The sequence below is a fragment of the Histomonas meleagridis genome, assembly GCF_020186115.1.
Source record: "Histomonas meleagridis strain 2922-C6/04-10x chromosome Unknown contig_60, whole genome shotgun sequence".
Taxonomy (NCBI): Eukaryota; Parabasalia; order Tritrichomonadida; family Dientamoebidae; genus Histomonas; species Histomonas meleagridis.
The window spans coordinates 243,283-315,371 of NW_027150903.1; the positions used below are offsets into that span (position 1 = coordinate 243,283).

At 28.0% G+C, this 72,089-nt stretch overlaps 13 protein-coding genes across 13 annotated transcripts; 8 read left to right on the plus strand and 5 right to left on the minus strand.

Moving 5' to 3' along the window:
- Positions 1-17,410: 17,410 nt before the first annotated feature.
- GO595_008190 (uncharacterized protein) lies at positions 17,411-18,895 on the minus strand (the record flags this gene model as incomplete). The annotated part of the gene is made up of 1 exon (XM_067921738.1): positions 17,411-18,895. The coding sequence occupies one exon, from the start codon at positions 18,893-18,895 to the stop codon at positions 17,411-17,413; it is 1,485 nt and encodes a 494-aa protein (XP_067771669.1).
- A 241-nt stretch (positions 18,896-19,136) lies between these two features.
- GO595_008191 (leucine-rich repeat protein) lies at positions 19,137-21,803 on the plus strand (the record flags this gene model as incomplete). The annotated part of the gene is made up of 1 exon (XM_067921739.1): positions 19,137-21,803. The coding sequence occupies one exon, from the start codon at positions 19,137-19,139 to the stop codon at positions 21,801-21,803; it is 2,667 nt and encodes an 888-aa protein (XP_067771670.1).
- Positions 21,804-24,958: 3,155 nt separating this feature from the next.
- On the plus strand, positions 24,959-28,234 carry GO595_008192 (Chromatin structure-remodeling complex subunit snf21; the record flags this gene model as incomplete). The annotated part of the gene is made up of 1 exon (XM_067921740.1): positions 24,959-28,234. One exon carries the CDS (start codon positions 24,959-24,961, stop codon positions 28,232-28,234), a length of 3,276 nt encoding a protein of 1,091 aa, XP_067771671.1.
- Positions 28,235-32,273: 4,039 nt separating this feature from the next.
- Positions 32,274-32,735, plus strand: GO595_008193 (uncharacterized protein; the record flags this gene model as incomplete). Its single annotated transcript, XM_067921741.1, has 1 exon — positions 32,274-32,735. The coding sequence occupies one exon, from the start codon at positions 32,274-32,276 to the stop codon at positions 32,733-32,735; it is 462 nt and encodes a 153-aa protein (XP_067771672.1).
- Positions 32,736-36,856: 4,121 nt separating this feature from the next.
- GO595_008194 (Kelch motif family protein) lies at positions 36,857-38,764 on the plus strand (the record flags this gene model as incomplete). The annotated part of the gene is made up of 1 exon (XM_067921742.1): positions 36,857-38,764. One exon carries the CDS (start codon positions 36,857-36,859, stop codon positions 38,762-38,764), a length of 1,908 nt encoding a protein of 635 aa, XP_067771673.1.
- A 2,864-nt stretch (positions 38,765-41,628) lies between these two features.
- GO595_008195 (Ubiquitin thioesterase OTU1) lies at positions 41,629-42,507 on the minus strand (the record flags this gene model as incomplete). The annotated part of the gene is made up of 1 exon (XM_067921743.1): positions 41,629-42,507. One exon carries the CDS (start codon positions 42,505-42,507, stop codon positions 41,629-41,631), a length of 879 nt encoding a protein of 292 aa, XP_067771674.1.
- A 261-nt stretch (positions 42,508-42,768) lies between these two features.
- GO595_008196 (FAD:protein FMN transferase) lies at positions 42,769-43,764 on the minus strand (the record flags this gene model as incomplete). The annotated part of the gene is made up of 1 exon (XM_067921744.1): positions 42,769-43,764. The coding sequence occupies one exon, from the start codon at positions 43,762-43,764 to the stop codon at positions 42,769-42,771; it is 996 nt and encodes a 331-aa protein (XP_067771675.1).
- A 453-nt stretch (positions 43,765-44,217) lies between these two features.
- On the minus strand, positions 44,218-44,499 carry GO595_008197 (uncharacterized protein; the record flags this gene model as incomplete). Its single annotated transcript, XM_067921745.1, has 1 exon — positions 44,218-44,499. One exon carries the CDS (start codon positions 44,497-44,499, stop codon positions 44,218-44,220), a length of 282 nt encoding a protein of 93 aa, XP_067771676.1.
- Positions 44,500-45,543: 1,044 nt separating this feature from the next.
- GO595_008198 (ras-related protein Rab6) lies at positions 45,544-46,185 on the plus strand (the record flags this gene model as incomplete). Its single annotated transcript, XM_067921746.1, has 1 exon — positions 45,544-46,185. The coding sequence occupies one exon, from the start codon at positions 45,544-45,546 to the stop codon at positions 46,183-46,185; it is 642 nt and encodes a 213-aa protein (XP_067771677.1).
- A 97-nt stretch (positions 46,186-46,282) lies between these two features.
- GO595_008199 (flavocytochrome c) lies at positions 46,283-49,078 on the minus strand (the record flags this gene model as incomplete). Its single annotated transcript, XM_067921748.1, has 1 exon — positions 46,283-49,078. One exon carries the CDS (start codon positions 49,076-49,078, stop codon positions 46,283-46,285), a length of 2,796 nt encoding a protein of 931 aa, XP_067771678.1.
- Positions 49,079-50,759: 1,681 nt separating this feature from the next.
- On the plus strand, positions 50,760-52,055 carry GO595_008200 (hydroxymethylglutaryl-CoA reductase, degradative; the record flags this gene model as incomplete). The annotated part of the gene is made up of 1 exon (XM_067921749.1): positions 50,760-52,055. The coding sequence occupies one exon, from the start codon at positions 50,760-50,762 to the stop codon at positions 52,053-52,055; it is 1,296 nt and encodes a 431-aa protein (XP_067771679.1).
- Positions 52,056-52,232: 177 nt separating this feature from the next.
- Positions 52,233-53,660, plus strand: GO595_008201 (TPR Domain containing protein; the record flags this gene model as incomplete). The annotated part of the gene is made up of 1 exon (XM_067921750.1): positions 52,233-53,660. One exon carries the CDS (start codon positions 52,233-52,235, stop codon positions 53,658-53,660), a length of 1,428 nt encoding a protein of 475 aa, XP_067771680.1.
- A 10,882-nt stretch (positions 53,661-64,542) lies between these two features.
- GO595_008202 (germinal-center associated nuclear protein) lies at positions 64,543-66,774 on the plus strand (the record flags this gene model as incomplete). The annotated part of the gene is made up of 1 exon (XM_067921751.1): positions 64,543-66,774. The coding sequence occupies one exon, from the start codon at positions 64,543-64,545 to the stop codon at positions 66,772-66,774; it is 2,232 nt and encodes a 743-aa protein (XP_067771681.1).
- Between the last annotated feature and the right edge of the window lie 5,315 nt (positions 66,775-72,089).

A 72,089-nucleotide genomic window follows, 5' to 3' on the forward strand; every position in this document is an offset into this window, starting at 1 on the left:
GTTATCAAGAAAATTGAAATGCAACCAATAACAAAATCAACACAGAAAATGTTATTAATTTATATCATTATGAAGTAGATCCATTTGCTAAATATTTTGAATAGAACAATTTTATATGTAAATTTAATGTTTTTATTGTATTTGCTATAATAAACATATAATAAATAATCGAAGAAAACATAAGATTCGTCAAACAACAAAAATGTTTGTATTTAATAAATAAATAAAAAATTATTTTGTTCTTAAAATATGTTTATTTATATCTGACTTATAAACTTTTCTTCTTTGAAATCGTCTGCAAATGGATCTTCTTCAATATTTGAATTATTAATACCAACTGAAAATGTATTATCTATTTCATTAATTTTATTATTATTTTCATCTGAAACATTCATTTCTTCTTCATTTTGTTTCCGCTTCTTATTTTGATATTTAAATTTTCATTAAGATGAACTGTTACTAAATTACGACATGATAAAAATGCAGAACTTCCAATAATTGTAATTGATGAATAAAGTTTAATTGAAATTATTGTTTCCCATTGATAAAAAGCATTAGATTCTATCTCAGAAATACCTTCATTAATGATAATATGTTTCACTTGTTCTTTATATGTTTTTCTATTTGAATATTCACTAGAATTATTAATAATTAAAGTTTGCGTATCTGAATCAAATGTTTCATGAGTTTCAATAAAAAAGAGAATAAATAAAAATGAAATAATTTTATAATTAATTTTATAACTTTTATTCGTTTTATTGAAATAATAATGAAATAATTTAATAAAAAATAATAGAATTAAAATATTATTATATAAAAAATTAAAGATAATACAAAAGATTAACTTGAAATATTCAAAAATGTTCATAAAATTAAATGAAAAATAGTTTTGTTTCGCAAATCTAACATCCATGATTTTTTGGTGTAACATGTTTGTTAAAAGAGTTGATTTATTAAAAGATAGTGGAATATTGATGTTTATTTGTATAAAACAAAAGAAGAAATAAAATGTATGATGTTCAAATATTTTGAAAAGAGAAAATTTATGAAATTTTTAACATGAAATAACATGAAATCTTCTATATGGGGCAAATTTTTTCCTTGGAATAGACCTGATTTAATGTTTTTGTATGAATGAGAAATAATATCATAAGCACACAAAGGATTATTAAACAAACAAAAATTGATATATAGCCTGTTGTATTACGAGATTCACATGCAATCCAACGCGCTTGCAATTCAAGCTGAACATTATAATATATTCTTTGTGGATTTTTTTCAACAGATTTACGGAAAATACGACTTACAAAATGTGATATTACTATCGCAACTAATGCGCTTAATGCTAAATATGGTAATAATTGTGTTGATGTGATTTGAGTAGTAAACCATCTCATATTCTTTCTGGCAAAAAAGGCTAAAACTGATCCAGCATAAGCACATACATGCCAGGTAGCAACAATACCCCATGCAATTGCATTTAGTGTTGGATTTAAAGTTCTTAAAAGTCTATTTTCGAGATTTTGTCCATCATAAAAATGTCGAACTGTAAAATATTCAATGCATTCTCAACATGCAAACATATCATTAATAATTCCATAAACATTACCAACTAGAACAGTAATTCCAATGATTCTGATTGATTCCTTCGATGAAAAAAGTGAAAGCAAAGCGAGTATAAAAGCTAATCCAGCAGCTCCTAAAACAGCAGAATATTTTCTATTGAAAAGAGAATGCTTAATTTGAACCATTAAATCCAATTTTTTTTTGGCATTTTTTAGATGTCATTTTACTCCCATTAAATTTAAATGTACATAATAAACCGAATCTTATCAAAATTCAACGCAAAATTCGGTTTTAATTACATCAATCTTTGATGCATAAATTGATTTTGTTTTATGGAACCAAAAATAATAATCGACATATATACAAAGCTTTCTTCAAGCAATCAAGAGTGGATAACAGAGATATCTGATAAATTCATTATGATTGTACAAAATCCAAATAATATTCTATCTCTAATTACAGCTTTTTTTCAAACTGAAAACGAATTTGTTAAAAAAGGCATTTTATTAGGGCTTGAAAAATGTATTACTATTTTAATTTCAAGTTTTGATGTTAATCAAATAATTTATCTTTCTCATCATCTTTTAGAGATATTAAAAGGAGAAATTGGGTCAACAATTACCATTGACATTTTATCCTTAATTTTATCCAATTACCATGACCCTATTTTAGAAATTGAAAATTATTTAATAAATTCAGACAAATTAACTAGCCATTATTTTACATTATTTTCCAAATACTTATCACATAATCATCATATTCCATTAGAAATCATCCTTAATAAAATTCATATCGGAATTGAATCTAATGAAATCAAAACACAAATTTCATCTTTTTGTTTATTAGCACTTTCATATCCAATACATAAATCCATTGATATTCTTATTACATATACTACACAAATTCGAAATATTTTCGAAAAACTTTTTTTACCAGATACAGATTATCTACAAATTTTATTATTTCTTAAAGTTATTAAATATTTCAAAGTTACACAAATTGATATTATCGAAATATTTTGTCCAATTTCCGAAATAATACTAAATTTAAAAACATTAAATTTAACAAATACACAAATTCTTATATTTATTGATTATATCAATGAACGAATAACAGAAACGAACATTGAATCAACAGATTTATTATATATATTCGATGTATTTATTGAGTTATGTATTAAAATATATTCATTTGAAGTAGATGAACCAATACAATCAATTGATTTCTTTGTATATATATTACGGAAAATTCCATTTGAAGAAAGTAAAATAATTTGTTTTAATAAATTAAAATATTTATTAACAAATAATGAAATAATATATTATAAACTTACATATTTCACTTTGCTTTCTTCATTTGTAATTGTGTATGGCGATTTTGATGAATTTGTTCAATTATTTTCACAATGTTTATTAATGAATAATTCCAAAGTTTTCATATTCGCATTAGAATGTTTTAATGAAATATATCAATTTATATCGAAATCGATTTGTAAAAATTCGGAATTTCTTTTAAATATATCAATAAATGCATTTCAAACATTACATAATTATAGGGTGTTCAAAAAGTCATGACCCCCCCTCCTATCTCAATGAATAAACAATTTTAGATATTCTTGTTTATTTATGTGATATAGTATTCTCCATTGTTTTCTATTATCCACTTCAATCTTTTGATCCATTCCAAGAACACGCTTTGAAGCTCTTCAAAATTGACGTGTTCCCATGCCGTTAAAATTTGAGTTTTTAATTGATGTTTCGATTTTATCTCTTTATCTTCCAAATATTTTTTTAAATAACCAAATAACCAAAAGTCGCATGGGCTGATGTCAGGAGAATAAGGTGGGTGCGGAATGGATTTAAGCTTTATTTGATTTAATTTTTGTTGAACTAAATTTCCTTTGTGAACTTTACAATTGTCCATATGAATCATCATTTGATCTAAGTCCAATTGATCCTCATCCTCATTTGTATTTTTTAATTATTTCTTCAATAATATTATCGATGAAATAGCGTTGATTATATTTTTTTGCCTTTTGGTAGAAAATCAATGCATAATAGGGAATTTCCATTGAAGAACATTGTCAGCATGATTTTTTCACTGTCAATTTTCTTTTGGGTACGGGTTGGCACTTCATCTCGTGATGCTGCATACATATAAGAACTTTGATAATTAAAATAAAACCATGACTCATCCCCAGTCATTATATTAATGAAATTTTTTCTTTTCCGCTTTTTTCTAATATTTTTTAAAATTGATTTTGACATATCGACTCTTTCCAATTTTTGTTCTTCCGTCAAATCATGGGGGACCCATTTCCTAGTGAAGCGCCTCAACCCCATGTCCTCATAAAGAACTTTTAATACAGTATTTGAGTCACTGATAATTGCTTTGCAATTAAGCGGGCTGAAATAAATGGTTGCTTTTGAAGAATTTTTTGAAATTGGATGAACAAGATCAGATGGGGGTCTCCCCGTACGTTCCTCATCAAGGCATGAAAAGTCACCATTTTTGAATTTTCTACACCACCTTTTGACTGTACTTATATGAACTGTATTATTTCCCAAGACAGTGAACATTTCTCTGTATATGGCTTTGTATCTTTTTCCTGAGAGGAAGAGAAATTTAATAATGAATCTTTGTTCGACGGAAAAAAAAAAAAAAAAGTGACGGTTCTTCTCAAATTTTTTGCGTCACCAAAATTTAAATTAAATTTTTCTCGATATGCAATTAATCAAAAATCACATATTTCACATATATAAGATCTTCATTAACTATATTTTAATATTATATGAATATTTTATTTATAAACTAATCACAGCCCATAATAGGAGGGGGGGTCAGGACTTTTTGAACACCCTATACAAACAAATTATTGGCGATTTTTTATCGAATGTAATAATTTTTTCAGATGAAATATCTATAGATATATATAATAACATTAAAATGATTATATTTACATATTTAAGAAATGGAATTAATTCCGAAGTTTTGATATCATTACGAATTATCGAAGTATTAATAGAGAAAATGCAACTCGAAAATTATTCGGATATATTTCAAATAATAATTTTACATTTAACTAATAATGATACAAATATTAGATCTTATAGTTATTGTTTAATTACTTCATTTGTTTTAAAATTTCCTAAACAATTTCAAGAATATATTCCAATGATATTTGAGATAATTTAAAAATGAAAATGATATCGAAATAATTGGACAAATTTGTTACTTCTTTGGTATTATATCAATAGTTTACAAAAATGAAATTAAAGATTTCATTCAACAAAACATTAATTTAATTATTGAACAATGTAATAATGAAGTTAATGAAGAATATGCAATAAATTCATTATCATTAATATTCCATTCATATAAATCAAAAGAATTAATTCCAATTTTATCATATTTCTATATAAATATATTTAAAAAACATAACATAAATTCAACAATTTTCATTTTATCTTCATTAAAATTAACTTTAAATGTTTTTGAAGAATATAAAGAAATTACAATTTTTAATGAAATTATCAATGATATTAACATAAATATCGAAATAGTTGATGAAAACCTTCAAATTATTTATATTGATATAATAAATTTATTATATAAATATAATAATAATTCGATATATCAATCAAATGTTATAATGAAATTATTAAAACAAATTATGAATGAATATAGTCAAGACAAAAATGAAATGTTAAATACAATTCGAAGATATTTTAAGTTAAATTTAATTGATAATGAAATAAAAATAATTTTAATTAACAATTTTTGTAATTATTTAAATTGTTCAATTAAATTCATCAGAAAATATTCATTAAAATTATTATATAATATAATTAATTTTATGGATAATGAACAAATTAATTTCATCATTAAATATTCAATTGATTCATTACAAAATAATATAAACACAAAACGATCATTAAAAATCATTAAAAAAATTCTTCAAATAAATAAATTGTTACCAATCGATATAATATTTCCATTAATCATTAAAAAACTTCAACAAAATACTAAAACTAAAACATTAAATAACATTATATTAATTTTAATTATCATCCAAAACAATTTCCAAATAATTTCATCAGAAGAATTCTTTAACATTATATTACCTTATATATATAATTGTACAAATCCACAAATATTTGAATTTGTTCTTTCATATTATGAAAATAATCCAAACAACAAAACATTTTTCATTAACTTATCCATAAAATTACTTTCGTTACATTTTTCTCAGCAAATGTTACCAATTCTAATTAAATGTTATGAAATAATACAAAATGAAACAAGTAAACATCGTGAACCAATGACATTTATACACCCATATGTATCCGACCAAGAAACACTCGAAACATTTATGAAGACATTCAATTACATTTGTTTAACAACGAAAACAAATAACTACAAACAAATTTAATTACATTTGTTAAATGACGAAAACAAATAACTACAAACAAATTAAATTGTAAAAATGATTAATAACGCAAAACAAATAACTATAAAAAATCTAATTACATTTGTTTAATAACGAAAACAAAAATACAAAAACTACAAACAAATTTAATTACATTACATTTGTTTAATACAAAAACATAATAACTACAAACAAATTTAATTATAAAAATGGTTAATTTCCATTCGGATTTGTTTCGATTTCAGTTTCATAAATTCCAAAATTTGTTTCTTCTCGGCATTCTTCGGCATCATCAAAGTCAGCACGCATAACATAACGCATATCATAGTCATTGGCAGCTTCGTCCTCCACTTCCTGAACATTCCCTTTACTTTATACGACAACACATACAACACAAATAATATCAAAAACATCGCCAACAAATACATTTGTCTTCTTCGCATTACATCGATACATTCAAGAGCTTTCTCCGATGCAATTGTTACATTCCGTACGTCTTCTTGTAACTTATCGATTGCTTCCATTACCATTTCATCATTTGCGTTATTAATTATATTAACAATGTAATTAATTTCATTATCTTCTTCGATATTTTCATTGTTATTCGGTATATAAAACGACTTAACTTCAATCGACGTCGTTATTACATTACTTAACTGCTGCGCGATCGATGCCGCAATTCGACTTCGCCCAACGCTGTTAATGATAGTGTTCGCTTTGGAGAGTCGAAAGTAAAATTCAGCGAAAATGTATTAACATAAGTATTTGAATCAAAATTATTTTTTGATTTCGTAAATGTGTTTGAATTAGCAAATGTATTTATGTTAGTAAATGTATTTAGGTTAGAATAAGTATCTGAATTAGTGAATGTGCGTGTTGGCGGGAGACATTCGTCAAGTGTTGTTCCCTTAGTAATTTCCATATTTCCAAATGTTTCATTTTGATATGTTTCTATTGTCATAACTGTTGTCGCATTTATATTAACGAATACATCATTTTGGATTTCTGGTGAAATTTCTCCATTAAAATAAATACATTGAAGTGATGTACAATTAGTAAATGCACATGAATTAATATATTGAACATTTTCATCAATAAAAATTCTTTCTAAATTATTACAACTTGCAAAAGCATAATTCATAATAGAAATGACTGAATTAGGAATTGTAAATGTTTTACTTTTCATATTCGGATAACTAATAATATATGTAATTTCTTTATTATATAAAACACCATCATTTTCATAATTCGAATATCCAATATTTTCTTCTGAAACATTAATAAATTGAAGTTTTGTACATTCTAAAAATGGATTCCCAATCGAAGTAACAGAACTTGGTATATAAATATTCACAAGGCTTGTACATCCTCTGAATGCATCTGAGCCAATATTTCGGACGCCTTCATATAAAGTTATCGTTTCAAGTCCTGTACATTTATAAAATGCATTACCACTAATGGTATTACAACGAATTGTAATGTTATTTAATGAAATACATTCTGCAAATGCACCACCTCCAATTCCACTCATTAATTTATCTGGAAATTGGACATATTCTAATTGTTTACATGATGCAAATGCTCTACTATTTATATTTCCAACTGTTTCTCCAATTATTACTGTTGTTAATAAAGGCCATTCTCTGAATGCATCACTTTCAAGCTCGCCAACATTAATAATTATAACATGCTCTGTAACATTCATATAATCTTTTGAATATAGGGGGGACGGAAATGTTTTATCCTAAATATGATCCTTTTATTTTTTTTTAATAAAAATTATATATATAAAAATACAAAAGACTGTAATAATAATGATATAATTTTTGAGACCAGAAATATCATATATATCAAGAAAATGTCAAAAATAAACTTTCATATTGTCATTCTTTTTAAACATTTTTCATTTTTATGGAAGTCGAACAAAGAGCAATCATATTTTTATTGAAAAGAAAAGGCTCTAAACTCAGCCAAATCAAACAAGAGTCAGATGATGTTTATCACCAAGATGCACTCGATATTAATACCATAAAATATTGGGTGCATCAATTTAAATTAGGGAGATCTGAAATAACAAACATTCAAAGTCCAGGAAGACCAGTACTTGATTTCATTGATTCAAAAATTTTGGCTGCACTCGAAATGGAACCATTTCATTCGACATATACATTAAGTGAAGCCTTATCTATACCACGATCCTCCATAAATGATCACCTCAATAAATTAGGCTTCCATTATTATAATTTAAGAGTGGTTCCATATGAACTGACATGTGAAATGAAAGGAGAAAGAGTGCGAAAAGCAACTGAGCTTCTTGATATCTTAAAAGTTGATAAGAGAAAAGGTTTCCATAGAATCATAACTGGGGATGAATCATGGTTTTTCTTATCATATGATCACAAGCATATGTGGTCACAATCAAGAGATAATTTACATGAAATTATCGATACAAAAATTGACACTATAAAATATATGGTAACTATCTTTTGGAATATTGATCAATTCTTTATAGTTGATATTATGAAAGATGGTGAAGAATTTAACTCAAAGTATTTTATTGATAATATAATTAAACCCTTGAAGCAAATTGTATACCCACAAAGAAAAAAGCCCAATGAAAACCCATATGTTTTACATTTCGATAATGCATCTCCCCATACCTCTAATGCTTCAACTAAATTTTTGGTTGATAATGGTTTTAAAGTTTTTGAAGAATGGATTGAAAGATGTCAATGGGTGATAAAGAACAAAGGTAACTACTATCATAAGTAAACCTAAAAAAAATAATTAAAATCTTTTATTTCGATTCTATTATATTTAGGATAAAACATTTCCGTCCCCCCTATAATCAATGAAGTCAGATATTGTGAGTGTTTTTGTCTCTTCGTCATATGATTGCTTTGTATTAACAAAAAATATAATCATTAAAATCAAAAATATTTTGAAATTTTGTTTATTTTTATCATAAATTAAATAACTTTTATAAAAATACTTAATAAATTGAAAAAGAATATTAAATATAATTAAAAATGAATTAATATATAAATTGTTAATTGTTGATTTAAATATGAAACAAAAGAAATTCCTCAATAAAATATAAAATATTTCGACTTTATTTATTATATAAATATCAAAATAAAATAGAATTTTCTTCAAAGAATAAATAAAGTGATTTTTAAATTTAGAAGAAGAAGTTAATTCGAAACATTTTTTAAAGATAGAAAATAAATTTGTAAATAAGTGACTTAATAAATGATAATATTTATAACTTATTTTATGAATCTTTTCATATGAGAAAAATAAAATTTTGTTATTTGAATGATTTTTGTTATTATTGAACAGATAATGAGGATATTCGTTATGGATCTGTTGATTTGCTGTTTCATTTTTGTTTTTGAAATTTATATATTTTATATTTTTATGAAAAATATTTTCATCATGAAATATGTTGGAAATAAAGTCAATAAAACGAATGCTGAAAGTCATTAATAGATATATTTCATATTTTTTCATCAATTTGATGATTGGAATTGCAAGATATATTCTTGATTTTAACTCGAACAAAAAACCTTCAAATTTTCATCAAAAATGTATGAAACCTATTGTTTTTCATCTGAAATTGAAATTGTCATCAAAAATTTAATCGATACGAGTCATAAACAATGATAAGTGAGATGATAATGTTCTCTTCTCATTTTTGCTTTTAACTTGATACAAAATATTATTGTTTTCATATCAATTTTACACGCAAAACGATCAAAATCACTCAATACAACAATAATTCAATACCGAGCTTTCAAATAAAATTTTCAACTTTTCTATATAGGCATTTCAATTATTTTAAAATCTAACCGCCTTTTACAGTCAAATTAAAATCTAATTCATTCAAAAATATTTTCACAGAAATCATCTTCATAAACAATGAACATTTTTTTAAAAAAAATTACTTATTGTTTTTTGATGACAGCTCCTTTCTTGTATCCAGCAGTATCTTAGAAGCGAGTTATATGTCCAAACAAATCGATTTATTCAAAAAGAAAAAACAAATATATTTTCTCGATAAATGAACAACAAAAAATGATTTTTTCATTTAGATTTATAAGCTATTTGAATATTTTAACAAACGCTTATCATCCTTGGTATTCTTAAGCTATTCCAAGTTTTTAATAAGGTTAATTTAAGTTCTATCAGTGTTTCATGCCTTTACATTATCGACAGAAACAAGGCAACAACAATTAATTTACTTTTTTAAAACAAATACTTTAAAATTTTAATATCATTTTGTAGAAGTTGTATTTGAATGCCTGTCTTCAAATAGTTGGATAGAGAAATTGTTTTGGTACAAAATGGCATTGAAATAAATTTAATATCTTAGAATTTCATAAAGTTGAAAGTAATTTGATACAAGGGGTCATAAACCTTTTTCAGGAGGGGAAGTTCATCGTGCAATATACGACGACTTAGGTAGAATTAAAGTATCTTAAAAAAAATTAATCGCATAAAGATATGAAAACAAATTTAATATCATAAAAATAACAAAATTTAGATCCATTTATAAGCAGCTGTCATTGGAGAAAATGTAACAACAATTGGAGACACTGCATTTTATTGTTGTTCATCTGGTAATAAACGGTCGTTTTGTAAAAATTTATTTTTCCTTTTTATTTCAGAAAATATGTTGGTTTCACAAAAAAATTTAAACTCACCTATTAGTAGATAGGAATATATTTTGATAACTCAAAATAATTTACAAAAATTCTTTCTGAGAATAACAAGTTGAAAGCTTAATTTCATATTTATTATGAATTCTTGAGTTCACTCAAGCAAAATTAACAAAGAATAAATGATTCATTTTCTTTTAGAAAAAAAAAATCATATTCATTTCTTGAATTAATTTGGGAAGAGGTCCACCTTTTTGAGGGTATAATTAAAAATATCTTTTCTCCAACTTACTAAATTTTGTGGCCTAATATATGGAAATAGTTGGCTTATTTGGCATAAATATATTTTCTGAATGTTAGTATTATTTTGATATTATTAACATATATAATAAATAAAGTTATCATAAGTTTCGAATTTTTATATGTATGAATGTTTGAAGTAAAGTATATCAATATCTTTTTCCATTTAAAATAATTGAAATATTTTAAATTTATCAATAAATCTAAAAAATTATAATGTAGCACAATAACTCATTCTTCATTGAAAATAGTTAATATGAAATAGTATATAATGCATATCACCATAGTTGCTGTTTGATACCTCACGTTTACATTTGTTTAATGGGTGCTGCTTCCGATTCTTTTTATGAAAAGCAAATTTCTTTTCACAAGTAATGATTAACAAACAAGAGGTGGCTATTCATCTAACTGAACAAACGCCATCACTATCAAAATATTTTGGATTCTTCCAACCAAATTCATTATTTGATGCAACTATATGGAAGTTGATATAAATATTAAGTGTAGAAAAATACAAGTAAAATCATTAATGATAAATTCTTGTGAATTGTTTGATAAAGAAGAATTTTTGAAGTAATATAATTATCATGTTCAGTTGGTAATTCGGTTCCAAACAAATGAAAATTCATTTGACCGATTTCTTTAATGAATACAAAGTACTTGTTTCGATGATTTGCTATAATGTTTTAAGGAAATTGGGCAACAATTTTAATAGTATATAAAACTTTAATAATATGATGTATAAATAGAAATATTATGGGAGAATTTGTTTCAATTAATTGGCTTTGGAAAAATGAATTTGTTGTAATTAGATTGACATAATGTATATATAGTGATTAATTTTATTTGTATAAACTAATATTAAACTTTTATAATGCTAACATATATTTTCTTTTTCTACATCTTCTTGGACATGGTGAATTAGAGCTGACATTTCATGTACAGAACTATTATATCAGTAAAAATGACTTATTGTTACTATAACTAAATATTGAAGTATGGAAAAATTTGCTCCTTCCAAAATCGTCTTTTCCATCAGAGGCTCTAAAGCATTAAATTTACTATTTGAAGATGCATGGAGGTAATTGATTATATATATCCATTTTCATCAAGAGCAGTTTTACTATGCAATTTAACATTGATGTTTTTGTTGAATAACACGTTATATTTATAGAATCAAAATTGGAGCCAAGTGCAAAAAATCCGAATTCAAATTGAACGCCGTCTGAATAATTGTTGTTCAATAGAAATGTGTAACAAGGACAATGTGCTTATTTTTAACAAGTTTAAATCTAAGATTATTTATCCTGAAAATTTTAGGGAGCTAACTATTTGTACCAAGTTAGCAAAATTTCATGAAATACATTAAATGAAAACAAGCAAAAATCACTTTGTTAAATAACAAAAATCACAAGAAAATCAACATTCGATGCATTATCTCAATTTTATTCATTAATCGAACAGAAGACATAGCAATTATTCTTGTCAGGAATAAAAAAGATCTTATCGAAGAAGAATATCAATGTGATATGGATGAAATCAATGACTTTTCCAAGAAAATCGGAGCCAAATTTTATATCGAAACATCAGCAAAGACAGGTGAGAACATTGTCGAGATGTTCCGTAAAGTTGTTGAACTTGACGGATTAAGTTATGAACCCAAAACAACTGAATTTGTCGAAGTAAATGATGACCAATGTGAGAAAAAGCAATGCTGCTGAGTAAATAAATAAAGTAAACATTTTAAACTGAGCAAATACTATTGTAATTTGTTTAGAATTTTCTCATTATTTTATTTATTATTGTTATGAAGAAATCTTCAAAAAATTGTTGAGTTGAAACTATTTCTATTCATAAATCAATAAGTTGAGTTCAAAATACTCCGTGTTATGGTTCATAAATTACATTTTTTTTAATGTTCTACTTATTATTTTTAAATTGTAAGATAGAAAAGTTCGACAAAAGCATAAGGAAAATAATTAATGAAATTATTTATGATTATATTATCAATAAATACGAGGTTAAATGATAAAAAAAAGAAAACATTTGAGTTAATGAAAATATTTTGACATTTATGGCGACAGCATATATGCTCAATTTTGAATGCATTCAATTTTCAGTCCTGGAAAATGTCATTCTTAAAAAATATAGCTATCGGTTCCAATGCCTATCGTATGGCATTTTTTGGTACTGTCGATTGTATTCTTTCACAAATTTTATGGACAGGGTTTTAAACCATTTTTTTATTGATGGAACTTTCGAAATCATTAGAATCAATTGTCTATAATCTCAACGAAAAAAATTTCGATCAATCAGTTCAAGCAACAATTAATTTATTTGTAGATAGGTTGCCATATACATTTAACTATCTTGTTTCTTGACTTATCTATTCAGCTTTTGTTTCTCAATCAAATAATGAATATATATATATTAAATATTTATTAGCTTTAAAAGAAAAAGAAGATGAAAAAGTTAAAAACAAAAGTGGAACTGAAGCCAATCTTGTTCAAATCTTTCATGAATATTTACTGAGAATCGAAAAGCAAGAATCATATTTCCTTCTTGAAAAGATGATAGAAGAAGAAATAATTGAACCATCTTCAGTAAAGAACATGAACACATTATATTTTTCTCAATATGAAGAATGCTATAGATCAAAGAACGAATATTTGTATCTAAGACTACAATTCTTTGGGGAATTCATTTCATCACTTGATGAATTATCAAAAGATGATTGGAAACTTCATATGCAATATGTAAAAGAAGGAGTCAACCCATTCGAAATTGCGAAAGTACTTCGAAATGATGATTTAGAAAAGCTTCAAGAAATATCATCAAATAATGAATTTGACTTTAATCAAAAAATTAAGCCATCACTTTATGAAAGATGTTCATTTATTAATACTGAAAATGTTTCATTGATTGATTATTGTGCATTTTTTGGCTCGATTAAATGTTTTAAATATTTGTTATTAAATAATTCGAATATCAAAAATACATCTAAATATGCAATTGCAGGTGGAAACTTAGAAATTATTCATTTATGTGAACAAAATAATTCATCATTTACAGAAGCATATGAAACAGCAATAGAATTTCATCAAAATGAAATTTTTCGTTATCTTTATGAAAATAAAATTGGAAAATTTTCATCTTCAAAATCTTCTTTTACAAAATCGAATTCTGATTTCGAAAATCAAGGTAATTATAATTTAAGTGAAGAAAATTTAATATATCTTGGGAAAAAATGTGTAGAATTTAATAATTATGAAATCTTCTCGTTTTTAGAAAAAGAAGGAATGAAAATAAATAATGAAATTATAGGGGAAATAGCATCAAAGGGAAATACATTTATAATAGAAAGTCAACAAATTCCAAAAACAATTTTACCATATTCAGTTAAATTAGAAAATATTGAAATAGTAAAATTACTTTTAGATAAAGAAGGAATTGATATTAATGCAATAACTATTCATTTGAATAATTTGAAATGTGTTTTAATAATTTGGAATATGTTTTAATAATTTGGAATATGTTTTAATAATTTGGAATATGTTTTAATAATTTGAAATATGTTTTAATAATTTGAAACAGCACTTCATATCGCAGTTAGAAATAATAATATAGAAATAGTAAAATTACTTTTAGATAAAGGAATTGATGTTAATGCAAAAAATATTCATTTGAATAATTTGGAATATGTTTCAATAATTTGGAATATGTTTTAATAATTTGAAACAGCACTTCATATAGCAGTTGAAAATAATAATATAAAAATAGTAAAATTACTTTTAGATAAAGGAATTGATGTTAATGCAAAAAATATTCATTTGAATAATTTGGAATATGTTTTAATAATTTGAAATATGTTTTAATAATTTAAAATATGTTTTAATAATTTGAAACAGCACTTCATATAGCAGTTAAAAATAATAATTTAGAAATAGTAAAATTACTTTTAGAACAAAAAGGAATTGATGTTAATGAAAAAACTATTCATTTGAATAATTTTATATATGTTTTAATAATTTGAAATATGTTTTAATAATTTGGATTATGTTTTATTAATTTGAAACAGCATTTAAAATCGCTAATCGGTTGGGTTTCAGAGAAATAAAACAATTACTCAGTGAAAAAGGTGCCATTTAGTTTAGAATTTGGTAAGTGTTCTACTAATTTTTGATAAGTTGCACAATTGTACCACTTAACAGAACTGGTGACCAGTGATTTATCTTTTTTAGATTTTAGCAAAATTAAAATATCTCTTAATTGAGAGATGATGTCACTTCAAAACAGGCGTATATTTAAATTTTTTCATTCATATAAATAAATGATTTTTATATGAAAAATCTATATTTTTCCTGTAGCCATTGAGTTAAGAATCAAAAATTATTCTGAGAAGACAATTTTTTAAACATGCAATGTACCTTCCAAAACATATAAACCACAGAAAAATAAAAACTAAAATATCTAAAAACTCAGCTGAGAAGATCTTGATATGGATTTTTTCTGGATGTGACGAATGGCGCTTCCAGATTTGAAAGGAATTGAATCTTTTGATGCCTGGATCTTTTAATAAGATATGAGGACAAAGGCTGGGTTCATTAGTACTTAAAGATGTTTTTATATATTTAAAGCGGACGAATTAGTTATTATCATAAATCTGAATAAATAGTCAAATCCTATTTTTTTTCTAATTTAAATGTATTTATGAAAATTTTTGTTTTATTCATATATTCATTAGATCCATTATTGATAATTGGATTTCAATATCTTTATCAATTATTTTGAGCTATTATTGGGGTATCTTTATCCACTAGAATAATTACATTAATTTCATGAGTATTTTACTTGTTTTTGCTGTTGAATGAACAAGTAGAAAATAACAAAATATGGTTACAAACGTGCGCAAGACGAAAGACACACCTATTGACCTAAGAAAATACTGATTTTGATAGTGGTTTACTTATTTCTGTACCTGTGCAGAAACCCACAGCACTTTTAAGCTGCTGCGGTTTTGAAGCGAGCCGATTGAAATTATCAAATGTATCGTCGCTGGCATAAAAATTTATGTGAGAATAAAATGACACAATCGATTTTGTGAACACAAAATGTTTTAAATCATAACATTGAAATATTTTGATATTTAAAATAAGCTATACTATTATAGGTTTCATATATGAAATTTCATAAAATTATAATAATAATGAACGACAACCAAATAAACTGTCGCCAAAAAAAAAAAAATTACGCTCTTTGAGTGATGTTAATGATATTTAATAAATTTTTTTCCTCAGTTAGTGGTGTTTTGCATGCAAGAAATTTTAGAATTTGAATTATGTTTATGTAGTTATAATAATTGATGAAATCTCTAATGAGATTTACATTAGAAAACTCTTAAAGCTGTTTACGAAATAAATCATTTCTAATTAAAGATTGAATATTATTTTTTAATTATTGTTTTACAGATATTGTTTTCAATAACTCGTATCTTAATAATATAGATATTACTTAATATAATTGGAAAATAATAGAGTCTTATATCGTTTGTTTCATTTGTATCAAAAAAAGTCAATCAAAGAACTGGAAATAAAGCCTGAGATAATCATATTTATAGTGTTAAATGCTTTGAGGATATGGTCAGAGAAATTTTATATTTTAAATGTTCACACAAATTGTTACAACAATTGGTTAATTTAGAAGTCATTTTTAACTTGATCCAATCCTTTGAAAGGTTTTCTGAGATCAGACACATTTCAATCACATCTGTTTCAAATAACAAAACAACCGAAACATATATTTTATTTATTTTAGACAAAGCAAAAATTCAAATCCATGATATAATTGATTCAATGAATATTAAATTTATGAAGTCAAAATATCATTCCATTAAGCATTTGAAAAAAAAAAAAAATTAAATAAGAAAAATTTGAAAAAAGAAATAAGAAGAAAAAAAAGGAAAAAAAAAACGTTGTAATTAATGAAGTAAATAAAAAAAAACATGAGGTGAGCTGGTTGTTATGATTTACTTATATAATTTCCGGTTTGATTTCTGAGGCAGGTGTTGACTTTTTCACGAATATTTATACGTTAAGAGATCACTTCAACGTTACCTATCATTCAATTTGTTATAAACTCAACATAAAATGAAAATATCTTTATCAATATATAATATATATGCCATACATTCATATACATTTTAATACCTATTTATTTATTCATTTATTTATTATAGGTAGTAAAAATTATGTTTTATTAATGCTTCTCAATTATAAGTAGTACATTTGGATGGTGTTTCCAACATCATATCACAAAAGTTTGTTAAATCTGATTGATAAACACAAAGGCTCTAAGTAAATTGACTCGTTTTTATGATCTTCCAACCGAACGTGAATTCACAATCGCTTTGGAATCAAATAGAAACGAATATTTGTAATAATATTTTTGGATTTATTCATTTCCAAAACGAACTTTTCTTTGAGAACAAAGAGTTCAAATACAGACCCAAGCTCAGCACCAAGAACGCGCCGACCACCAGCAAGTGCATTGAAGCCGGGAAACCCATTTCGTCATCCAGTGTGTATATGTCATTGCTCTGCACCACCACCACACCGAATCCATTTGCGATGTTTCTCGCGTTTTCGTATGCGCCATTTCTTCTTCCTCCTCTTAAGTCGGGCTCGTAAAATTGTTGCGTATAACTTTGTTGGAATTGCACATCTCCGTTATACTTCGCTTCGGGTATTGATATCACTTCTCCGTCGGCCAGAATTAATATGTTATTATTCGCAGCTACAACGAGTTCTTCAGTAGTGAACGAGCGTTGCGAATTATTTAACAGAGAAAACGAGTTAATGTACGAAGTCTTCTTCTTGGGCTTATAATATGAGATTGACGCGGAGTTATCATTGCACCAACACGTGCCAATGGAACCTTCTGTCTCAACTAAGTATTTGTTCTTGCCGTTCTTATCAAAGATCGCAACAGAGATCATTTCGTTGCATTGCGATGCGGCTAAGAAACTTCCAATTGTCGGTGATGCGCAACTACATTTCGGTGTGCAATATGATGGAAACGTAAATTGAGCGTTCTTAATGCGAATTGTATTGTTCACGAAGCTGCCGCCTTCAACGCGGCCGTCGTATTTGCTGAGATATAATGTCTTCGGATTTAGCTTCAAAATTTCTTTGGACGTACGAATGTATACGCCATCTGTGGTTTGGTCAATGCTTTCAACAATGTATGGCTCGCAGAGAACAAGAAGTTGCTGATTAATGTCATAGACAAGAAGATGCGTGTCGTTTTTGAGAAGAATTTTTGATTTGGAAATCGCAGTAAGAAGTGTGGAACCTTGAAGTGGCTCATCAATACGCCATTTAAGTGTACCTTCGGAATAGCGCTCGATGACTGTGGGTAAATATCGAAGATCGGCTGTCTGATAAGGGATTGATCGAGAGCCAAGTTTAGAACCAGTGGTTAAATCATATTCGGTAGAGCCACAAACAACTGTGGTGTTGGTAAGAAGTAAGCCTTTCTCATTATTTTCTGGAATGTCAATGCTTAAAATGAGATTTTCAATATCATATATGCGAAGAATTCCTTCTCCACGAATCGCAACCGTATTATTTGACTTGGTGATTTCTTGTACTGTTCTGACTTGATGATGATATTGATACAAGATAAGACCAGTTTCTTTATCTAAAATATAATAATAGTGTTTGGAACCAACAATCACTACATCATCAACTACGTCAAATGCTTGAACTTGATGAATTAGTTGACGCCATTGAATGGATCCAGTTGAATCATCTATCATTGAAAAGAAAGATTCTTTAGTATAAACTAATAAATTTTCGCCGCATACCTTTGATAAAACAGGTTCTCCTAAATGTTGGGTAATCCTCGCAGCGAAAATAAGTCCAACGAACAAAGAGAACATCTGGGTCTCTTTTGAGGACGTTTATTTTGCTTATCTTTTGACCAAAGAAGGTAAAGCTATGAAATTCGCGGTGCCCCAAAATACGAACGTTCGCTGGTCGAACGATAGACAAATTGAATTGTTTCCCATCATCACTCTGAAATTCCGATAGATAGTGATCAATGTTTTCGCTTTTTGATAATATCGAACGATCATTTCTTACATAACTGTCTGGCAAGTTACATTCACTTTTCAAAATTGAATGGCAGCAGCAGTTTTTTTCGAAAAACCAAAGTTAGAAATGTTATTAGGATTAATATTTCCTTTGTTTGCACATTGCGATGAAACACTCGTCATTACAAACGTATCCACTATTTACCAAAGTGTCTATGCGCAATACAAAGATACAGTTCGATATCTTACAATTGGCGAAGGCGTCAGCATAATTGATAGTTCTGCATTCAGAAATTGGCCGATTTTGCAAACAGTTACAATCGGCGATTCCCTTACGACAATCAATTCAAATGCTTTTTATTCCTGTTTTAAGTTAGAAGAAATCAACTTTATCAATGGCCAAAACTTAAACACTATTGGCGATGCTGCATTTTATTCGTGCACATCACTTAAAGAGATTGTAATTCCCGGAAATGTTACATCACTAGGAACATCTGTTTTTGCACAATGCGATAAACTTATTACTGCTAAAATTGGCGAAAGTGTTCAAAACATTTCAAAACAACTTTTTTCATATTGCACATCTCTAAAAGATCTTTCAATTGATTGTAATGCATCTGCAATTGGTGAGAAATCATTTGATCATTGTTCTTCATTACTTGAAGTCACAATTCCAAATAGTGTTAAAGCTATTGATTCATATGCATTTAATTTTTGCATCAAATTAACTACAGTAACATTTGGAAATGAGAGTTCATTAAAGACATTTGGATCATATTCATTTGGTAACTGTGTTGAGTTATCGAAAATTAACATTCCGTCAGTTGTAGAAACTATTTGTGAATATGCATTTCGATCATGTGTTTCATTAACTGAAGTTGACTTAGGAAACAATTTATTTACATTAGGATCATATTCATTTTGCCAATGTTCGAATTTAATTTCGATTACGATTCCAGATTTAGTTAAATCTGTTTCACCAAATTCATTTGATTCATGTTTCAATTTAACTAAAGTTATCATTGGATTAAATGTTAATGAAATTGGATCATATTCATTTTATAAATGCAATAAATTAGAAAGTGTTATCTTTAAAGCAACAAATATTACAAAAATAGGTCAATATGCATTTAAAGAATGTGGATTTGAAACAATTACATTTCCAGAATGTTTAACTACAATTGGATCATATTCATTTTCTAATTGTTCTAAATTAACGAAAATTAATTTCTCTGAAGGACTTTTAACTATTAATCAGAATGCATTTGAATATTGTCAAAGTCTATTTGAAGTTATAATACCAAATTCAGTTACATCTATTTATGGATATATATTTTATTCTTGTACATCATTAAATAATGTTACAATTGGTGATGGAATAACAGATTTTTATGCGTATATCTTTTCAAGATGTAATAACTTAAAACATTTAACACTTGGATTAGGTATTAATTCAATTGATGGTTATATGTTCCAAGCATTTGAATCATTAGTTACATTAACATTTAAGAATCCTCCGATTCGAATTGAACAATATGCTTTCGAACGATGTTATAACTTAACAAGTATTTCACCATTAACATCATTAACATATCTTGGCAAGTATGCATTTTATAATTGTTATAAATTAGATAATATAATTTTAGGCGATAATTTGACAACAATTAACTCATATACATTTTCCGGATGTAGATCATTAAAGACAATTAAATTTGGTAACAATTTAACGGAGATTAATTCATATGCATTTGAAGGATGTTATAATATTACAGAAATTGTAATACCTGATACAGTACAATCGATTGGTAATTATATCTTTAGTTCATGTCTTTCATTAAATAATGTTACAATTGGTGATAATATAACACAATTCTTTACATCTATCTTTAATGGTTGTTATAAGTTACAACATTTAACAGTTGGTAAAGGTATAATTAATATTGGCGATAAATCATTTAAATCATTCTCTTCATTAATATCAGTAACATTTAGAAGACTTGCAATTAGTATCGGAGATTATGCTTTCCAATATTGTACAAACTTAAAATATATATCACCTTTAACAGAATTAACTTATCTTGGGCAATATGCATTTGAGAGTTGTAAATCTTTAGAGAACATTACATTTGGTAATTCATTAACTAGAACTAATTCATTTGCATTTTCAAGATGTACTTCATTAAGGACAATTATCTTTTCGGATTCAATTACTGTTATTGATAGTTATGCATTTTATAAATGTACTTCATTAGTAAGTCTTAACTTAACTAAATACATACAAAGTATAAATAATGATGCATTCAAAGATTGTGAATCATTAAATTGTATATATTACTTTGGGGATTCTGAGCCTTATGTTTCAAATGAAGCTTTCGATGATATTAAAGCAACGCATATATACGTAAATGAGGATTATAATGGAAGTAGATTCGGTGACTTATATGTAATTAAAGGTTTCCAAGAATGTAACGAATCAACTACATTCCCAAGCGCCCCAATACCAGGTGGAGTAATCGTAGTGATTGTAGTATCTGTTATAGTTGTTGTGGGTAATATGGTATTCTTCGTGGTTTATATTGTGTTGAGAAGACGTATGAATAAAATGGATAATAGCTCGGATGGTAATAGAAAGATGTCGGCACAGAACGCTTACCTCGAAGAAGATGATCCAAACTATGTGTACAATGCACCGCCGCAAGAGTATAATTACCAAAACTATAGCGTTAAACAGCCAATAATGCAGCCAAATGCATAAAATAACCCATACCAAGCAGATGCAAACCAAAGCATGCAGCCCAACCCATACGGCGGATTGGAGTCGCCGTACAACAATAACAACACTACAACTTATCAGTAAAAATTTAACCATTTGAACAAATGAGTGGAAATGTTTGAAGATTTAATTAGTGCATCAACTTTGATGTAATAAGGCACTTTTCATCGTTTTGTTTGATATCGTTTTCCTTTGAAGTAATCGAACAAATGAAAAATGTATAAATTAATTTGCGTATGTCTTAGTGTAATAGAATGAAGTGCATTTGAATTTGGTGAATGATAATTAAGTTGGTGCCATGAATGTTATCAAGTATATAAAAAGAAGATATAGAAGTGGTTCAAAGACTTTTGGGAAATTGTTTCTGTGATGTAGAATACTTGTCCAATTAACTGCTATAGTTTGCAATATATTGAACATGTGTATGATTTTGATTGTAAAATATTTTATATGTCATTTTCATGTATTTTACTTTTGCAGATGTTTTGGTTACTTCTAATTAATGAATGTTAAAAATTGACTATCACTCTTTTACTTTAGTTTGATTTTAACAATTTTCCATTAATATGTGATGATCAACAAAACCTGTTCCATCCATATTTTTCATAACAATACGTGTAACTGCGATATCTGGTGTTGTGTTAATAACATCAACTCGTGATTTCCCATTTTTATCATCACTAACTTGGTCAATAACTATTAAGATTGCTAATTGATGATTTTGTTGTTACTGTTCCATCAACATTTACTCCGAACATGTTCCTCCTCATCAAAAGCTAGTTTCATAATTTCTAAATCGCTTTCAAAACATTCATCAACATGCTTTTGTTCAATGGCCAAGATTGATAATAATCTTCTGATGTTCTTGCTTTGAAATCGAAAATGAACTGAGCTATATTTATTATTTTTCGATTAATTATATCGAATCACTATTTATTGCATTATTGTTTCCTATTATAGTTCACTTTGTAAGCATACAGAAAATCTTTTTTCTACAGTCAAACGTTTTGCAGTTGTTTTTTTCATTTGATTACTTTACTCATGTATTTTGCAGTCAATAGGTGGAATTGAGTCAAACCCACATCGTCCACACAAATATCATAACCGTTTCTACTTGAAATTCAATTCACACAATTTTGTTGTTCTTCGTATTGAAATGCAACTTTTGTGAATAATTCAAAAAGTTATCCTACCAATCATTTGTGAGAAATTCAATTAGCATAGAAATCTTCTCAAACCGATTCTTCACCACCTCACATAAACAAATGGACACAAATCCAATGTCACATATACATTGTAAAAGGATTCATTTTACACCAGAAGAAGATGAAATATTGAAAATGCTTGTTAAAAAATATGGTGAAGGTGAGTGGAGCAGGGTTTCTCGAGAAATGCCCAATCGATCAACACGTCAATGTAGAGAAAGATGGCAAAATCATTTAAATGTAAATGTCTACAAAGGAAAATGGTCACGTGATGAAGATGCTTTACTTAAACTTAAATATCAAGAGCTTGGACCAAAATGGAAAGCAATGGAACAATTTTTTCCTGGAAGAACATCGATTAACATTCGAAACAGATTTAATTGTCTACGTAGGTTTAATGATTTATATACTTTTACAAATGATAATAATACAAAACCACAAACATCAAGTGAAAGAAGTACTCAAATGCCAAATAACATAAAAGCTGATAGCCGGAATAAAGATATACAACAGAATTCAAATATAGATAAAAAGATCATTAAACCTGAAACATGTTCAGATTACATTGATCCATGCGAACCAATGTTTGATATATATTTCAATTTAGATTTTAATTATGAATCTTTATGCGGATGAACCAGAATAAAAATAGAAGTTATAGAGAAGATTTCATGCTAATAAAAAATTCAAAACATTATTTGTATATAGAAAAAGTGAGAACTAAATTTGAACGCAACATGAGTGTCATCTGACATAATTTTGTAAGTCATTGTTACACTTTTTCCGCATATCGACCAAAAGTGATTTTTTCATCAGCCAAATCAAAAGTCACCACAGAAATTTGAATGTTGTCGAGGAAAAATTCAATAATTTACTCGATCGGAAATTGAATCGTAAACTAGTGATCACTTTCTTCAAAAAACATAATTTTTAGTAAATTAGAAAAAAAAATGTGGATAATTTTCTTGTTGATATGAGTGTGAGCATAAATTTACAAACGAAATTCATTTTATTTATAAAAGATATTAAAGTTTTTAATTTAATGTTATATAAAAGTCCAACCCATACCCAATTAGAACAGATTCCCGTTCATATTCAGGAACTGTAGATCTGTCTAATGATTGGGTTTCACTTAGGAGAGCGTTTATGTAAAATGAAAAAAGTGAATAAATATGATAGCACTGTGATTCTCTTTCGGTGCTAAAATAGGAATCTTTCCTCCAAACATGGATACGCGTGGAATATTTATTAATTTTTTTAAAAGCACTTAAAAAAAAGATGAAACTAATCAAAATATTATAATAATTTAATATAATTGTTATGAAGCAAATATCTAAAATTAAAACTGGTAGCATTTTTTTTCTTAATTGCAATAGCATAAGGAACCTAAAAAGAATGATAAAGAACTTCATAAACACTTAAATAATGAACTAATCCACATGAGATTTTCAAGTGATGAAGGAGATAAACTTCAAGAAATACTATCACAAAATGATTATTATTTTAATAAAATTGTTAACAACTTAACTTAATGAAAAATATACATTTGATAATAAAGAATATGTCTTAATAACTTTTTCAACCAAATAAACTCAAAATTATTTAAAATATTTTTACCAATTCCATTATTTCATGAAGATATTGGTAACCGCCTACTATTTTTGCGCACAAAATAAACGGTCAGACGAAATAAATGTCTGAAATCAAGACGATAGCCATAGGTTTCCCTGGGTTTTTTTTTAATATATTAGTCCAAAAAAAATTCTTTTTAATTTTTTTTTGTAAAAAAAGCATATAATTTCAGTGACTTTTTTTGTTACACACAAAGGTAAACTTCTATTTTATTTTAAGAAAATTTTGTTTTTTCTCTTTTTATCCGGCCGAATATATACAGAAAACAACCAAACACAGGTGGTTTTTCTCTCAATTTTCATGAGCTCGATTGCACCAGTCCTGTCTCATGATAACGAACAGCAACTTATTTTATGGATTAAGCAACAATGCAGTTCACCTGATTTTAACGCGTCATCACCAGACTTTCAAGCTGCTATAGCCCTACTTGCTTCTTCAGATTCTTTTCGTCGAAGAGCATCACTTAACTTAACAGATCCAAGTGATATCACGTTAGTCACAAATAATTTCATACAACCAACAGATTTTACATCTTTAGCGCAAATTTTAATTTTTCGCTCAATAATTCGCAGAATTCCAATTTCGCCTCAAATTCAAAGATCAGCTGTACCAATGCCAACGCCTAATAATAACAATGCAGGGAACACATCCTTGTTTTCATTCTCTTTTCTTACAGATCATAAGAGCGAACTATTTCAAGATCACAAAACCGAGCTAACAGTTTCATCAGCCGAACAATTTCGAAATGGGTTTTTTACAGGTCACGGACATCCATTAAAGTTCATGACAGATCGACGAGTTGCAATATTAAGATCTTCATTACCTAAACTTCAATCCCCAGGATATCGCCAAATCACCGACTTAGAAATCAACAAACTCCAATCCGCTCAACAGCAACATGAACTTCGAAATGATGTCATCAAATATTCACTTGATCCGCTTAGTAACACATTACCAGAAATAGCGTTATTCCGACATTCCACGCCTCCAACATCATATCATATCTCACCCCAACACATTAATATCATCACTTCATATGACATGCCATCCAATGTTGAAAGTTCCCAAATGACATCTCATCTTAAGCAAATTATAACACAAGCGAACAAATTTCGTAATACGCTTCTTATGGTGACGCAGCGTCAGAAATCGATGCAAAAAACACTCGACCAATACTTCAAGAAGAAGAAGGATCCATGGAACTCATTAAAGAAGAAAGACTATGCGAAATATCTTGAGACAGTCAAACAAAAGAAAGGGGAACGTATCCAACAAATCTTAGATCAAACTGATCATTACATGAAAGAACTCAGTGAGAAGATACGACTTACACATTCCACTATTATCGAGAATGATCATCCAGTTAATTGTTATGACTTTGACTTAAAATTACCGGAAGATGTTGTACAACCAGAACATTTAACTGGAACACTTAAAGAATATCAAGTGAAAGGACTTCAATGGTTAGTTTCATTATATCAATCACATTTAAATGGAATATTAGCAGATGAAATGGGATTAGGGAAAACTATTCAAACAATAGCATTATTAGCATGGCTATTTGAAAAGAAGAATGATACAGGACCACATTTAATATGTGCTCCATTAGGTACATTACCTAATTGGGAAAATGAATTTAAACAATGGTTTCCACAATTTAAAGTCATCAAATATATTGGTAATCCGAAAGAACGGAAAGAACTTGAACGACATTATATTAATCGGAACTCGACGATTAATGCTATTTTAACTTCATATCAATTTGTAGTTCAAGATAAATCTGTTTTATCACGATTAGATTATAGTTATATAGTTATTGATGAAGCTCATAAACTTAAAAATCATGAAGGAAAACTAAGTCAAACATTATCACATAATTATCGAGGGAAAAATCGATTATTATTGACTGGTACGCCATTACAAAATAATCCACGTGAATTATGGTCATTATTAAATTTCATCTTACCGAATATATTTAAAGATCATAAGAAATTTGATGATTGGTTTACAGCACCATTTGCTAAAGCAGGAGAAGCAGCTAAGTTAACACAAGAAGAACAATGGTTAGTCATTACACAATTACATGCAGTATTACGTCCATTTATCTTTAGAAGAATGAAAGCAGATGTCGCAGATCAATTACCAGATAAAAAAGAAGCTACAATTATATGTGCTATGTCTGCATGGCAACATTCGATGTATTTAACAATGGAAGAAAGTTCAGTTATGGTACGACAAGATATGAAAGTGATTCGAATGGATAATAAGCAAATGCAATGTCGAAAGATATGTAATCATCCATTTTTATTTTATGATACATATTATTTAAATTCGACCTTAATACGTTCATGTGGTAAATTCGAATTACTTGATCGAATATTACCCAAATTCTTTAATACACATCACCGCGTATTAATATTTTCACAAATGACTGAGTTATTAGACTTATTAGAAGATTTATTGAAGTATTTACAATATAAATATTTACGTTTAGATGGAAGTACTAAAAATGAAGAACGTCAACAATATATGGAAATGTTTAATGCTCCTGGAAGTGAATATTTTGCATTTCTTTTATCAACTCGAGCAGGTGGCTTAGGTTTAAATTTACAAACTGCGGATACTGTCATTATATATGATAATGATTGGAATCCATTTGCTGATATGCAAGCGAGTGCACGAGTACATCGAATTGGACAAGAGAAAGAAGTATTAGTGTTAAACTTAAACACTTCTGATTCTGTCGAACGGAAAGTATTAAAAGTCCAAGGAGAAAAGCGTCAACTTGAAGATATAATTATTGGCGTTGCTAAATTCGATGATGAAAGTAATATGGATGAACGAAAAGCAGTATATCAAACAGTAACAGCGAAGAATCAAACTGGTGGACAAACAGGTATAATGAGTGATGAACAAATCAACAAAATAATAGCACGAACACCAGAAGAATATGACATCTTCACACAAATGGATATCGAACGTGACGCGAGATACCAAAAGGAATGGGAACAAGCAGGAAACGTCGGCGATTATCCACGTCTTATTACGTATGAAGAATTGCCCGAATTTTTGAAGATTCCAATTTCCGAATTAACAAAAGAAGATGAACTTCCTGACATACGAAAGTCACGAAGTAAGAATAAGTTATCTGAACTTGATAGTATTACTGACGCTGAATATACGCGTTATATAGAGTTAGGATTAAGTCCACAAGAACATATCGCGGAAATACAAAATTTAAGAGCCGAATGTGGTAACGTGATCGAGAAAGTGAAAGAGATTTTGGGTAATCGTTTCGATACATTGCCATCACAAAAGGATTTGCCCGATTATTATCAAATTATTACAGATCCTATAACATTTAACCAGATAAAGAAAAAACAGAAAAAAGGTGAATACGAATCAGTAAATGCATTGCTCAACGACTTGAGACTAATGGCAAGTAACGCAATGAAATATAATTTGCCCGATACAATACTATATAATGACGCAAAGAAGTTGAATAAGTTCTGCGAAAGAATGGAAAATAAGGTGAAAAAGGAAATACCGGAAGAGGCAACGCAATTAGATTTTTAATAAAGTATAAATGAATAAAATTTTTATAAAAATGAAGTGTTTTTATTTTAATTGGTTAAACTCATTTTGATAAATCCAAAGAATGAATGAAATACCTTTTCATTAAAAACAATTTCTTATATATAAGCATAAAGATGAATTATTAAATACTATAGAAATCAAATTAAATGTATTTGATTGTGTGATAGAGTTGATTGAGAACAGTCATCAAGTGTAATGCCGAATATCCAATTATCATAATTAATTTCTAAGAAAAATTTTGACATAAAAAATGCTTTCCAAAATACATAAAATTTAAGACATGAATACATAATTATGTGGAGCTATTGTTATGCACTTAAATTTTAAAATGCATTTTCTTATGTAAATAAGTGTGGTATCAAAAACAAATTTATAGAATATGTTACAAGAATCGCCAACAATTACCTAAACAAACTGAAACAACATAATGAATTTTTTAATAATTTAAAAATATTATACTTAAAAAAAAATGATTTCATTTAGAATAGACGATATTTTATTAAATATTTATCTCAATTACATTTGTTCAATGAATTTCTCTTCTTTAAAATCATCTGCAAAAGGATCCTCTTCAATGTTTGATATAGATATTCCTGTTGTGAATGTGTTTGCAGTTTGGTTGTCACTTTGTTGTTCTGATATTTCATTTTCATCAATTTCTTCTTTTTGATTTTTAATTCGAATCAATAACACAATAAGTAATGAAATTATAATAATCACAACAACAATAACGCAAACTATTATTGTGATAATTTTTGTTTTGTTATCATTTGTCTGAATTTCATTTCTATAAATAAATGTAAAGAAATTCGAATAGTAATTGTAATATGTCGAATAAATAATAACTGTGTAATCATAATAAATAAATTCCGTTTCGATATAAATATATGACGAATTAATCGTAATTAACGAAATTGTTTTTGTTTGTATTTCATAATAAGTAAACGAATGCGTAATTGATAATGTAAAAGTTAATAAATATGAAAAAGTTTTCGTTAAATCATTTTGAAGTGATTCAGTAAATGCAAATGACTTTGAAAATGTGTTACTTTGGATAAATGTATGCGGTGCTGAATATGTATTAAAAAGAGAAAATGTGTTTGAAACAGAATATGTATCGCTTCGACTGAATGTGTGTGATACTGAAAATGAAATCGTTGAAATTGGATTGCAATTTCCTTCTACACTTTGAACAACTTCTAAATTCCCAAATTTTTCATCTACATATGTTGGATATGTTATAACTGTTGCTGTAACATTATAAAATGCAGATTCTCCAATACTTGGTTCAGTTTCTCCATAATAATAAATGCATTGAAGATTGTAACAATTACCAAATGCTGAATTTCCAATTTCTTTAATTCCATATCCAAGTGTTAATATTATTAAATTAGAACATAATCCAAATACATAATCGCCAATTGCTGTGACTGAATTTGGAATTGTAATGTTTTTTGATTGATGAACATAATGAAAATGCTGATCCACCAATTGTTGTGACATTTTCTCCAAAAATAATTATTTCTAAACTTAAGCATGACGAAAAAACAGAACCTGCAATATCTGATACTGATTTCCCAAAATCAACAGAAATAACTGATGACCATCCTGAAAATGAAATGCCTGGAATTGAATAAATTCCTTCACCAATAATTATAAATTTTGTATCGTTTTTATATTGATTAATTACATTAAAATCATTTGAACTTATTATTGTTAGTGTTGAATTATCATAAAATAATTGAAAAGAATTCATGAAAAACACAACAAAAATTAAAACATTTTTATCTTTTTTCTTTTCGTTCGTTTTCAATGCATATTTGGTCAAAAACAATTTCTGTGCGGTTACCGATTTTTTCTGATAAAAATTGACATAAACTGCCGATATCATTGAAAAAACGGCGGTTAAACGAACAATAGCATTGAATTTAAATGGTCGGTCTGTTTTATCGTTTCGCATCAATGGAAAAAAAAGAAATTTACGCTGGATCAAAGACATATTCCCATGATATCGATTCAAAGTTTGTTTTGTTAGATTGTTCTCAATAAGGATACTGATTGCAAAAGGTTTATTTTGTGTATTTGTAAAATATGAATATGGGAATTTTATTTTGTCATAAAAGAATTGACGTATTATTGATGTACACATACTGCCAGTCATGAAATTTGAAAATGAACTGGTTTTAAAGAAATTAGAATTATTGTTAAATATATCAAAATTTTCATCCTTAATTGCAGTGTTTGGAACTTCTGCATTGTGTATGTGCGTTAGCCTTTCTTTAGTTTGGTTCGTTTTCATATTTGATATTTTTATAAAAAAAAAAAAATGGAATTCCTGGTCTTGTATCGGTTATATATTGCTTTATTATGTTCGAAATGAACAGCATTTGCAGGGTTTTCATCTTTCAAGATCTAATATAGTTGAAGACCTTAACTAAATACACATCGGCCAATACAAAAGTTAAAAATCATACGGTTAACATGTAAAAAATTTGTTGTTGAATTGAAGTTTTTCAATTTAACCTAAATTTATTTGCTTCAATATTTAAATACATCTACAAAAAGATAATGAATTAAATGATTTTAAAGACACTTTTAAATAATTTAATGAACGAATGTGATAGAGTTGAATCTGTTGATTAAAATGATGTACCTTTGTTGTTGGTAAACGTTTTTTAAAGTATTCAATTTCATGATTTTTAAGAGATCTGTGTCATTTTGATTCTTTTAACACAAATTAAATAAATTAAAAAGTCTTTAAATAATGTCATTTAAATGAATACTTGGAAAGAGAAAATGTCATTGTATGTTTGTATGTAATAAATTATTTTATATTATAAATAACATATCCTTTAACTTCTATATTAGTGGTGATTCATAATAGTTTGTGCTGTTAATATTTTATTGCTAAAAATGTATTTGAATTGGAATGTGTAAAACTTCGATTAAAATTAATAAAAGAAATATGCTACTGAGCATAGAGCTCATTGAGATTAGAGCAGTTTCCTTCTGGATATGATTTTCTATTATCTAAATTTCCAATGTTATGAAACTATTTTCATTGAAATTGCGTTTTTTATAAAAATAATTAAACACTAAATGAAAGAATTAAAACAATACTTAACATATGAAATCTGTGCAGAAGAAAGACACTTATATTTTTCTGCGTTGATATCAAGTAAATTTAATTCATTTTCTTTTGATATAATAAATTTTGTGACTTTATGAGTACATTATTTGTTATAATATGAGAATGTAAAGGAATATGTTCTTTTGTATTCGAAAGTAAAACAAAAGAAATGCTTGGAAAATAAATAATGTGAAAATCATGTTTTTTCATTTTAATAATTTACCATTGCAAAGAAATTTATTGTTTAGTATGGTTTCAAATTTATTTTCTTTTTATATATTTTTATTAGGTTATTTTATATCCATTTGAAAAATATTAAGAAAGATAGTTTCAGTACCAGCTGTTAAATAAAGCAATAAGTGATTTATGTAAATAATAATGTTATTTTGTTTTGAATAAAACAAATTAAATTTATAATATTGAAAGAAGTTTCTTTATTGTTTTGTGATCAGACTAAGTATTAATACATTTTTTATATAAACCAAAAATGTCCTGATAACATTCATAACTTTGGCGATGAGGACAAATTTTTAGACATTTAATACTGTGCTATTGACGTAAAGCTCAAATGAAAAATATCAATTTACAACTCGACTACAATGAAAGTACATATCCTTAATGTTTTTGTTATGCTATAAAAACATAATTATAATAATTGTGAAATTATATTTATCATTCTACAAAATTTCAGATAAAGTTTAATCCTTAAATTATAAAGAGAAAAATTCGTATGGCACTTAGTTTGGCGACCATTTGATAGCAAAATCGCTTCAAGCAACAAGACAATTTTGGATAATAACCATGTGGTTGGGTGAGAAATTTGCCACTTAATATACGATCATTTTTGACTCAATCACAAACGACCAAAGATTGCCAATAAATTTTTAAATGTCCGAACAAGTAACAAACCAAGAAAACTCAAACCAACAAAAAGGCAACACAAGAAGACCTTACTATAGAAAGCCAAGAAATAATCGTTTTGTATACGTTTCAAATCCAAATAAAGATCGATTTTTCTACTCTGCGCCTCGGTCCAACCAAGATCGAAATCGGTTTTTATATGTTGCTAAAGACGATGCTAAAGGAGAGGAAACTCCAAAATCTACTGAAGTACCTAAGCCTGCCAAAGATGAGACTCCAGTAGAAGCGCCAAAACCAGCCGAAAACCAGAAGCAAGAACAAACTAGGCCCACTGCAAATACAAATTATTCACGGCAAAGGAATTTTAGGGACAATCGCTTCACATATGTGGCAAAGAATAAAAATAATGATAATGATCGCTTCACATACAGAGCACCTAACTCAGGTGGTAATGGTCGTAACCGTTTCTTATACGTTTCAAAGGACTAAATTTGATTTCATGATCACCAAAAGAAAAAATTTGCAAACATAAAAATTACCGTTGCACAACATGTTTTTTAAGTAGTGGCTGAGTTAAGTTTTTTTAAATGTATTCTTCATGAACCCTCTGTTCTCCCATCTGATAAGCACTTTTTAGTTCAATTTTTGATACACCTCAATGAAATCATTGTATGAAAAAATAGTTTACAGTAAACCGATAGAACTTTTTGATTGGTTTACATAGAAATTCATTCCTTGCATTCTGACATAGAACTTAATTGTTACCATATTCAATAAATTTAATGAAAACTCTATACAGACATGGTTTCTTACGACATTAAGGTATAGTATTAACTAAAATTTTGATTTTTTATGACTAAATGAAAAACAAATTATTTATAAATTTATATAGATAAGTTAAAATGATTATATTAAAGCTTTAATTGAATTATTTCTTTGAAATTTCCTATCGTTTTTTTACAACAATAAATTACTATTCACCGATTAAAAAGCAAACAAAACGTATTGGAAAAACCGATAGATTGATTTCCTATCAAATATGGACGGTTATATAAACGTATTTTCTAATTCGGAAAAAATAGATCATAGTATAATCCGTTTATAATTGTTTCTCATTGTTTCACTAATGCAAAGTTCTCAACACATAACTTTAACACCTCAGGAATTGGAAGAAAAAGAAACAGCGAATGGTTTATTTTATAATGGAAATTAACAGAAGTATATTATAAAACTTCAGGTGATATTCACAATTTCGTCTTTGACCTCTGTAGAAATAAAGGTTTTATTCCATGCGCAAAAGACAAAAAAACGAATCAATTTGTTAGATATCGTTGTGAATATTCTGGCGATCCGACACCAGGTGCAAAATTATTCAAAAAAACTGCATGCCCATTTTATTTGAATACTTTACTAAACAAAAATAGTTATCACATAACTTCATTGATGCCAGACACAACCATCCATTAGAACCTGGAAAAACTTCTTTAATTATTAGTCCAGAAATTGAAAGAGAAATACAAATGCTTAGTAATATTAACATAAAACCAAGGCAAATTGCTGATATTATGGAACTTAGAGGACTAAAAATACCTTCAAATATTATAGCTGGAATAACTTATAAAGTAAGATTTTCATCCATTGATGAGGAATATGAAAGCCTTTGTAAATATATGGTTGATAATAATGGAATATGTGTTCCATTTGATTATATTCATCCTGAACGGAAAATGCCTTTAAGATGTGCAATTTGGACTCAGACTGAATAAGAAAAATTGAACTTATTAAAGTTTGGAGATATAATTTTCTTCGATAGTACAGACCCTAAATTAAAAAATGGATGGATTGTAATACCTGTAGATGTAATTGATTATAATAGACACATTATTTCAGGTGGCCTTTGCTTCTTAGCATTTGAAACTGAAGAAACGATTTCATTTCTTCTATCTCAGATTTTTACTCCCGATATTGCAGAAAAAACGATGTAATAATTACTGATGAAGATCAATATTATAAAAGTCCAATAGCAGAAATGAATCATTCTCCATATCATGTTTTATGCGCAATTCATAAAAGAAAAAATTTTGATCGACATAGCAAAGAAAGCGAAGTTAACAAGTTCGAAAAAGTTGAAGCAAAGAATTTGTAGTCTAAAATTTGTTATTCAACTAACAAAAGAGAAGTTGACAATTGCTTTTCATCATTGTTTCAATTAAAAGATGCGCAATTGGTAAATTATATAAGAAAAATTCAAAATGATAAAAATTATTTTTGTAAAGCGTTAATTCAAAAATGCACACTTGGCTACAATACTTATTCAGTTGCTGAATCTATAAATCGAATAATTAAGTCTGATACAAAAGAAAAAAAAATGTTTTTGGCGGAATTTCGTAAGAATTACAATCATTTTTTGAAAAGATCATATAGAAATGCTCAAATTTCTGATTCAAAATTATTATGTCCAATTACTTTTTTTTTCTCAGATATTTTTCAAAATGCTTCCAAGATATGTATTATTGAAATATTTACAAATATTTTAAAATCAAAAAATTACATTATTGCTGGTAATAATGAAAATAATAATTTTGTTGTCCATAAAGAACAAGAAGAAATGAAAAATGTTGTGGAAATTAATGAATCACATATTTATTGTACATGTGGTCAAAACATTGTGTATGAATACCCATGTCCACACATTCTTTGTGTTATATTCACATTAAAATTGAATATTCCGCATACAAATTTAATTCATCCGCATTGGATAACTTCTGGGACATTACCTTCTATGACTATTGATCCTGAATCACTTTCGAAGTTAAGTAATTTTGATATAAAAATAGAACAACAAATAATTGAAAAAAATCAAAATGAAATTGATATTAGTCTTGAGAATCAAAGTAGATATTGCAAGATTGCATATCTTGGAAAGCAACTTGCTAGAATTGGCTCGCTTGCTTCTGATTCTGACTATAATGACATTGTTTTTCAGATGTCAAGACTATATAAGTAGACGGTCTATCCATAAAATCATTACCAGTAAATGCATCGAATGAACCTGAAATGGCGGTTCCACGAAAGAAAGGAAGATAAAAAAGAAAAGTCAAAACGAACCACAAGTTATAAGTGAAGATACGCCATCATGCAGAATATGTAAAAGTGAAGAACACAGAGCAGAAAACTGTTCGATATATAATTATTACATTTGGAGAAAAAACAATCCTTCCGGTCCAAAAAATAAAAATAAATGTAAAGTTTGTGGCTCACGGGGTCATAATTTACAAACATGTGACGTGAGAAGAGGAGGAGTATTAGGGATAAATGATGAAGTAATTTATTTTTTTAATGTAGATATTTTTCCAAATAATATTGAAGACCTAATACTAGAAAAAAGTAATGAATAAAAAATTCATTGAAATTTGTTCTGAATATATTCGATAATCAAAAATTTTCATTTTGAACTAAAATGTTGGTATATTTATTATCACCACGTAATGAATGTGTAACAATTGTTTGCTGACTGAAATGATCAGCTATCATTGTCAACAATCCAAAAAAAATGATTTTAGCGCCAATTAAATAATTTTCACAAAAACTTCATTGAATATCGACGTTATCAAAATGACATATTGTCAAAATTTGGTTTTTACCGGGTAAATATTCGATATAAACAAATCAAAAAGTTCTATCGGTTTACTGTGATGCCGTAACAATTTCCATGAATGCATTCATCTATTTGATGAAAAATTTTTGCAAAAACTATGTATAAAATATCATGTTGGATATAATGCATCATTTAATGAAGGATTATTGGATTTTATTATATAAAGAAATACAATGATTAAAAGTGGAGATTAGTCACCAATTATTTGTTCATCGCAAAATATATTAGAAAATTCTATATTTCTATCGGTTTGCCGATAGAATTCGCGAATTGTAGGAAACCTAGGTTTCAAAAAGTCGGCATCCGAAATTTCAACAGGTCGTACTTTTTTAAAAAAAATGCAGTTCCCAATAAATTACTTAGGGGAATCACCAATTGAATGTGACTGAATTTTTTGATTGAGTTTTGTATTTTGACTGAATTTTATTAATCAAAAGCACAATACTAGTTAGTATTCTTGTACCAATACCAACTGATAGTGTACACTAGTACGAGGGAGCCAAAGGAAGAAAGAATAAAAGAAGCAAAATAAATGAATTTCATGATCAATTTAGAGTAATTTTGTGCAATTCACGTCAATTTGTCTTGGTTGAATCGTGAGCGATCAAGTAAACTTTTCAAAACAGAAATTCCGGAGGCACCCCCTCTCTTTAACTTTTTGATAATTTTACGTGGTTGTGAAATTAATGTAAACGGTTGTATTAAATACAAAATTTTACAACGTCTGCCAAAAATCATTTCTTTGAAATTTTTTCGAACGATCATTTTTACCATAAAATGTCTATCGTAAATAACGTATTTTTTCCGGGGGTATAGTTCAGCATCGCCTTTATTTTATTTTTTACATTAAATTTGAGTAAATAAAACCACAAGATTACATTTTAGCACCGACCAAATAATAATTCAAAACTGCGAATGAAGAGACCGTTAACGTGTTTAAAAACAAATTTCAATGACTGATATTCCCATCTCCCTTGGCCAGCAATACATTTGTTCAAATGACCAAGTATATATAGTAGCTTCTTCCAAAGATGGGTACCTTAAAGTATATAATTCTTCATTAAATTCTAAAGTCAAAGAAGTCGAAATTAAGGGATCTTCTCCTTCTAACAGATCAAATTTTAGCTGCACAGCTATCAATGATACAGCCATAATTCTTATTGGTGGAGATGGTTTTGGCATTCATTATACAGAAATCTGGAAATTTGACATCAAAAAATCCAGTTGGACACAACTCACAACTACACAGCCTCCAGCAAAAATACTTAGTAATCACCGTTCAGCAGCTAATGGAAATATTATTTATGTGTACGGAGGTTTCAATGGTCTCAACATTTCAACTACAATGTTAATTTATACAATTAATGAAAATACATACACTTACAACGAAATAGAACATAGGGGTGATTTCCCTTGCCCAAGAACAGGACATACAATGATTCCATTCCGAAATTCAATTTGGCTTTATGGAGGTCTAGCCCATGACCGAACTCCATTGGGAGACTTATGGCAGCTTGATTATTCTCTTTTCCCAGAAAATCCAAAATGGAATCTTATTGAAAATAAAAGATTTCCACCATGTCGTCATGACTCTGTTTCCTTTATCCAAGGTGATGTCTTTTATATTGCCGGTGGTATTGGTGCTGAAAATCAATTTTATAATGAAGTATGGAAATATAAAGATGAATGGGAGCAAGTTTCTATTGTTGACTGTGATTCACCATTGATTGGCTGTTCTCTTGGCCTTCTTCAAGTGTCTGATACTCTAACAGTGGTCAAGCAAAATGAGCCCTTCAGTGCTTTGGACGATTTATTTGACAAACTCCGTTTGAAGGAGAGGGAATATCACCTCAACTCGGAGAACGATAACGAATTCCTTAATAATCTTAAGAAAGAGAATGCTTCTCTTCGCTCAATGATTGGCCAACTAGAGAAGTACAGCAATGATAAAAATTCGCCAATTAATGAAATTAAAGAATATTTCTCAGAAGAAAAGAAGAAAAATCTCATTAAAAAGACAACTAAACTTAGGGAAGAATTATCTGAAATAGCTTCAGAAGTTATTTTAAAGTATCCAAATTTCATAAAACCAATACCAAATTCATTAGCATATCTTGCTGATCAAATTGAAATTCAGCTTACCCTTAAGCTTCAACAATCACAATATATACTTGAAAAGACTAAAAAGGAGCGAAAAATGGAAATCGATCTCTATAAGCAACAAATAAAAATCTTAAACTCAAAAGGTAATTTGGAAATCCCAAACATTGATGTAGGTGATTTCAGTACATTCCAACAGTTTTCTGAGTCACTTCCTAAGTCACAGCAAGAGGTAGCTCTTAATGCATATTATCGAATGCAACTCAGAGAATACCAAAGATTAATACAACAGATACAAACAGTTCATAAGAAATCGAAGAAAGTTTCTGATAGGCAAGCCATATATAAGGAATCTCTATCAAGATTATCTGATGAATTAAATATTAAGTTTAAGACAATGTCACTTGTTGAAGAAGAGCTTAGGTCCTGGGACAGACGTCTGAAAGATATTAAGAACGACATCCAGAAGGTTACGGACTTTTTGGGCGCCATCAAACAGTACAACACAGATAAACGGTCGCTCGATCAAAAAGTGGAAACTTTAGAAGAAAAAATTACAAAACTACAACAGAAATATAAAACAGATGTTGAAGACATGAGTAATAATAAGAAAGGTTTAATTGAAGAATTGTTGAAATTGTTAAATACATTAAGCGATTCAATTAAAAATAGATCAAATGAAGACGCAAAAAGAATTATCGATGCGGAATACCCAAATATACAGAAGCTGAAAGATGCACTTATTCCGAAAAAACAATAAAATCTTCGTTGAATGCTATGAATTTTTAATAATATTTCATTTGCATATGCAAATTGTTTTAATGTGAAAATTCACTTTGTATAAATACAACAAGAGAAATATAATGAATTGTTATAACATTTTTATTATAGATATTCTTTATGATTTAAATTTAGCAAATTATTATATCAAAAATAAATATATTTCATCAAACATTTGCGTAAATGTTTGTCATATACTCGTATGTATTGTTTACATTCATAACTTTCTTATTAATGACCCAAAAATTTAGCACATGTATCATTGATTAAAAAAATATTGATTTCATATGATTAAAATGAAATATTTGTACAAACAAAATATCAAATGAAAGCTCATGTTTCGAAGAATAACATATATTCATTGCATTATTTAAAAGTGGATAAATAATTTTTTTTTTATACAGTTAATTTCATTGTTGTCTTGAAATATTGATACGAAGATTTTGCTTAAATAGAAAAACTTCATAAAAAGCAATGATTTTTTTATAGTTTAACCGTGAAATTTTCAACTTTTGTATGAGCCGATGTGTATTTGGTAAAGGCCTTGTGCAAGATTACAATTTGAAGCATGAAAGCCCTTCATTTACGATTCATTTCCAATGTAATAAAGCTATTTAGAACCGTTACTATGCTTGGAATCCTGTTTTTTAACCCCAGAAAAATATTATATATACAAACCAACGAAAACAAGGAAGACCTATTACATTCGCAGCATGTAGAAGTATCAATTTATGAAATTATGAAGGAAAACATGAAAAGATTTAACAATTATTATAAAGTTTTGATGAACCATTTATTTTGGTTTTTTACAACTAACAGTAAATGTACGTCAAAAATATACCACAGTTTTGCCAGCAAACTTGAATTTTTCAAATCTGATATTATGATTATTGAAAAAAATGACTTTGAAACTCGGAAATTTGTGATTATCAATGCTTTAGAGAAGCATTTATTAAGTGTAACACTGATATACTTTTAATACAGAAAGAATTTTCATGTTTTCAATTGATGCAAAACGATAATAAAGAACGGCCAAAGAAATTCAATGTTTTACTTCATGTTACCACCGCTTTTTCAATGGCTTTAATGGCAGTTTGTATCAAATTTCAACTGAAAAAATCAATGCTTTTTCAGAAAAAACATTTGACCAATTATGAATTGAAAATAAAAGAATACAAAAAAATTGGAAATATTTTTATAATATTTTTTGTAAATTCTTTTCAATTATTTTATGATAATTCAACATTAACAATAATAAACTCAAATGATTTTAATGAAATTGACCAATATAAAACTGACACAAAATTTATAATTATTGGTGAAGGAATTTATTCAATTCCAGGCAGTTCGTTTTCAGGATGGTCATCAGTTGTTTCAGTTGATTTTGGGAAATCAGTATCAGATATTGGAGGTTATGCTTTTTCGTCATGCTTAAGTTTAGAAATAATTATTTTTGGAGAAAATGTCACAACAATTGGTGGATCAGCATTTTCGTTATGTTCATCAATCAAAAACATTACAATTCCAAATTCAGTCACAGCAATTGGCGATTATGTATTTTCAACATGTTCTAATTTAAGAATATTAACACTTGGATATGGAATTAAAGAAATTGGAAATTCAGCATTTGGTAATTGTTACAATCTTCAATGCATTTATTATTATGGAGAAACTGAACCAAGTATTGGAGAATCTGCATTTTATAATGTTACAGCAACAGTTATAACATATCCAACATATGTAGATGAAAAATTTGGGAATTTAGATGTTGTTCAAAGTGTAGAAGGAAATTGCAATCCAATTTCAACGATTTCATTTTCAGCATCACACACATTCAGTCGAAGCGATACATATTCTGTTTCAAACACATTTTCTCTTTCTAATACATATTCAGCACCGCATACATTTATCCAAAGTAATACATTTTCAAAGTCATTTGCATTTACTGAATCACTTCAAAATGATTTAACGAAAACTTTTTCATATTTATTAACTTTTACATTATCAATTACGCATTCGTTTACTTATTATGAAATACAAACAAAAACAATTTCGTTAATTACGATTAATTCGTCATATATTTATATCGAAACGGAATTTATTTATTATGATTACACAGTTATTATTTATTCGACATATTACAATTACTATTCGAATTTCTTTACATTTATTTATAGAAATGAAATTCAGACAAATGATAACAAAACAAAAATTATCACAATAATAGTTTGCGTTATTGTTGTTGTTATTATTATAATTTCATTACTTATTGTGTTATTGATTCGAATTAAAAATCAAAAAGAAGAAATTGATGAAAATGAAATATCAGAACAACAAAGTGATAACCAAACTGCAAACACATTCACAACAGGAATATCTATATCAAACATTGAAGAGGATCCTTTTGCAGATGATTTTAAAGAAGAGAAATTCATTGAACAAATGTAATTTTGTTTAATCATATATAATAATAAATAAAGGTTCTATTTAGGTAAATCGTCTATATAAATATTTTCATATTTTCATTTGAAATACCATTAATAAAATCCAAAATATTCAATATATAACTTTCAACAAATAAGAAAAATCCTTTTGCTACATAAACCATAATAAAATTTTCACTTTTTTTTTTTAAAAAAAAAAACTTTTGTTATTAAGCTAGTCTAATAAGTGATGATGATAAAATTATCAAAGAGAAACTTTGATATATTTCAGTATGTATTTACCAATTAAGAAAAGTATGCCTACTCCATAATTCATAATAACCAAATTTTCGATTCGCTCACCACAAACAAATTCAACATTTTATAAACCAAAACTCTAATGCGAACACTTTTATTGATATCAGCATTGAGTGAATCTTACGTGTCCCGTTTCGTTTCCGTGTCTTTCCGCCTCTTTACTTCCGTTGAACACCTTCCCGCACTGCTCGCACTTTAACTTTGCAGTTTTCGTGTTCGTGAATGCGCCTGACGTGTGCAGTACCTGCAGCATTTCGCTTGCCAAAGAGTACGCTTTCATGTCATTGGCATCCACAATCCTTCGTTCGTTTACTCCAAAGCCTTTGAACACTACTGCGTCGTAGTGAATGTTGTCATATAAAATGAAAATTCGTTTCGTCGCATTACAACTATTAACAGGAATAATTTTACATTCTTCAATGTACATAACACAAATTTCGACATTAAAAAGCTTAGAAAGAATGTTCATCTCGATGTAGCCGCCCCAGTTTTTGGGATCGAGAATCGTATGACAATATTCTTCTGCAGAACAGCCAAGTGTAGCAGGTGTGTACACATCTGGATGTGTCCTTATTTCGTGAACAATTTCTGAACGAAGCTCTGGGCCGCGATTAGATGAACCTGTACATAGATATGAGATAGAATTAAATAAACATGAATTATCGGCAGGAATTGGAATTTTAACGGCTTCAGAGAGACAGGACGTTTCATGGATTGGCGCATCACGTGTTTGTCGAGGTGTTAAAATAAATATTGTGCGTTGACGAATTCCAAAATCTGAAAGTTTAGTGTCAAGAGAACCTGCATCATTAGGGAGAAGCCGTGGAGGAACGCCATAACTAATTTGTTGCCTTGAAGGTAATACATCTGTAACTACACGAATTTCTTGCATTAATTCATTCACAGTGTTATCTGGAGTTGAAGCCAAATCTATAACATCTCTTCCATTGCGTAGTTTGAAGAAGTTTTGATTATTTTTCATGTAAAAATTTAATATTTTAAAAGTGGCATTTTTAGTTATCCGAACAATCTTCAAAATCTAAATTTTACCAAACATTAAAACAATAATATTTATATAAAATAAATTGCCAACAGCTCCTTCTTGCGATCAAAGCTATTTGTTAAATCTTTATCCAATATCAGAATCTCACTGAAAATTGATATTTAATTCAACTATCAAAACAAATTTTTTACATGATAAATTAAAAGGGCTTATAAAGAAAAGAAACAATTTTTATTTCTATTAATATTTTTCATTGACATATTGTTCCACATTTTCATTAATCACTTTATAGCTTTCATCTTTCAATGAAAACCTAAACATGTTACTTGAGCAATAAATAATTTCATTATTTCTTGTAATGAATATTGCTTCTATGTCATTTCTTTTGCTTAATTCTTTCACACCTTTCTTAACGCCCATTCCATATATTATAGTTGTCCATATATCGCCGTCCAATGAATCATTTGATATGATTGTTACACTTAACAATTCATTATCTAATGGATACCCTGTTGCAGGATTAAGAATATGATGATACATCTTCCCGTCCTGTTCAAAGTATCTCTCATAAACACCAGATGTCACAACAGATTTGTTGGAGACTTGAATAACACCAACGACTTCATCGGCAGTTTTTGCAAACGGCTTCTTGAGTCCGATTCCCCAATCTCCGAGCGGCGATGACATTGCATAAACATTACCACCGAGATTAATAAGGCCGCTATGTATAGATTTTTTCTTCTTAAGAAAATCTCGAACGCAATCAGCTATATAACCTTTCGCAATGCCTCCAAGATCTATTTCCATGCCAAAATTCGAAAGAAAAACACTACGGGAACTGTCGTTGAGTACAACTTGGTCAGGACGTGTTAATGGTAAGAGATCACGGATCTCATTTGGTGGTGGAACTGACTTCCCATTAAATCCAATTTTCCAGAGTTTAACAAGTGGGCCAATGGTGAGATTCAATGCACTGCCAGGGATCATACTATAAGCTTTGGCACATTTGATTAACTCATAAACAGGCTGACTAACTGAAACAGGATACATACCAGCTGCATGGTTAATATCCATCACTTCTGATTTATCGCGATTAACAGTAAAAATATCTTCGAAATGTTTGATTAAATTAAATACTTCTTGTGCAACGGACTCGTCATGGACAAAAAGTTTTAATAAAATTGGTGACCCCATCAAAACAGTTGTGTAACTGTAAACTCGATCTTCATCTTCCATGTTTAAATGATGTTTAGGTGGTCGTGAGATTAATTTATATACAATTTAAGAATTATCTCATAGAATATTTTGAGTAAATATTTATATACTTTACATATCAACTGTTAACAAATTTTTGTAATTGCACATGTCACTTGAGAAAAGAGAGTGTTGTGCCTGATATAAAAATGATGTCATTACATAATGTGTTCTGATATCAGGTAAAAACTTTGGATAAGCATGCCATTGACAAATTGACATATATGTTCTCCTGTTAATTAACTTTTCCATCTTTTGAAGTAAATGTTCCTTCTACATGATCAAAAATTAATGTTGCAACTGGATTATCAGGAACTTTAAATGTAACTCCCCATGTTGTAGCGTTATCAACGTGCGAATGAACTTCATAAACACCATCTTCGACTTCAATAGTTATATTATATTTTGTTGACCATCAAGTTCTCGTAAGAATGCCTAATCTTCATGTGTGATAATCATTTTGCCTTCCGGAAAGTGTTTTTTGTTTTCGGTATCATGGGTTGAAAGATCTTTCATACCCATTCTCATATCATATAAAGATGAGTGGATTTCATTAAATGAAATTAATCCCCAATCTTCCCAACCACCAAGTTCAGAAGCAGAACTATCCACAGCAACATAAAGTTCTCGAATACCAAAGCCTTTAACATTAATTCTCTTTCTTTCATGTAATGGAATGTTGTGTAAGATATGAAGGTTTATTTCCTTCCATACCATAATGGAAAACCTTGTGGATGTAGCCAAAGTTCAGCTTTATAATTCTTTCCTGGAAGATCATTAATGAATAAATGCCATGAATGATCTGCATGACAATCAACTTTAAATTGTGGATCACATGTAACAATGACTTTACCTTCAAATCTTTCAATATTAAGTGTACATTTTGGCTGTTTGATATATTCATTAAATGTATAAACTGGATATCTACCAACCTTATAAATGGAAGATGGAATTTGATGAGCTTTACCAAATCATTTAGAGACCAATTGAAAGAATATCAAGTTGTTCAACTGCTAAAGAAAGAATTGAACCTCCATAACAATATGTGTCACAATCATCACCTTCAACAACAAAAGATGTAAGCCAATCTAGGAAACCACTTCTAAAAGATCTTTCACTACAACATGAATCGAATTAAAGTCATATTTTCCAATGCATTAAATACAGAAATTCCAATTGTTATAACTGAATATAGAATTATAACATTTGTCAATGATGGTGAGCATGGTCGAAAAGCTGATTCATCAAATGTTTTTACATTTTTCCCAAATAGAAACAAAAGAATTAAAATGATGTTAAAAGAAAATAAAATAAAAAGAAAAGATTAACACGAAACAAATAAAAATATAAGAAAATTAAAAGAGAAATGATTACGTTTAGTAAAGAATCGTACAATAATTTTTTTAAAAGAGTCAAAAAACATCGAATCATTGGTGTTTGTTTTCATAAAAGAAGGAACAAAATTGATAAAGCTTCAATGTTTTGAAAAGATATAATTTAGAAAATTTTTATGATGAAACCATTTATAAAAGATAAGATTTTCATTTGATTCGTATCTGGTTTATATTTTCGTATGAATGAGTAATTATTTTGACACTCGGATCTTTTGCAATTGATCAAATGTTCCGGTTTCAAACAAATTTGTTGTGAAAAAGTCGAATGTGTTGTAAAATTCAGTTGAATATACGATTAAAATGCTTGGAATTCCGATTCCAACAACCACTTTTTGACCAAAAAATGCAAACTTTTTCAATTAAGACGATGGTTAATTTAAACATTTTTATGGAAAAAAGACTTTTCAGAGTTTTTTTTGTAGGAGCCCCACAAACAGGGAAAACAAGGTTAAAGAACAAGATCCTGCAAATTGATGAAGTATCTAAGCCAACAGTGGGTATTGATTTCAATAGGAATGAATTTGATTTCAAAGGCCAAAAAATAATCTTAATGATTAATGACACATCAGGAGAAGACCGCTATCTCTCAATTATTGGGAGACAACTCAAGGATGCAGATGTAGTTATTTTTGTATATGATATTGAAAATATTACATCATTTCATGCCATAGATGAATACAATAAGCTTGTTGATGCCAACTGTCCGAATTTAATCGTTAAGTTTTTAATAGCAAATGCCAATCATGCCGATCCGAAAGTCATAGTTACACATGAAGATCTAGTTTCTAAACGAAAAGAAATTTCGGCACAAATTTCCGAGGAAACCAATTGTGAAACCGGGTCGGGTGTTGGTTCTGCTACTTTCCTTCTCCTTTCTTATTTGGCCAACGCCATCGCCAGCGCAGAATGCGAAAAGAAAGAGGAGCCCCAAAAGGAAGCGCCTAAGAAGCAGAAGCAGAAGAAAGAAGCGTCCGGAAACCGGCAAAAGGAAATGTGTAATGTCCAGTAAAGAAAACTTTAACGTATCCAATGTTTGATGTGATTTAACGAACGTTTATTTCCAAAATATTTTAAGTCAAAAAGTCGATTTTCAATTAGATTTTATCTTATTTCTTTAGATTCTGAGCATAAACTGCTGCGTTATGACCAGCCAAAGTACCAAATATAATAATATCAGCTACAGCGTTACCACCGATTCTATTACCGCCGTGGATACCGCCGCATACTTCACCAGCTGCATAAGCGCCTTTAATTACATTAGAGTCCTTATCGAGTACTTCAGTTTCGACATTGATTGTAATACCACCCATAGTATGGTGAACGCCAGGAGCTATCTTGATAGCGAAGTAAGGTCCTTGGTTGATCTTAGACCTTAAACCTGTCGTTCTACCGAAGTCATCATCATGTTGTTTCTCCACGAAAGTATTAAATCTTTCCAATGTCTTCTTGAAAGTATCGACGTCAAGTCCGATCTTCTTAGCGAGTTCTTCAGGTGAATCAGCAGAAACTGTTAATCCTTTAGTGATATATTCATCAGTAGCCTTATTCTTTTGATGGATTTGTTCATCGAATATTATATATGAATATTTCTCTGGTAATGCAATGATAGCGGCTGATACTTTATCACGTGTTTCTAATTCATTAAAGAAACGTTCACCTTTTTGATTAACCAAAATAGCTCCGCCACCTCTAATTGACTCAGATATCAAATAAGAAGTTGTTTGTTCTACTGTTGGATGGATTTGAATTTGATCCATATCAACAGTACCTGCGCCAATACGTTCTAATAATATAATACCTTCACCAGTAGCGCCTTTATGATTTGTTGTAACAAATCCTTTAAGTTCTGGGCGATATTTAACAACCATTTCTTGGTTAGCAGAGAAACCACCAGTTGCAACAATCACTGCTTTACAATGGATTAATACTTCTGTTTCTTCTTCAACAATTAACTTAACTGCATATACTCTTTTGTTTTCATCGACTAATATATCGATTACACGTGTATCAGTCATTATATCAATGTTACGTTTGTTAACATTACGTAAAAGTCCAGACACTAAATAACCACCGACAGCTGAACTATCTCTAGGTCTATGTGCTCTATCGACACTCATTCCACCAGTGATTGTAATGTCATTTAACATGATACCTCTATGTGCTAACCATTCAATAGCTTCTGGTGCACGATCTACAAATCTTCGTAATAATAATGGATTGTTCATGTTCTTTCCTCCTTTCATTGTTTCTTCATAGAACAAATCTTTGCTATCTTTAATTCCTTTGATCTTTTGATAACGAGTTTCTGCTGCGTTCATACCAACAGATGACTTAATTGTGTTACCACCAATTGTTGGCATCTTCTCAACAATTAATACACGGCATCCTTCATCATGCGCTTGGATAGCTGCTGACATTCCTGCTCCACCTGTACCAATAACGACGATTTCATAATCATCTGGAATCAATGGTAAATCGCCTCCTTCTTCCTTAGCTAATATACGACTTGACTCACTAATAGCTTTCTTGACTGCACGTTTGACTGCTTCTGATTGATTTGTAGCTCCTGAAACTGCGTCGACATGTGGCGTATTCTTTTCTAATATACGACTTCTAATTTCTTCAAATGATGTCTTGAATTCGACATCCATTTCAGGCGCTTCTTTAAGGACAATCTCACTGATCTTATCTTGTTCTAATGTAACATCAATAACAAGTTCTTTGTCATCATCTTGAACTTGTTCTGTATATGTGCCTGGTTTAAAGCGACTTTCTTGTGCACTGGTATCAATGATCATTGAGCCAACGAGTGGGAAACGCCATAATGGTTCCGGAATAAAAAGCTCTTCACGTTTAGTACTGTCTATGAATAACTTTAATTGTTCGCCATTAGCAATGCGGTCGACCCAATCTGGATATGCAATGCACGCGTGTCCGACGGCAACTAAATCATAGCCATGGTCAAGTGCTGAGATGACATTTTCGGCATTAACGATGGCGCCAACACCGACAATTGGTATCTTGGCTAAGCGTTGTGATCGTTGTTTGATGTATTTGTCAATTAATGCAGTCTTATCTTCTTTGTTAAGGATGGATGGACGTAAATAGTATCCAAGTGAGATGTGGAAGTAATCAATGACATCTTTCTCGGCTAAAAGTTCTAAGAGATACATGCTATCTTCCCATGTAATACCTTGTGGTTCAAGTTCTTCAGGTGAAAATCGATAGCCAACAATGAAGGAATCATCAGCATATTGCTTGACCATCTTCTCTGTGATATCAACAATTGCACATGGGAATTTGGCTCGCTTCTCACGATTGCCACCCCATTCATCAGTACGTTGGTTGGAGTTGCCTGAATAGAATTGTTGAATAAGATATGTGTTAGCACCATGGATTTCAACTCCATCAAAACCAGCTTGAATTGCACGACGAACTGCTTGACCAAACTTTTGGATCATGTCTTCAACTTCTTGTGCTGTAAGTTCACGTGGAATTGGCATGTTTGGACGTGGTGCTGGAATTCCTGTTGCACCAACTGGTTGACGACCACCAATAAGAAGTGGATCAACCATACGACCACCATGGTAAAGTTGAAGAATGGCTTTAGTGCCTTTAGCTTGAATTGCTTTAGCAATTTTAGAAAGACCATAAATGTGATCGTCAGTAGTGATACCAAGGGCGCCTGGAAATGCTGCACCAAGAGGGTCGATATAACAACATTCTACAATAATTGCGCCAATAGAACCTGCACGAGCGGAATAATATTCAACTAATTCTTCAGTAACTGTACCATCATGATAACCTGTACATGTGGTCATGGGGGCCATCATAATACGGTTCTTAAGTTCAACACCATTGGGAAGAGTGTAAGAGCTGAGAAATCGGCTTTTATCTTCCATGAACAAAAATGGTCAGTTTTTTTCTTAACTATCAGACACACTTAAAAAGCGGAAAAATTGTGTTTGGTCGATGGAAACCGAAATTTCTTCTGAATTGGAATAAAGATGTTCTAAATAAAGAAATTTTAAACTCACTCAATATTATGTAAAAAAAAATAATAAAATATTTTCTCTTGAAAATTGTTTAATATCAATATTTAAAAAAATAAAATATTGCCTTTAAATAACAAGAAAAAAAACAATTTTATTGTTATCAGCCGTCTGAAATAATTCAATACGAGCTATCGTTGAGATAATTGAAATTTTGAATTGTGTTGGTTGGTGTTTGATTGTGGGATGACCACATAGCATTCAAAATTACCAAACAAACTAAGTCAAAATCCAGAAAAGCACAGATTAGTCATGATCAATCGTTTTGTTTTGGTACAGTTCAATCATGATTCAGAATTAATCATTAATTTATCATAACGAATGATAAGTTATAGAATCATATCATATGTGAAACATTACTGAATTTTTTTAAAATTACTTAGTTTGAAATTATTAATTGATTAAAATATTTAAATCAATTTTTTTTAACATAAATATATGGCTGTATTCTATTACATGTATAGCACACAATTAAAATAGTCTTTTAATCAGCAAATTCTTATTTAGGAAAATCGATTCGTAAAAGTGACGTTTATGTGCAAAAAAATTTCATATGATAAAAATACATGTATTTCATACAGGAAGTGTACGAGTTGACTGAGCTCTTCCTATTCATGAAAATAATCCTTTAGCAGTGACAGGTTTATTTAGAGGAGAAGATAAGAAATTAATTTTACCTATATCCTGTTATTTAATAGAACATCCTAAAGGAAAAATTTTAATAGACACAGGATGGGATACAAAGTATGCAAGAGAGAAACCAAAAGAATTGTTTGGTTTAATAGATAAAATTAGTTATCCAATCATATTTTAACTAAACCTTTGCTAAGCATTTACTCAGCAGTGTCTTTGCGTACAATAGTAATTTCTTTTAATAATTTGAATTACTTGCAAGCAAAAAAATTTTTACCACTTTTTGTAAAATAAACAAAAAATAAAGTTCCAAAGAAAACGGTTATTTAATATCACAATTGTTTCAACATACTGATAAAAATTCAGTGCCAAATGATTGGGAACATCTGAAAATGGCTTAAAAGAAGCAGTTAAATTACTTCTCGAACAAGATGGAATTGATTTAAACACCAAAGATATACATAAAAATTATTTTTAAATAATATTTCGAAATTGTTTAATATATTTTGTAAAGCACTTGCTTATTCAGCTAAAAATGGTCATGTGAGAATAATTAAATTACTTCTTGGAAATAAATGTATCATTAATAGTATTTATGTTAATTTATTTTAAATGATTTTTATTTTTATGATTTTATGTTTGAAAATATTATATCAAATTTGTTTAAAATATTTTATGGAATTGTTTTAGCATCTCAAAATGGAAATCTTGAACATTTTACTAAAATGTCTTCTTGAGCTAGATAAAAAAATATACAGTTGAAAAACTTTTTAATTTATAACATGTTTGATAATTTTAAATGATATTAAATGAAATTTATCACAATATCTTATTTGTCTGAAGACATGAGAAAATCGATCATATTCAATTTAAATATTCAACTTTTTGATAAGACGGCATGGCCCTTGAAATGACCTCTGCTATCCCTGGATTTTTTAAGCTTTCTGTAGATGAACGCCGTAATAAGGTAGCTACATTTAGCAATCTCACTGAGGAAGATCAAAAAACATTTCATTCATTGGATTTTTGTCTAAATCTCGGAACATGTGATACAATGATTGAAAATTTTATAACTAGACAAATAACACCTGTTGGTGTTGCCACAAATTTTATTGTTGATGGAGTTGATCGTATTATTCCTTATGCAACTGAAGAACCGAGTGTTATTGCTGGAGCATCTTTTGCAGCAAAGCTAGCTCGCCCTTGTGGTGGATTTACAACCATTGCAGATCCAAATGTATGTACAGGCCAAGCAGTTTTCTTGGCACCAAATTCAAGTCCAACCAATTTAAAAATTCTCGAAGAACATATTGACCAAATCAAAGAAGTTGCCAACGAATCTATGCCAGGTATGGTTCAACGAAAAGGAGGCACACAAAGTATTACTCTTAAAGAAGTTAATACAGAATCGGGTAATATGTTAATTATTGAAATCCATGTTGCTGTTATTGATTCCATGGGAGCAAATTGCGTAACCAAAGCTTGCGAATCCATAAAATCATATGTTCAACAAGAATTTGGATTCGAACCATTAATGGGAATTCTTACCAATCTTTCTACTAAGCGTCTTGTTCGAGCGCAAGGGAAGTGGAGAATTTCTGATCTTACATGTCCCGGCTTTGATGGTTTTGAAGTTGCGAATAAGATAATCATGGCTGCTAATCTAGCAAAATCCGAACCATATCGTGCTGCAACACATCGCAAAGGGATTATGAATGGTATATCTGCTGTTGTTTTAGCTACTGGTAATGATGTTCGAGCTGTTGAATCTGCGATTCATTCATATGCGACACTTAAAGATTCTAATCCTGCATTAACGAATTTTTGGATTTCTAATGATATTTTGATTGGGGAAATCGTCATTCCTATACCCGTTGGTACTGTTGGCGGATCTATAAATCGAAACGAATCAGTACGAACATTTCGGAAAATGATGAAAGTTAAGACTGCAGATGACTTAGCTCGAGTTATAGCTGCTGTTGGATTAGCACAAAACTTTGCTGCACTAAGAGCATTAGTGACACAAGGTATATCATCAGGACATATGAAATTACATAGTAAAAATATCGCGTGTGAGGCTGGTGCTATTGGAGAAGAAATTGATGTAGTTGCGGAAAAATTGATTCAATCGGGATCAATAACGGTAACAACTGCAAAGAAAATACTCGAGTATCTTCATTGCCCTATAACATAAATGTATAACATAAATATTCTGTTAAATATAATTTTTTTATCAAAGCAAAACATATTTTTTAAATACAGTTATAAGGATTTCATATTGATTTTTAATGAGTTTTGAAGATTGACTTTTGGCTTTTTAAAAATCGTTTCGAACAAAGTTATGTCAAATAAATGGCACTTTCGAATACATATGGCGAATCCAATAAATATATTAAGAGAAGCTTATGAATCAAAAAAATTAGATAAAGAGACAGGAGAGAAGATTTTAGTTAATGCAAAAAAAGTTATTTGTTCAAGAAGAGATTGGTGTCCTCCAGCACCAGATTTATATTCAAGAGAAATCAACCATTGGCTGGAAGAACTTATGTTAACTTCTTATAGACTTGTCGAAATTTACCTTCATGGTCCAAAAACTTATTTAGAAACTGATTTTTTATCACAATCTGTTTCTCTTCTTTTATTTTGTGCAACACAAATGAACCAACTTGACGTTGTTTTACCAGTTATCAATCGTATTGTTCAAGATCTCACTTGTCCCAATTTAATTTTACCATTTTTTGTTGCAGTAGATCATTATCTTGCAGTTTCTCTTATCATTGATACTTATGGCTCTCAGATCAACAAGTCTATTCTTTTAAGTGCGTGTTGTTTTTTATGTAAGTATCGAAATTTCAATGATCGAATTCTCCCAATTCTTGATACTCTCGACTATCCCGAGCAAGTATCATCTATCCGTGTACAATTGGAGCTTCTTGATCAATCTATTGATAATTTATCCACATGTCTCCAAAAATGCAATTTAATACTTGACACTGCCCTTACACAAAATCCCAATAGTTTTCAACTTCATTATAATAAGTCTTACGTGTGTGCACTTGGAGGCGATAAACAAGGTGCTTTTGACCACATTAAGAAATCAATATCAATTTGCCCATTTGATTCTCGTATAGCTCTTCTTGCTATGCGTATTCTTCGCTCCAACAACCAACCAAGTGCAGCCATCCGTATTAGCGACGTTTTATTTAATGAATTTCGAATCACCAATAAATGGATATCAATTGAAAAATTATATTCATTAGCTGAAAAGCAACCCAAAAACTTCGCCATCAGTAACTGCGACCAACTGTTACTTAAATACCCGAACGATATTGATGTTTTAAGTTCGATGATACGATTATGTCTCATGAAAGAAGAATTTAGCAAAGCGACGGAACTAATGAAGAAATGGGAATCGAATTCTGAACGTTCTTCTGATTTCTATTTTTATTTCTCGCAACTGTGTATGAACTCTAAAGAATATGACCAAGCTAATGAATACATTAAAATGGCAATCGACATCGAGCCAGAAAACGCGGAATATCATTGTATGTTTTCTTGCTACTTGTACTTGGATGGAAATTTCGAGCAAGGTAAAGAAGAGGCGAAGTTGGCGCTGATTTTAAACCCAAACTACAAAAACGCATTAGAAATATATTTGAAATGTTTACAAGACGATGAAGCCGAACAAAGTGAAATCGATAGAATAAACCAAAGAATTCGGGAACTCGAAGAAAATAAGCCGATAGATTTGAGTAATATCGATTTAATGTTGTTCCAATGCAATAAAGAAAATGAATAAATAAATAACTGTTGATAAATTGTTCACTTCTATTGTTAAAATAATGTTTCAAGAAATTGAAATTAATTTATAGTTTTTAAGAGCCAATATGTTTAAAAAAAAATTGGAATATTAGATGAAGAGTATCGTTAATCATTTTGATTATCTGTGGATTTCCTTTCGCATTTGAGATAGAAATAGCTGTATTAAATGCATTTATTAAATCCCAAACATTGATTTGAAATATCAAAAGATTCAAATTAACATTAAATATAATGTTCAAATACCTGCAGCATTAATGTTAATTCCTTTATTTTTAAGAAGTAACTCAACTGATTCAATTTGCAAATATTGACATGCTAATATAAGTGCTGTTTTAAATAATTTGAATGATTTCCAAATATTATATTATAATATCAAATGATTCAAAAGATCTTCTAATATAACGAATAAATATCTTTGGCGCTAATGTCAATTCCTTTATGATCAATTGGAAGTTATGTGTTTTGTTATTCATCATTAGCAAATATTATAATTCCAAATTATGTTACTTCAATTGGGGATAACACATTTTCATATTGTTCATTATTTACAAGTATTGAAATTTCAAATTTAGTGTTAACAATTGAAGAGAATATATTTTATCGATGTACTTCATTAACAAATATTAAAATTCCAGATTCGGTAAAAACAATTGCAGATTATGCATTTTATTATTGTTGATTATCATCACTAACTATTGGTGAAAGTGTAACTACAATAGGAAGAAATGCACTTAACAATCTCTACAATACAAACGTTATAATTCCGAGTTCAGTTACTTCATTTGGAGGTGCTTTTGCAAATTTCATACTTTTAAAGTATCTGAAAGAAATGATAAATTTTTAGAAAACAATGGAATTCTGTATAATAAAGATTTCACGAAAATTGTTTGTTATCCAGAAGGAATAGAGTCTAACATTTGAAATTCCAGATACAGTTACAATTATTGCCGGATATTCATATTTTAATGCTTAATCATTAACAATTATTTAAATACCAATTTCTGTAATTTCAATCGAGAATAGTGCATTTTATTACTGTTCATCTTTAACAAATATTGTAATACCAAATTCAGTTATTTCAATTGGAGACAGTGCATTTTCTAATTACAATAATTTAGGAACGATAACTATAGTTGTGAATTCGTGAATGAATAAGGATTTTAGCAATTTCTGGATTTTTACAAGTGAAAAGTGCTCTTGCATTAGTATTATCTTTTGCATTGACATCAATTCCTGAATCATTAAGGATTTTAGCAACTTCTGGATTTTTATGAAAAATTTTAAAATAAATTGCCTATATCAAAATCACAAGTACATAATGAAGAGCTTTACATGTGCGAAATGTTTTAACCAGTTATAGCTCGTACATTATCTCAAATGTTGATTGTTGTATAATTTACAATAAATTCAAGACAAAAATGCGGAGTGATCATGGACGTAATCGATATAATCAAAGCTATATTTGATTTCATGCTTGAGATTCAAATGATGTAAACGAATTCAGTAATATTGCGTATACTAAAAGTTGAAATATATGTTTGGGAGTAAAGGAAGACAAATCTCTAAGATGATGATTATTATATTCAAATACCGAAATATCCTGATGCTGAGCAATAATTCCACTTCTTATATTATCATAGAAATAAGCTGTATTATCATAAAATTTTTAATTAATTAATGATCAACAAAATTGCAAGAAAGGAATCACTTATAAATAAATGTGGAAAGCAAATTAATTAATGTATTTATAAAAAAAATTGGAATGTTTGTTTGGGAAGGATTTAAATATAAAAAAAATCAAAAAATTGCCTGCGAGCGGAGTCGGACCGCCGACCTTTCGCTTACAAGGCGAACGCAATAACCACTATGCTACGCAGGCGCTGAATTACTAATAAAATTAATGTTAAAGACATTTAATTAAACAATTCTTTAATTCATGTGAAAATGAACGTTAAAAAAATCTCAATTTCCCGAATGAAGCTCTTCACATCACGAACAAAACATCCTATAATTGAGTTGATTAAAATACGCATGAACAACTTTTCTGTTTTAACAGAGTCAAAGTATGAAAATGAAAAAATACTTTTTTCAAATTTACCAATCTTCGATTTTTTCAAAATACAAAAATTAGAAGAGTCTTTGAAAACAAAGTCCCTCCAAGAGTCATTCGAGAGTTCATTGAATCAATTTTCATGGGATCCTGGTGATTTCGAAAATTTAACAAAATTTGCAATATCAAACTTCCCAATATCACAGAGGCTATCAATAATTTTTTTATTTCAAGTGTTGGCCTTTATTCTTTATTCTAATAAAGATCCCAACATAATCACCAATTCCATTCTTTCTGAACTTTTTAGTGGGTTAAACATCACATCATCGTCATCACCAACATATTCACCCATTTGTAACTATTTATTTAACGTAACATTTACAATTTTAAATGAGTCACAATCCATCATCATTGATTATGATTTACTCAAAAATTTAACATTCTATATTGTCCAAAACAAGACACTTACCGAAGAAATCACTCCCAACATCCTTACTTTCGTATCAAAAATATCGTTACAATCAGATCAATTAGATTGTCGACCATTATTTAACATGTTATATTCCTTAGTAATTTCCCAAAGCAACTGTTTACCTGTTCATTCATATCCAAAGCTTATTATTGTGTTAGCCCCATTTTATTCCAGTACATTAATTTTTCCAGTTTTTGAAACGATTTGTAAAATTTCGTCGATTCAATTTTCGAGTGCCGCTAAAGACTGTTTTTTATTATTTCCGACCTTATTTTCGAATGAGCTTGAACAAATTTACGAAAACTTATTAAAAACAGGCTATAAAGATGACTTATTACCTAAGCAAGAAATCATCGAATGGAATTCTAAAGAAAAATATTTAAAACAATTCAAATATTATAATGATGATTTAACATTATATGAAAAAGGTTTATTACCTTATAACATTAAACAAGAAATTCCTATAAACGAATTACCAGATCAAAGTTTTTATCCTTTTTTAAAGCATTTCTCCGATGTTTTAAAAGTTGCAAATGGACAAGGAATTGATATCTTTTTCGGCACATTAAAACAAATTTTTATGGCAATAATAAGTGCTGGAAACTTCCAATACTTCGCGTGTGGTTTAGTAATGATAAATTTTTTAAAGAAGAAGATATCAATGATGTTTTTAGAGGATTTCTTGCAACATAAATCAATATTCGATCCTTCTTACACAATATTTAATGAAAACGTTTCAAGTTTTTTAAATTCTTTAAGAGCACATTCATTGAATTTAATCGAAGATACTATGGAAAGTCGATTTCCCGAATTTTTAGAGAATTTTTTTCAATATCCATTATTATATACAGAAATTTTGGCACGATTTTTATCAATGCAAAACTTAAATTTGGAAACTTTTTTAACAAAAAATACATTAAAATCAGTAATTAAAATTATTAAGTTTTTCGTGTATCAAAGAACTGTTAATACTTCAAATTTGGTGTTTTTATCTGCATTACATACTGCACTTTGTTTTTTGTTTACGTTAATTAATAATGAAACTATTTCAAACGATTTTTTTCATTATAAATTTTTTGTATCCGAATTCATTGGATTTGTTTTCATTAACTTTTTAAGATCATTAGTGTTAAGTACATTAAGGAATTACTTAATTAACTATGAACAAATTAAAAATATACCAAAAACTTCATTAGAGTTAATCACGCCGAATTTATATAACTTATATTTCATTCTAAATAACGAAAATGATAATAAAGATGAAAATGAAAAGTTAATCGAAGCAATTTCCGAATTATTAATATATGTTTTAACTAATAATAACAAGTTAATTCCATATTTCACATTAATGTTTGATGCATTTCTTAATTACACGTATTTAAATCCAAATTTAACGATGTTACAAAACTGTATCAAATTACTTTTATTATTTTCACAGAACATTCCAAACTTTCAACTCAAATCGAAACAATTTAATCAATTAGTTATAATAATTAAATCATTTGAAATTAATAATTCGATATATTTATCATTATTAAATTTATGTGCTGGAACTACATCATTAGGTAACAATACATTATTTCTTATTAGAAAGCCATCAATGATTTCATTACTTTTTGCTTCATTTGGGTTATTCCAAACACAAATTCATATAATATTAAAATTGTTTATTGATTTATGTAACTTTTCATATCATAATTGTATCTCATGTCATGAAGGAGGCTTAGATTATATTTTATTAAGTTTTATATATAACTTTTATAAAGATAATTCTAAAGTTGTTTCATTTCATGGCGTTTCATTTGAGTTAAATTTTAATGAAGAAATTATTGATAATGAAATATTTCCATTACTTGGAACTATAACATCAATTAAGTCGAATAATATAATTGGACAAATGTTAATAAACTTATTATGTTTATATGAAAACCCTTTAATATGTAATAAAGCAGCAGTATTTCTAAATACACAATTAACTAATATTAAATCTCGAATTTCGCCAATTTTTAATTTAGATTATAATTCATCGATTTTAACAATTAATAAAATCCCAGTACAAATATTTAATGGTAATTATACATTTTGTTTTTGGATTAAAATCGATATACCATTTTCAGTACAAAATGATTTATCGATAAATATATTTAATGTTGTTGAAGAAAATAAAGAAGATAATTTTGTTTCTTTATTTATTAATCGTGATTCTATATATTTTAAATGTAAAAATCAAGAATGGAAATGTTATATAAATTTCCCGAATAATGAATGGATATTTTGTAGTTTCATATCTCAAAGATTATCTAAAAACTTAACATGTATTGGATTTTTTTGTGAAAATCGAATTGGATTTTGTACCGAAACTGAATATTTAAAGTTTAATCCAAATTCGAAATTAAAATTAATAATTGGAAACAATGAAAATAAAAATAAAAATATTTCTTCAAACTTAATTGGATTTTTAGGTCCTTTTTCATTAATATTAAATCCTTTAAATGAAGAAGAATTAATTCAAATTAGTCAACGAGGAATTTCTTCATTAAAAGACATTAATAATTATTATATACAAACTTCATTAACACCAAATTTAAATAATAATTATTATGTTACACAAAATATTATAAATCCAAATAATAATACTAAAAAAATTAAAGAAATTATTGTTAATCATTATAATTATGATTATACATTAGAAAAAGTATTTTGTTCAAAACAAAATATGTTAAATCTTATTCCATTATTCGGTAATTTATCCAAATTATCAAATGATTTCCCGGGAATTATCATTGGTATAATTACACAACTATTTGATATATCATCAAATTTTAAAGATAATTTCCAATATTTCGGTATAATCGAAATAATATTAAAAGAATTTTCTTATGATAAATTAACATATAATTTATATTTAGCATTTTTTTCATTAGTTGACATATTACAACATTCAGAAAAAACTTTGTGCGATTTGTTTGATAATATAATATTAAATTGTGATTTGTGGATTAAAAGTCAGCCGAAAACTTTCGAAAGAATAACTTATCATTGGGGTCATAATTGTACTAAAATTTGTTCTTCGATTTTCTTAAGAGAAAATTATTATTCGAAATTGTTAATGATGTTTAATCATTTTTTTGAGAATAAATATTCGAAACAATTTTCGGATGATTATACTGAGAAAGATATTCAACAATGTGGAAGTAATTATATATATTTATTACAAGAAGCTAATAAAATAAATTTCGATCAAAATGATTTATCTTTATTAATATGTTTTTTAATGAATGCTAAAAATGATAAACCGATTATAATATTTTTAAAACTTTTATTAAATTCAATTAATATGTTAAATGAAGAAAAAAAGTTTTATTTATTAAATTGGTTATATAACTTATTAAATAAAGATAATGAAGATATAATATTAAATACTGTAATTTTAATACATGAAATTTCATATCCAAAATATTTGGAAAATATGACACAAATCGCTTATAAATTAATTGGTCATCCAAAAATTTTAATATTACATCAATTGTTTTTAGTATATTTTTGTGATTATCCTGGTTTAATATATGTAATAATGTGTATTTCTTTGACATTAAATGAAACTCATCAAAAGTATAAATTGTTGGGTTATGTTCGGAATAATATTAATAACTTAAATTATAAAATATATAAAAATGATAAATTTTGGTTTGTTTGGTTTTGTTTATATTCTGCACATATACAAATAGATCAATTAATACCAATTCAACAATTAATCGCTTTAATATTTAATGATATTAATGATATCTCAAATAATTTAAATTTGTTTGTGAATTTTTTATTAATTGTTAATGTGTTTTTACCTGATTTTAATATAAAAGAATTTGTTTTTATGATTTTAAAGGATTTATATGAGAAAGATAAAAATAAAAAATTAATAATATTAAAACCTTTATTCGAAATATTATTTTTTAATTTATCAAATAATTATCAAAATTCTTTAATCCAATTATTTATAAATTCTCCTTTTTCGATAAGTATAAATGATTTTAATAATAAAAATTTCAAGTTTGATATAAATTCTTTTGATGAATTATTAAATGAATTAAATATAACTTCGCTTCATTATGATTTATTAGATCAAGATAATGAAAAAATTGATTTTTTAGAAAAAATTTTAGAAGAAATTAATGAAATTAATATTTATATTGATGTAATAAATTACATCAAATTATTAAACAAAAATAAGTCTGAAAATAGATTAAATAGATTTAATTATTTCATGGAATCATTATCTAATATATTAATAATATTTAATGAACAAAATATTTATAATATTAAAACTTTAAAAAATGAAATTATTAATTTTATCAAAAAGTCGAAGAACATTGAAAAAGTGAATTCAATAGAATACTTCAGTGAAATTCCTCATGAAATTTTAACGATTTCTCCAATACCTTATCCTCCTACATCCAAAATGATAAATTTGTTTTTATCTTATGTGAATAAAATTACTGTTTCTTCACTTAGGGAAAGAGACTTTGATCATTGTAAGTTTTTTTATCCATGTAAATTTAATCTTTATAACCCGAATAATCAAATGCAAAATTTATTTTCGAAATATATTGAAACTAATGTAAATGATGAATCGAAAATAATATTAGTACAAATAACATTATATAAATTTAATCAAGGATTTAATGGGTTTTTAATCATATATCAAAATGAAATTCGAATAAGTTTAATGTGTTCGAAATCTTTTGTAATTAAAATCGAAAATATTTTATTTATTCTTAAAAGAAGTATTAAGAACAATGACTTCTGTTTAGAAATATTCACTAATGGCTATGGATCATTCTTTTTAAGTTTTACTGAAATGAATTTAAATCAATTTAATGAAATAATAAAAATATTTTGTACAATAAATCCTAAATTTTACACAAAACCAATCGAAATATTAGAAAATTATTTAAAAAACATAAAAACTAATTTTAGATATTTGCTTTTGATGAATTTATTTAATAATAAATCCTTTCATGTTAATGAAATTTATCCTTTGTTACCATTATTCGACGATAAAAACCAAAATTACATTGAAATTCCTATCGACGATTTTATGTTCCCTGAAATAAACGATAAGCCTATTTCAGAAGTTTACTTGAATCGAATTTCACTTGAAAAAAGTGACATCACTGAATATTCAAAAAATAAGTTTACTGAAAATTATTTACCTAAAAATGAAATTCCTAAATTTACTATTGTCAATTCTTATAAGTTTGTATCATTAGGTATTGAACCAACAGATATAATAAAATCAGGATTTCTTAATACTAATTATTTATTTATAATTTTAAAAACACAAAAAGTTATATTTTATGAAATTAATTTTGATCAAATTAAATATTATTCGGTACAAACGATATCTAATTTTAATACGCAATTTAATATCTTAATAAATAATAAAGGATTTTTATATATAACTGATATAAACTTTAGTTATATAACACCAAATTCGATAAAAACATTTTCGTTTGAGATTAATCCAACATTTATCGATGATGATAACATTTATACATGTTATAATGAATGTATAATTAAGTTATACAATATAAATAAAAATAAAATTAATGAAATATTCGAAACAACAGAAAAAATTTGTTGTTTCACAATAAATCAAAAGTTTAACATTTGCGTTTATGGAACAGAAAATTGTTTCATATATGCGCATTCTTTAACAGAGAATAAAATCTCCGCAATCATTGACTTAAATGGAAAAGAATCCGAAAAAATTTTAGTCACGAATTCATTTGGTTTTATAGTTGTTGAAATCCAAAACGAAATTTATGTTTATACGTTAAATGGGAAATTTGTATCTAAAAAAGATATCAAATTTAACATAAAACATTGGGAAACATTCCAAACCATAAAAGGAATTGATTATGTTTTATTCATAGATACTGCGAATGAAATTGGTATATTTGAAGTCGCAAATTTATATAACTTTAAATATATCAATTTTAAGGATCCCGATTTATTATGCGTTCGATATAAAGAAAGTATTGGATGTTTTATTGGGTTAACTTCTAATTTTTGTTTGTATACATTGACTCCATTCGAATTGGAATATATGATAGATAATAAGTAAAATTTGTTTTTATTTTGATTTTAGTTGGGATTCTCATTATATAACGTTTAAAAATTGAGTTTTTCCATCCCGTTTTTCAATGAAAAAAGAACTTCACATAATATTTCAATGCCTCTCAAATTGGACCATTTTCAGATCAGATCCCTCAAAACTGTTTCAATTACAGCTGGCCCAAAAAGTGGACATGGCCATTCAAACTTGGCTGAGGCAACACCTCACAAAATGATAAGAGACTCATTCCCACAGGTAAATGATCGGATTATCCCAACACCCGATTTAAGTTTCCAAAGTGGGAATGATGGCGAGTCTTGTGATGGTAGCCGAAATAGAAGAAACTTGGTAGATATGGAATTCCCAATTATATCTCCAAAGTTTTATCATGATATGATAGCTTATGGTGATACAAGATTATTTCCGATAGATTCTAGATACCCCTATGAATTTTTGGGTGGCCATGCTATTAACGCTCAAAACATTTATAGAACATCAGATGTAGTACAATTCTTTAAATTCCATGCCAAAAGATACCAATCTTTGGTGTTTTATTGCGAATCAGCTTCTGATAATAGAGCTTTGACTATTATGAGAGCGTTTCGAAATTATGACAGAAAAATCAACATACGTGATTACCCCACACTCTGTTTTCCAAAAATGTACCTTTTGGAAAGCGGCTTTAAGGGAATTCAATCTGAATTTCCAGGGCTTTGCGTTGGAAGATTTATACCAATGCGAGATCAGAAATTTCGTGCAAATGGCGAAATAAAAAGATGTCAATCAATGCACAGGAATATTCTTTTTAACATGTATGAATTAATTAATACGGAAAAAAATCAACCTATTTCAAAAGATATTTGAATACAAAACCTAGATATAAACCTAAAACTCGAATAAAAATGTTAAATAAAGAAATAAAATAAAGATAATCTTGTTTTTCATTCTCAAAAAGTGGAGTACCCCAGAAAAAAATGCACGTTTATTAATTTTAAAACTTGGCGATCTTATCGTTGACACATGTTAACTTAAAATTTTGTTTTACTTTTTGGGTGTTGTTACTTGAAATAATTTAAAGAATTTTCCTTGAGATAATTTGGTCACTTTTAGCTCGTTTACAACAGGTGTTTTGAGTGAAATTTGTTCGGTGTTCCCTTAAAATTTGAATAATTTCTGGACCAAGAAAACAACAATGTTACAGTTCCTTGAAAGGGAAAACTTTGAGATTTTTGAATTAATCGACTGTGAGTTATTCGTCATAAATTTTCACACATAATACAACACAAAAATCAGTTATTTAACTAAAAAAAAATTATATAGTTATTTAAATTTAATAAATCAATACTGTATAGTTGTTGTTTTAACACCAAATTCCAACTCTATACAAAATGTCTGTAAGTTTTTTCATCAAAAAAGTGATGACAATAATGTGAAAAGGAATTTCACTGCGTCCGAAGAATTGGGTTCCAACACGAACTTGCATATTCATCGTTTTACATATACGAAATATTTCGTTTGATGATGAAAAACGAATCATGTGAAGTTTTGGAAATATTTTTAGCGCTGCTCCCCTTGTCATTGAAATAGGCGCACTGTAATCTCTTGGCTTGAAAAGATGTGTCATTCCAGTTGTTAAAGGCTCAAGAAAATCTATATAATCGGCATTATAATCAGAAGAAAATGATGGAATTTGAGTGGCAACAAAATTAGCATCACATATCCTATCACCTCTTGATGCTATTATTCCATTTATAAGACATTTTAATCCTTCTATTTCTCTGTATAATATTAAGGTGTTTAATAATTCATTTTCAATACGCTTTAAGTAGTAATAAGTATTTGGGTCATCTGTAAGACATAAGATTTCATATGTAAAATCATTACTAAGATTTTCTTTAATTAATTCATTAATACATCGAATTTGATCTCGAATTGATTCGATGTTTTTAGGCGCCCTGTATATAACTGAGAGTTGTACTGGACCTAATTCTAATAAATTTTGCTTGTTTGAAAATTTTTCACATTTTTGTTGATAATATGTATTTAATAAAAAACCCTTTAAAAACTTCGTCCAAAAAACAGTTAGGATAAAACAACAAAATATTCCAATGATTGTGTATATTAGAAAGAAGGAAATTGTAATCATTGGAATGAGTTTTTTGGGATTTTTATTTAGGAAGGCATAATATAGTCAATTTTTTAACATATTCTGTCAATAGAAAATGCTTGGTGAATGCATGACAATGTGTCCACCATCACAATTTATTCGTTATCCAAATGGAGAACTCGTTCATGAGGGTGCAGTTTCAGCATTTGAATTCAATCCAAACACGGGTAAATTTGATGAAAATCTTGCAATCTCAAAATATGTTCGCAGTGGTGCGCAAAAAAAATATGATCCCAAAGACATCCGCCCTTTGCCGGTTTTACAAAAAACAATGGATTTCATTTTTTCATATGTCATACAAAAAAGACTTAATACGTCAGAAGATACAACATATCTTGACTTATATCTTTTTTTACGTGATCGATTTCGTGCAATTGAACTCGATATTACACTTCAAAATCTTCAAGGTTTAGAAGTAATCGAAATACTTTTTAAGATATTACTTTTTTTTATTTGGTCTGGAGCAAAATTTGTTTGCTATTCATCAGATAAATTCAGTTACAAACAAAATCAGGAACTTTTAGAGAATTGTTTTTCACTTTTACAAGAACGATATGATAATTTTTATATGCAAAATGGATATCGTGCGCCATTTGATTATGAGTTTAAATCATTAAATTTATTACTTAACTTACCAAGCCAAGGATTTATGAATAAATTAATGACATTTCCAAATGATGTAATTAATTCCCCTCCAATACAAGCCGCAATTAACTTAAGAAAAGCAGTAGTAAATAATGACGTCAAGCAGTTTTTAAACATAATAAATAACACCCCAATTTATATCTCTATCACAGCGTTGGAAAATTCTGCAATTCTTTACATCGACGCTCTTGTAAACCTCAGAAAGTCATTGAGAGAGCAGTTTCCCATCGTCATGGTAAAGAATCTGTTTGAATTTTCTGATGAAAATTTGAATACATTTTCTGAGGCCTTTCAAATCAAAAGTTATAAAAACGTTTCACCTAACATTGTGAACTTTGAAAACAATACAAACACAGACCTATCAATTATACCAAATGTGGTAATACCAGAATCAATACAAAACGCATTCGACTCTATAAGTTTAATCGACTTCTTATGTCCACCAATGGAATCGTCAACAAATGTACCTCCGCCAATTGCTCCTCAAGAAACATTTCCGACACCAAAAACTGAAACATTTCCAACACCAAAAACCGAAACATTTCCAATACCAAATGAAGAAACAGAACAAATCGATATTAAACAAAACGAAGAAAGTGGAGAACAAACACTTCCAAGTGAAGAAACAGAACAAAGTTATGAAGAAGAAGAAGAAGAGACAGAACAAATATATACAAAAGAAGAAGACGAAGCGCCGAAAGAAGAAATAATTGAAGAAGAAGTCAAACCAATTGTAATTCGTAAGCAAATTCCGCGATTTAATTGTATTCCAATTCCAATTCCATTACCTCAAAAATTATATACAATGCTTCCGATGAATTTACCGCGCTTATGTTATAGCTCATTATATATATTATCTAATGATGACTCATTCAGTTCCGAAATAGCAAATTCGCAACTTCAAATAACAAATGAAAATGATCCGGAAACGGTTTTTGTGGGGAAATTCACTTTGGATAATTCAGTGGTTTACATTTCAATTTTGCGTAAACCAGTCAATAACATAACGTGCGTTTTAAATTGCGAAGATACAAATTCAACGGCATGTGATTATGTGTTTAGAGCTGAGGAATGCAGCTCATATTCATTAGGGTTTGACTCTATATTTAGACGTGCTTTTGTTGCTTCTCTTCGCGAATTTTATTCTTGCGATATATTACAAATTGTGAAAAATGTTTTCGCTAAATCATTCAGGTTACTTGAATCTTCTGATTGGATAAACTCATCAGCGAACGCCGTCATTAGTTTCATTAACAAAGTCATCAATTTGATAATTGACAATTTCAAATCGGATGAATTCATACAAAAAATTTTGCCTTTCTCACTCCGTCTGATCCAAAAAAGCGAATTTTTAAGATATGTTAATGAGTTATATAAATTGCAAATTCCATTGATCGATGTCGAAAACTCAGTTACACCTATCGAAGGAAGCAGTTGGCCATTGTACATCAGAGATAACATCGAAATCAAATTGCAGAGTTTTCTGCTGCCGATTGACAAAGGATTTGACATTGAAATGTTCGCTGACAAAATAATAAAATTTGTCGAAAATGAAGCGCCAAGTGAATACGTAAATTTGGGATATCAACATGTAAGTTTCGAGGAATTAATGGGCGAGCTCGAAGTCGAATTATATAAATAAATGTATGTAATATATAAATTTAAAATTTATCAATAGTATTATTTATAATATTTTCATTCATTTGTATTTTTACAATTATTAAAATGGGTTTAGGTAAAATATTTGTTCATTTGTTAATTTTGGAATTTTTATCTCCCCACTCAGATTGTTTCAACGTCACTTTTCTGTAAAGTAACCAATGAGATTAAATACTTTACTTGATTTAAACACGATAGAGGACGTTAAAAATAATTGCAGCCACCTCAAAATATTTTGACGTATTCGACTTTTTGAATAAATAAAGTTTTGGAAATTGGTGACCGTTTATTGACCGTTAATTTCAGCAACATTTCGGCTCACAACATAGGTAAAATATTTAGAGATATTAGAAAGTTAGTGCAAGAAGGTACTTGCAGCAGTATACAATGCAAAATACCTTGAAGCCTCAGCAAGGTTAAACACTGATATCACTGAAGCATTTTCTGAGAGATGATGCCAGTTGAGACAGAGAAAACATTGAAATGGGAAAAAAGAATTGCATTGTGCCTTAAAAGATTTATGTTTAAAATAAATTAATATTATTAGCGTGTAAATTCTTCTTCTGATTTAATTTCAGCAAAATTTTTTCGTTTTGTCATATAAAATTTTAGTAAAGTTCGAAATTTATATCAAAACAAGACATTTGGACCCATTAATGTATCATTAAGTTGCTCAATAACTTATACATTTATGAAATCAAATATATTTACGAGTTCATTCAGGAATAAAATGATCTTAAATAAAAAATAAACAATAGGATGTTAAAGTGCCATAAATGTTTATTTTATTAACAAATAAAACATTTTTTTCTTGAAGAATTGTCTAATAATTTCTCAAACTCAATGTGCTCTTCCCATGATGCCAGATCACGTGCTGAATTAAAATCTTAAAATAATTACCATTCATTATTTTGAAACCCAAAACTATTAAAAGAAATTTTAAATAAAATATTAAAACATTTACAGCTGTAACATCAATCTCATTTTGTGAAAGAAGTAGTTTTACAACTTCTATGTAACCATTATAAGCTGATAAAATAAGTGCTGTACTAAATAATTTCAATAATTACCAAATAAAATATTGAAATATTAAAACATAAAAATTAATTTTAAATAAAAAACAATAATATCTTTTGCATTAATATCAATTCCTACATGCTTAACAAGTAAATTAACGATTTCAACAAAGCCATTATTAGCTGCCCAAATAAGTGCTGTTTTAAATATATTCAATAAAATCCAAATATTATTTTCATACATTATTAAAATAAAAAGAAATATACAAAAAAGCAAACAAAAATCTTTTGCATTTACATCAATTACTGCTTTTTTAAGAAGTAATTGAACTATCTTAGTATGACCTTTTTTAGATGCAATAATAAGTGCTGTACTAAATATTTTAAATAATTTCCAAATATGACTTTTAAAAACTTGTATCAAGTGTGAAAATTAAATCTCTTGAGCATTTACATCAACTCCTTTCTTAAGAAGTATATCAACTATTTCAATACTATTATTTAAAGATGCTAATATAAGAGGTGTTTTAAACAAGATGAATAACTTCCAAATATTATATTAAAATATTAAAATATTAAGATAAATAGAAATCAAAATAAATAAACACCAATAACATCAATATCTATTTCACCATGTTTGAGAAGATATTTGAATAATTTAATATCATTTTTTTTAACTGCAAGCATAAGAATTGTATCAAATATTTTTAATAAGTTCCAAATATTATTGTACAACATAAAATTATGAAAATAAATAAAAAACAATATAATTAAATATTTTTAATTTTAACATCAATGCTTCCTTTTTCTAGAAGTAAGTTAAATATTTCATTATAATCATTCTTATATGCAATCATGAATGCTGTATTAAATATTTTTAATAAGTTCCAAATATTATTATAAAACATCAATTTATTAAAATAAATTCCAAAAGAAACAAATAAATATTCTGAATATTGAAATTTATTCCATCATGTTCTAAAATTAATTTAACAAAATCTATGTTACCTGTTGTAGTTGCCCAAATAATTGGTGTTTTAAATTCTTTAAATAATATTCAAAAATCATTTTATAACGTAAAATTATAAAATTAAATTCGAACAAAAATTAAAAAACATTTTTTACATTAATATCGATAAATTTTTGTTCTAAAACTAATATTATGAGTTCAATATTTTCTGATTCAGATGCGTATATAAAAATATCTCTTGAAATTTTGCTATATTGGAGAAAATGTTTAACAAGATATAAGTTTCCAATTCTTGCTGTTTCATTGAATATAGGGCCACTAACTTTCATACCATTTTCTTCTAAATAGGAAAATATTTCATAATTTTGATATTTCACACAAAAACATCCTAAAGTATCAATGTTATTATTTGATTGATTACAAAAATAACGTGTGATTTTTACTTCAGACATATTTGGCTTTGATTGTATTTTATCTAATTTATTTTCATAAATATATTTGAAAATTTCATTTCGATGGAATTGAATTGCTGCTTCATATGCACCTTCAAATGTCGAATGATTTTGTTCACATAAATGAATGATTTCTTCATTTCCACCTGCAACTGCATATTTACCTGTGTTTTCTACACTTGCACCATTTATAAGCAAATATTTAAAACATTCAATTGCGCCAAAAAATGCTGCATAATCAATTAATGTAACATTTTCTTGATTAATAAATGAACATCTTTCATAAAGTGATGGTTTAATTGTTTGATTAAAATTAAAATCATGTTGTGATGATATTTCTTGAAGTTTTTCGATTTCGTCATTTCGAATTATTTTTGAAATTTCATTAACATTTTTTGAAAGATTATATTTTGAAAAAATACATTTATCAGTTAATTTTCGATTTTTCATCTCAGTAATTATATAATATGCTTCTTGTGTTCCTTTATTTGAAGTGAATTTAGTAAAAATTTCGATGATTTTTGGATCATTTTTGTTCATTTCTTTTTCTTTGTTTTCGATTTCTGATAAATATGAGATATAGATATCATCATCGTTATTTCTCAAACAAAATGCATTATAAACTAAAATACTTATAAGTAAATTATATGAATATGAAAAATTTGAATCATATGATTTCATTGTTTCTTGAATTGCAAAACTAAAATTTTCTTGATTCAAATTAAAGATGATATCTTTTAACTTATTAACCATATCCAAGTAAGTTGATTGAAACCCCTCTTTTTTGCTATTCATGAGATAGCTTGTAGTTCGTTAACCACGTCTACTGAAAAAGTTACCATTTGAAATGATACTAATATAATGACCAATTAAACATTCAAAAAAAATTATTTTTTCCAAATAGAAAACATTGGATTAAACAATTTTGACTTTTAGTATTTCACTGTTTTCATTCTTCATATCACAAAGTCAAAAAATGCCATCATAATTATAGCATAAAAAAAAAAAAAAAAAAATCAAATGATTAACTCATTAAAAAATTTTATTCGACGATTATAAAAGAAGTTTTCTGTTCTTATTTTGAGTTAAAACTACTTTTTGAACCAATAAATCCTGGAAATTGTTTCAGTTCTTTTTGTCAATGGATCCAGCAAAGCCTTTTCCCCATTATATGTTGTCTCGCGGTCTCCTTTCTTAATCTTCCTAATAGCTGCGAAAGAAGTTATACAAGCTGCAGTTACCAATGGTTGTAGCATTGACTCATGTAAAAAGATCTCCTTAAACGGCTTCCTCGGTAAAGTATTCAAAGGGTCCGAAATTGACTTAACGATATAAAACTCGTTATCGACAAACTGAACGATAAAAATAACAGAATTCAAATAATTCTTAAACTTAATCAATTCGTTATTTTCATTTAACACTATTATAACGTTTGGTTCATCACCGAATTTATGAATGTAATCATCGTTCTCATTTATATAACAAGGTGCCACGAATTTCACGTCGAATAATTTTGTCTTAATTTTATTTTTGTTTAAATCATTTAAAATTTTTTCTAATTTCGAAGATTTCTTTGACACCAATTTATTATTTGAATATTGTAACACATTAATATTAATACTCAGAACCGATTTAATTTTATCGAGTTCATTAATATAATGTATTACTGTTTGTGTCACGTCTTTAATCTTCTTATTATCTTGTTGGAATATATCGAGAAATCCGAAGTCTGTTAAGAAAGAAATTGCGTCACTAACGCGATTATTATTTGAAAATTGTTCTTCGTATTTAAATGTTTCGTTATCTTCGACAATTGAATTCGTTATATCGATGATTTGTTTATTAAATTGATCATTTTGATCAATTTCGATATTGAAGTCATCGTTTTCGATTTCATCATTTTCATTAAATAAATTTATCGTCGGAAATATTTTCGATTTACGTTCAACTTGAAATGTGAAATATCCAAATGTATCACGAATTCCAATTTCATTACCATTTATAGATATTATATATTTTTGTGTCGCGTAATATTTTGTTGTTGTGATGTTTAATTCTTTGGGCTCTTCATAAAATGAATGATTACCTGATAACAATGAAAGTTTCAAGAAATAAAATGTGTCTTTTCCATTAGTGTTTTGTGATAATAACAACGAAGAAATTTGTTGGTTTTGTATTAAGTAATTCGTTTTATATGATAAAGCTAATAACGCTAATGGTATTTGTGAGTTTGGATTATTTAAATAATTCTTCATGATCTCAATCGATTGTTTAGTTAATGTAATTTCTGAATTAAACTCATCCGACCCAAATTGCGCTAAAATAGATGAAACTAAGAAACAAATCTCTAAGAAATGTTCTTCTTTACGAATTGTTTCATTTTCGATACATTTATTTAAGTTATCCCAAAATTTCTTCGGCTTATTCGCACAGAAATAAAAGTTAAATAATAATATGTTTAAATTGATGTCACTCGAATGAATGATATCAAGTTTCGATGTTAATTCATTTATTAGTTTATAGTTTTTAGTAGAAATAGAACGTTGTAATATAATATTCATTAAATAAACAGATGATTTAAGTGATTCGTTTTTAGTTTCGAACTTCGTCTCTTTTAACTTATTAAAAAAATCAAAAAATATTTTTAAGTTCTTTGGTTCCATTAAAAATTCGGAGTTTAAATTAATGTATTTCGATGAATAAAGAGAAATCAAATAAAAATTCGGAGACATTTCGGCCTTTTCCATTTGTTTTATGATGATTTCTTTAGCCATGTCATTTAGTTCAGTGTTTGGTTCTTCTTCTTTTTCACCATTGATTAACAACGAAAAGAATAATTTGGTGGAATCATTTAATAATT